Source organism: Rhinolophus sinicus, chromosome 14 (genome assembly GCF_057876585.1).
Source record: "Rhinolophus sinicus isolate RSI-liver-muscle chromosome 14, RSI-T2T, whole genome shotgun sequence".
Lineage (NCBI taxonomy): Eukaryota > Metazoa > Chordata > Mammalia > Chiroptera > Rhinolophidae > Rhinolophus > Rhinolophus sinicus.
Window position 1 is genome coordinate 101,983,645 of NC_142514.1, and position 66,035 is coordinate 102,049,679.

The 66,035-nt window shown below is 45.5% G+C and overlaps 1 protein-coding gene across 1 annotated transcript; it reads left to right on the forward strand.

Moving 5' to 3' along the window:
• The first annotated feature begins 34,925 nt into the window (after positions 1-34,925).
• On the forward strand, positions 34,926-60,419 carry TMPRSS13 (transmembrane serine protease 13). The gene is made up of 13 exons (XM_019716186.3): positions 34,926-35,049; positions 45,310-45,514; positions 45,896-46,000; positions 48,581-48,703; positions 49,625-49,754; positions 51,564-51,656; positions 52,564-52,607; positions 53,920-54,082; positions 54,868-55,040; positions 57,652-57,750; positions 58,944-59,086; positions 59,240-59,392; positions 60,111-60,419. Exons 1-13 carry the CDS (start codon positions 35,029-35,031, stop codon positions 60,135-60,137), a joined length of 1,479 nt encoding a protein of 492 aa, XP_019571745.2. The 5' UTR covers positions 34,926-35,028; the 3' UTR covers positions 60,138-60,419.
• Positions 60,420-66,035: the final 5,616 nt, after the last annotated feature.

Genomic DNA, 66,035 nt, shown 5'->3' on the forward strand with positions numbered 1-66,035 from the left:
TTTTTTGCAGTTTGAAACAAAATTTCATGTTAATGCATTTTTTCATGATCCATGATTTATGGCACACTTTAAAACACACCTTCTGTCACCCATAACTCACACCTGACTGACTGCACCAAACAAGTTGAAACTTGTCACACACTGTTACTAAGGTTTGATGCACCACTTCCCATATTGAAGATCCCTGCCTTTCTTTTGGAAGATACTCAGCAGCAGCATTCACTGTATTTTTTTATCATACCTCATACAACAGTATGTTAGTTTCAGGTGTACAACAATGATTCAATATTTGTATATATTGAAAAATGATTACTACAATAAGTCTAGTAAACATTTGTTACCAAACATAGTTACAGAATTTCTTTCTTGTGATGAGAGAACTTTTAAAAAGTCTATGTTTTCTATTCATAAACTTCTGCTCTTATCTCTATAACATCTTTCATTCTTCTTTCTTTAGGTTTGATTTGCTTTCTAAAAAAATCATCTTGAGATGGCAGCTTAGATCACTGATTTTCAGTGTTCCTTCATTTCTCATTTATGTATTTAAGATTTTAAATTTCCATTTAGGCACTGTTTTAGCCACATCCTACAAGTTTATTTATGTAAATAACTTGGTTAAAAATATTATTTTAATTTTTATCATGATTTCTTTTGACCCTTGGATTATTTATTAATACAATATTTGCTTTCCTGGCAATTGAGGCCAATTACCTCTTTTTGACTAATTTGTAGAACATACTCTGAATGGTTTAAATTTTTAAAATTGAGGTATAATTAACACGTAACATTGTGTAAGTGGAAGGTGTACAACACATGCCAAAGAATACAAATACCAACGAATTTATATCATATCGATCATAGTCTCTGGCCAAATGCAATGACCATAGAACTAAGAAACAATCACCAAACATGTGAAAATGTAAAACCGTAAAATAATGTTTGACCAAAGTTTCAAAGGATGAATCAGAATAGGAGTGTTGATTTGATACATTTATATATCACAATAGGATTACCATGTTAGCGTTAGCTAACACCTCTATCATGTCACATATTTATCATTTCTTTTTTGTGGTGAGAATAATTAAGATTTTGTCTTTTAGTAACTTTGAAGTTTATAATGCAATATTGTTGACTATAATCACTATGCTGGGCATTAGATCTCCAGAACTTATCTACTAATTGCAAGTTTGTATCCTTAAACAATATCTCCCCATGAATAATTTCAATTTTTGAAAGTCATTGAGGGTTGACTTATGGTCCAGCATATATGGTTAATTGTGGTATTTGATATTTTTGATGCTATTGTAAATGATATATTTTTTAATAAATTTCTATTTCTGATGATTTGTTGCTAGTATATAAAAATAGAAGTGACTTTTGTATGTGGCTCTGCCACCTGTTACCTTGCTAAACTCAGTTATTAGTTCTAATAACTTTTTGTAGATTCCATCAGGTTTTCTACATACCGTGTTTCCACAAAAATATGACCTAACTGGAAAATAAGCCCTAGCATGATTTTTCAGGATGACATCCCTGAACACAAGCCCTAATGTGTCTTTTGGAGCAAACCTTAATATAAGACCTGGTCTTATTTTTGGGAAAACACAGTAGATGTTCATGTTGCCCGAGAAGACAGCTTTACTTCTTCCTATCCAACTTGGATGATTTTTATGACTTTTTCTTGCCTGATTGTCCTGGATAGAACATCCTGATTGTCCTGGATAGAACATTTTACTGGATAGAACATCCAATAAAATGTCGAATTGAAGTGGTGAGAGGGGACATCCTTGTCCTGTTCCCGATCTTGGGGGGAAACATTCCATTTTTTGCCATTAAGTATTATGATAGCTGTAGGTCTTTTGTGGATGCTTTTTTTTTTTTTTTTTTTCCCAGGTTAAAGAAGTTCCCTTCTATTTCTAGTTTTTATCTGGAATGGATGTTAAATATTGTTTGGTGTTTTTCTACATCTATTAAGATTTTCATATAGTTTTCCTTTTTAAATTTGTTAATGTGGTGAATTACACTGAGGGATTTTCAAATGTCAATTCAACCCTGAAGTCCTGGGAAAAACCTCACTTGACCATGATGTATTATCTTTTTAATATATTGTTGGAATCAATTTGCTAAAGCTTTGTTTAAAATTTTTGTCTCCATGTTCATGAGGGTTACTTTTTTTCTTTTTTTTGTGTGAATATCTTTGTCTGGTTTTAGTATTAGGGACATACTGGCTCATAAAATGACTTGGGAAATATTCCGTTCTCTTCAATGATTTTGGAATAGTTTGTGTAGAATTAGTATTATTTCTTCCTTAAATGTTTGATAAAATTCGCCAGTGAAGCCGCCTGGGTCTGAATTTTCTTTATGGAAAGGTTTTTAACTATAATTTCAAATTATTGAATAGATATAGGACTACTCAGGTTATCCATTTCTTTTTGAGTCAGCCTTGATAATTTGTGTTTTTCAAAGAAAATTTCATCTAAGTTTTCAATATTTTTTGACACAAAGTTTTTCATAACATTATCTTATTATCTTTTTAATATCTATATATCTTGTTCAATGATGTCACTTCACTCATCCCTGATACTGATAATTTGTGTCTTCTTCATTTTTATCCTGATCAATCTGGCTAGAGGTTCATCAATTTTATAGATCTCACAGAACCAGCTTTTGGTGTAATTGATTTTCTTTATTTTTGATTTGTTTTCTATTTCATTAATTTCCGTTTTGATCTTTACTACTTCTTTTTCTGCTTACTTGGAGTTAAACTTTCTTTCTTTTTTTTTTTAGTTTCTTAAGGTAGAAGCTGAGCTTATTTACTTGATACTTCTTTTCTAGTATAGGTATTTAGTGCTATAAATTTCCCCTTAGGTATTGCTTAACAGCATCCCAGAAATTCTGACATGTTGTATTTTCATTTTGACTCAGTTCAAAGTACTTTCTAATTTCCCTTTCCATTTCTTCTTTGATCACAAGTTATTTAGAAGTGTAGGATTCAGTTTCCAGACATGTGAGGATTTTCCAGATACCTTTCTGGTACTAATTTATCATACAATTCCATTGTGGTTAGAGAACATACTTTGTATGACTTGGATCCTTTGGAATTTATTTAGACTTGTTTTATGGCCCAGAATATGGTCTATCTTGGTATATGGTCCATGTGAGCTTGAAAAGAAGGTGTAGTCTGCTCCTGTTAAGTAGCATGTTCTATAAATGTCAATCAGGCCATTTGATTAATAGTTCAATTGTACTGTATCCTTATTGATCTCCGACTTACTTATTCTTCACTTACTGAGAGAGGGGTGTTGAAATCTCTGAGTATAATTATAGATTTGTCTATTTCTCCTTACAGTTCTCAGTTTTTACATTATGTGTTTCAAAGGTACATGAACATTTAGAATTGTTATGCCCTCTTGATTAATTGATCCCTCTATCATGATATGGACCTTCTCTATCTCTATAACAATCTTTGCTCTGAAATCTTTGTCTGATATTAACATAGCTTTTACATTAATTTTCTTTTTGACTAGTATTAACATGGTCTATCTTTTCCTTTCCTTTTTCTTTTAACCTTTATATTAAAGGTTCTTTTTTTTTTTTTTTTTTTTTTTGTAGGCAGCATATAGTTGGGCCTTGCTTTTTTATCCAGTCTTACAATTTTTGTCTTTTAGTTGGGGGTATTTAGACCATGCCCATTTAAAGTACTTATTGATGTCATTAGATTTGAGTCTCTTTCCTGCTATTTCTTTTCTTTTTGTCTCATCTTTTCTGTATTCCTTTTATTTCTTTTTTTCTGCCTCTTTCGGATTATTTTTAAATCTCCTTTGTTGGTTTATTAGCTATAAATCTTTGTTTTCTTTTGTTTAGTGGTTGCTTTTGGATTTATGGCATACATCTTTAACTTATCACAACCTACCTTCAAGTGATATTATACTATTTAATGCACAGTATAAGAACTTTAAATAGTACACTCTCATTTTTCCCCTCTCCTTTATGCTCTTTTTGTCATGCAATTACTTTTATATGTATTCTAAACCCCGCAATACATTGTAATTATTTTTTATTTAACAGCCCATTATATATTTTTTAAAGATTTAAATAATAAACAACCTCTGTTTACTAATATAGTTACTACCATTTCCAGTGCTGTTTATTCTGTTGTGCATATCCAGGTTTCTACCTGATATCCTTTTCCTTCTGCCTGAAAGATTTTCTTAAGCATTTCTTGTAATGTGGTTCTGCTGGTGCAAATTCCTTCAGCATTTGTATATTTGGAAATTTAGGGGTGGCTCAGTTGGTTACAGCACAGTGCTCTTAACACCAAGGTTGCTGGTTTGATCCCCACATGGGCCACTGTGAGCTGTGCCCTCCTTTAAAAAAATGTGTTTATTTTAACTTACTTTTGAGAGATATTTTTGTGGACATAGAATTTAGTTCGACTGTTTTTTCCTGTCAGTTCTTTAACAATGTTATTCCATGGTGAATGATAGTCTTTTTGCTTGCGTTGTTTCTGATTAAAAATGGTGTCATCCTTATCTTAATCCTTCCTTTATATGTTCTTCCTTGACTGCATTTAAGATTTTTCTCTTTAACATTAGTCTTGAGCAATTTGATTATGATGTGTCCTTGCATAGTTTGCTACATGTCCCTTGTGGTTGGATTTTTGTTTGTTTGTTCATTTGGTTGGTTTGGACCTCTGGGTTTACAATTTTTGTTAAGCTTGGAAAATTTTTGGCCATTATTCCTTCAAATATTTTTGTTTCCCCATCTCTCATCTCCTTCAGGGTATCTTTCAACGACTCTAATTTTAGGCATATTGAAGTTGCCCTGCTCTTTTCTTTTGTGGCTGTGTTTTCCACTGTGTTTCATTTTGGGTAGTTTCTATTGCTATGCCTTCAGGTTCACTAATATTTTCTTCTATAATGTCTAATCTGATGTCAATCCCATTCAGTGTATTTTTTTTTCATTTCTGACATTGTAGTTTTTATCTCTAGAAATTCGAGTTAAACTTTAAAACCTATTTTGCATGTCTGTACTTAATTTTTTGAACGTATGAATTACAGCTATAATAATTGTTTTAATGTCCTCTGCTAATTCTAACATCTTTGTCAATTCTGTTTTGTTTCAATTGATTATTTTATCATTATGGGTTGTGTAGTCCTGTTTCTGTGCATGTCTTGTGATCTTTGGTTGTATGCCAGGCATTATGAATTTTACACTTGTTGGGTGCTAGAAATTTTTGTATTCCTATAATTATTCTTAAGCTATGTTCTAGGATGTAGTTAAATTATTTAGAGAAAGTCTCATACTTTCTCATCTTCCTTTTGTTATTTGTTAGGTGAATTTGGAGTATTATTTAGTCTAAGGCTCATTGTTGCCCTGTACTGAGGCAAGACCATTAGGTACTCTACCTAATTAGGTACTCTACCTAATTAGGTACTCTACCTAATTCTCTGTGGGTTGAGTTTCTCCAGTCTGGTAGTGGGAACCGGTACTCTGTGTGAGTGTCAGGAACTGTTCCCTCTAATTATTTCAGATGGTTCTTTGCATGACCTCAGATTGTTTCTTCACATGGACACACTAATCAGTACTCTGTTGAACACTTGGAAGGAACCCTTTTCAGATCTCCAAAGTTCTCTGTAGCTCTCTCCTCTCTGGTATTCTCTCCTTTGAACCTTAGCTGCCTAGGCTCTACCTGAGTTCCCCCTCCCTATGCTATGTCTTGAAAACTTTCTCAAGGCAGAATGTTGGGGCAATCATATGACTCAGCGTGTTTATGTTTTTGGCTGTTGGGGTCACTACCTTTTGTTGCCTGGTGTTCAAGGTCTTAAATAGCATTGTTTCATAGGTTTTGTCCATTTTGGGTGGGAGATGTTTCAGGTGAGAGGGTAACTATGGTCTCTGTTACTCCATCTTGGCTAGAAGTGGAAGTCCTTACTTTCATTTTTGATGATTATAGACTTCTAGGTTGGCAGTTATTATCTATCAGCACTTTTAAAGATACCGTTCCATTGTCTTTGGGTTTCTATTATTTCTACTAGAAAAAAGAGTATTAGTTTTCTAGGGCTGCCATAACAAAATACCACAGAACTAGGTAGCTTAAACAAAAGTAATTTATTTTCTCAGTTCTGGAGGCTACAAGTCCCAGATCAGGGTTGTTTTCTTCTGAAGCCTTTTTACTCGGCTTGTAGATGGCTCTCTTCTTCCTTTGTCTTTACATGGTCTTCCCTCCGTATATGTCTGTGTCCAAATCTCCTCTTCTTATAAGGACACCAGTCATATTGGATTAGGGGTTACCCTCATTTTAACTTAATTACCTCTTTAAAGACCATCATCTTCCGAGGTCCTGGGGATTAGGATTTTATTATATGAATGGGGGCACAATTCCATTTATAGCAAAAAGTCAGCCATTTGTCTTATTCTTTTCCCTTTTGAGATTATGTATCTTTTTTCTTCTGGCTTCTTTCAACATTTTCTATTTGTCTTTGTCTTTAGAAGTTTTACTATAATGTACCAATGTATAGTTTTCTTGGCATATATGCAGTTTGGGGTTTGTTGAGCTTCTTAAGAATTCTGCTCATTCACTCAAACACTAATCATTTATTCAGAATTATCACATAAAATGTGAGCTTTATTTGTGTGCCCAATTCCATAGAGTTTGTGTGCCCTGGTTTCCTACAGCTGGCTCCGTGACTCTTCTATTTTGAAGATTCATCCCTTTCCAATTACTGTAGTGATGGCAGTACTAACAAACCACAGCACTTCTAAAACAATATTTTGCAATTATCTCATATTTAAATAACAATGTTTTCCTTCATTAATAAATTATATGATAATAAATAAATAAATAACTGTCCTTGCATCCCTGGGATAAATCCCACTTGATCATGGTGAATGATCCTTTTAATGTGCTGCTGAATTCAGTGTGTTAGTATTTTAATGAGAATTTTTACCTTTATATTTATCAGGGATATTGGCCTGTAGTTTTCTTTTCTTTTAGTGTCTGTCTAGTTTTGGTATCAGGGTAATGCTCGTCACATCAAATAAGTTTGGGATTTTTCCCTCCTCTTCATTTTTTTGGAAGAGTTTGAGAAGGATTGATATTAATTTTTTTTTTAATGTTTGGTAAAATTTACCAGTGAAACCATCTGGTTCTGGACTTTTCTTTGTTGGGAGATTTTTGATTATGATTTAGTCTCTTTCTAGTAAATAGTCTGTTCAGATTTTCTATTTCTTCCTGATTTAGTCTTGGTAGGTTGTATATTTCTAAGAATTTCTCCATTTCTTATAGTTGTCAGTTTGTTGGTGTATAATTGTTAATAATAGCCTCTTATGATCATTTGTATTTCTGTGGTATCAGTTGAAATGTCTCCTCTTTCATTATAATTTTGTTGATTTGGGTCCTCTCTCTTTCGTCCTTGGTTAGTCTGGCTAAAAGTTTGTCCATTTTGTTTATCTTTTCATTCCCCCCTCCTTCTTCTGCCTCCTCCCCCGCCCCCACTCTGCCATTCTGGTTCAAGCCATTGTTTCTCAGTCTAGTTGTATAGGACACAGCTCCCTGGCCCTTGTACTCCACCCAAGGGCAACTCACAGCAGCTCACTGGCCCATGTGGGAATGGAACCTACAACCTCAGCATTAGGAGCACGGCACTCCTACCACCTGAGCCACCTGGCTGGCCCTGTTTATCTTTTCAAAGAACAACTCTTAGTTTTGTTAATCTTTTCTACTGTTTTTGTATTCTCTATTTCATTATTTCTGCTCTAATCTTTATTATTTCCTTACTTCTGCTAACTTTGAACTTAGTTTGTTGTTTCTCTAGTTTTGATATGTAAAGTTGGTTGTTTATTTGGGATCTTTCTATTTTCTTAATGTATGCATTTATAGCTATAAACTTCCTCCTAAATTGCTTTCTCTGCATCCCATATGTTGTGTCTCCATTTTTGTTTGTCTCAAGATACTTTTTCACTTTCCCTTTAATCTTTTTTGATCCGTTAGTTGTTCAGGAAAGTGTTGTTTAATTTCCATGTACTCATGAGTTTTCCTCCTGTTATTGATTTCTAGTTTCATACCATTATGTCAGAGAAGATACTTGGTATGATTTTAATCTTCTTGAATTTGCTAAGAGTTGTTTTGTAACCTAATATATAATTTGTACTAGCAAATGTTCCATGTACTCTGGAGAAGAATATTCTGCTGTTGTTAGAAAGAATATATGAGTATGTTCCACATATGTCTGCTAGGCCCATGAGACCAATAGTGTTGTTGAAATCCACTATTTGCTTACTGATTCTCTGTTAGATGATCTATCCATTGTTGAAAGAGGGTTATTATTGTATTGCTTTTTATTTCTCCTTTTAGTTCTGTTAGTGTTTGCTTGATATATGTAGGTGCGCTGATGTTGGGTGCATACATATTTATAGTTGTTATATCTTCTTGATAGATTGACACCTTTATCATGTAATGAACTTTTTGTCTTTTTTTTTTTTTTTTTTACCATTTTTAGTTTAAATTCTATTTTGTCTGATATAAGTATAGCTACTTCTGCCTTTTTTTGGGTTACCATTTGCTTGAAATATCTTTTTCCATTCCTTCACATGCAGTCTCTGTGTATGTTTAAAGCTAATGTCGCTTGTAGACAGCATATCATTGGATCTTGTTTTATTAAATCCATTTATTGTTTTTTTTATTAGAAAATTTAATCAATTTACACTTAAAGTAATTACTGATAAGTAAGGACTTACTATTGCCATTTTATTAATTATTTTCTGACTGTTTCATAGATCCATTGCCTTTTGCTTTTTATTCTACTATCTTCTTTTGTGATTTGGTGACTTTTGTTATCAGTATGCTTTGATTCTTTATCATGTTCTTTTGTATAACTAATACATGTTTTTCCTGAGGCTCACATAAAATATCTAAAAATTAGAATACCCTATTTTAAACTGATAACAACTTGACTTTGATACCATTCCTAAACTTTACACTTTTACTTCTCCTCCTCCTCACATGTCAGGTTATTACAGTTCATACGTTCTTTTACACTGTGTATCTAATAACAGATTATTATAGTTATGCTTATTTTTATAATTTTTAATTATTCAATTAGTTATGTTATTTTTAATACATTTGTTTTTTGACTTTTAAACTGGAGTTGTAAGTGAATTATGCACCACAATTACCATATTAGAAAACTGACTTAGACTGTATATTTACCATTACCATTGAGTTTTACACTACCTTCACGTTTTTTGTGATGTTAATTAGCATCCTTTTACTTTCTTTCAAAGAACTTCCTTAGCATTTCTTGTAAGGCAGTTCTAGTGGTTATGAACTCCCTCAGTTCTTATTTGTTTGGGAAAGTCTTTATTGCTCCTTCATTTCTGAAGGACAGTTTTGACAGGTATATTATTCATGGTTGGCAGGTTTTTTGTTTGTTTGTTTTTTGTTTTGTTTTTTAATTTTGAATATATCATCCCATTCTCTCCTGGCCTGAAAAATTTCTATTGAGAGATCCACATTAGTCTTATGCCTGTGTATGTGACTTAACGCTTTTCTTTTGCTGTCCTCAAAATTCTTTGTCTTTGACTTTTGACAATTTAATTATAATGTACCTTAGTGTAACCCTACTCAAGTTCAACCTATTTGGGTTGTTTGGACATCATGAATCTGGATGTCCATTTTCCTCCCCAGGTTTGGGAAGTTTTCAGCCATTATTGCTTTAAATATACATTCTGTCCCTTTGTCTTCTTCTGAGATTTCCATAATGCAGATATTGTTTCTTCTGATGGTGTTTCAAAAGACCCATAGGCTTCATTCAGTATTTTAAATTCTTTTTTTCTTTTTACTCTTCTGACTGGATAGTTCAAATATCCTGTCTCCAAGGTCACCGATTCTTTCTTCTGCATTGTTGAATCTGTTGTTTAAGCTCTCTATTGAATTTTTCAGTCATTGTGTTCTTCAGCTCTAGGATTTCTCTGTGTGTGTGTGTGTGTTTTTTTTTAAATGTTTTTACTTTGTTGAACTTATTATTTTGTTCATACATTAATTTCATAATTTTGTTTAGTTGTCTGTGTGTTCTTGTGGTTCACTAACTTTCTATAAGAGGATCAATCTAAATTCTTTGTCTGACAGTTCATAGATCTCCATTTCTTTAGGGTTATTTATTGGAACTTTATTAGTTTATTGGTAGTGTCATGCTTACCTGATTTTTCATGATCTTTGATTTCTTACATTGGTATCTGCATTTGAGTAAGCAGTCTTCTCTTCCAGACTTTAGAGGTTTGCTTTGACAGAGGCAGTTCTTCACCAGCCTGCTCAGCTTGGGGTTTTGGACATGTCAGCTGGTAATGTCCTTGGGAAGGTGGGGCTTGCTATCAGGGTCTATTTTTGGCTGAAGCCACTGCCCACGCTATGAGGTTGGAAGGGGGCTGCCACTGTCTGAGAATAGTTGGATAAGACTACTAACTTGATTCACTGCCAAAATGAAGGTATAGGATGGGTTCTGTGGTTGTTTCAGTTCTTTGGGTTCCAGAAGGTTGGTACTGGGTACTATATTCAACAGTAAGTGGGGCTATGATTTAACTTCTCTGCATTGACAGGGAAGCAGAACAGACCCAAGGCCTGCACAACTTGTTGTATGGGGACCCAAATCAAGCAAGATGTGCACTGAATTCCCTAGCTAGCTGGGGTCACTTGTTCTAGTCTTCAGAGAGGGAAAGTCGTGGGCTGTGTTCTCTGTTCAAGTGCCACTATAAGCAGGGTTTTAGAATGGGCTATGCAACTTCTCATATGTTCTGGTTAGGTTCCTTGGTTAAGCAGGCTGAAGGCCGTATTCAATAGTAGGCAGGGCTATGAACTAATTTCCTTATCCAGGTGTGGTTCCAATATAGGCCCCAAGCCTGGCTCGTATTTGGGGATCAAATTAGGCAGAAATATGCACAAAGTTTCCTGGCCTGATGGGTCACTATCCTAGCTCTGCTGATAGGTAGGGCCGCTGACCAGGTTCTCTGCCTAAGTGCCACTATAGAGTTGCAGGATGGGCTACAGAGATTCCTGGGAATTCTGGTTAGGTTTCCTGGTTGGGTCAGGTTGGAGGCTCTATTTAGCTTTGGACAGGGCTATAGATTAGCTCCCGTAATGGTTGGGGTTGCAGAACAGGCCCAAGGGCCATCCATGGTTTTTGCTTGAGGTCTCAAATCAGGCAGACCTGCACACTATTGAGTTCCTTTGTCAGTTGGTACCACCATCTGGGCTGTGCATATGAGCAAAGACATTGGTTGGGAATACTGCTTGGGTGCTACTAGTAGGAACTTGGTCCTCCAAAATCTGAGTGCTGGTTGTTGCAAGCCCCTCTCACCTCTCCATCACAATCTGATTCCCATTGGTCAAGTTCCACTGATTCCGCTGTGATCCCCTTGAAGCAAAACCAGAGTGGGACACTCAAGAAGTGACCCACAATTCTTGAGGAATTGAATGTCCACCCAGGGTTCTCTTTTCCCACTGGAGGAACCGTAGGCTCAGGGGAGACCACTCAGTGCCGTGCTTCACTGGCCTGGGCGAGGGGCAATGCAGTGAGTGTGTAGCCACTCCTCTTACCTTCTAATATGGTCCGTCTCAGTCTCTTTGGTGCAGGGTGGTGCTTCAGCCTCACTCCCATGTCTTAGGATTCTCAGTGGTGTCTTGTCCATAAATAGTTGTTAGTTATCCTTGAAAGGAGAGAGTGAGATCAGGAATGACCTATGTCACCATCTTAGTAACATCACTCTATCCCGGTCTGTTTTATGCATAGGTTAAATATTTTTTAAAATACGGCTTTAATCATACTGCAGACATAATTCTGTACTTGGCTTTTATACTTTATATTATATCATATGTATATATGGTATACATATGATACATATATGGTGATATGCATATGTACATAATGTACATGTATACCATACATGGTATGATATGTATTTTATCATATGTATTTTTCCATATTATCAAATGATGGCTAAATTTGATAATATTACTAAGCATTGAGCATTGTGTTAATTTTTTTCATTAATTATCTTGCTTAATATCATAATACTATCATGTAAAAGCTATCATCATCCTTACTTTACCGAGAGGAAGTTGAAGCTTAGAAAGGTTAAACAACTCGTCTAGGAAGTGGTGACGCTCATATTTCCAGCCCAGATTCATTTGAGTTCAGAATATAGGTTTTTAACCACTACTCTATACCTTAATAATTTTTAAAATTGTGGTATAGTCACGTACAGTAAAATCTACAGACCTTAAGTATATAATTTGTTGAGTCTTGACAAACATATGTACATGTAACCACAATGATTTTTAATGACTGCATAATTCTCTTCTGAGTCCTATTTATATTTTTAGCTTTGTAAATAAGAGGATACCCATTGGTACAATCCCCGATCTGTCTTCCACTCAAGCCTACCCCAGACACCCCTCCCCAACCTTTTCACAATCTGGCTACTAAAAGTTTAACATCTGGCATAGCAGGGCCTTCAGGACCGTTATTTGTACGAGTTGTTCAATGTTTTGAATATTATTTCTGGAATTACCATCATCTACCTAGCCAATTCCTTTCTTGCTTGACATTAGACTAAAATTCTTATTTAAAATATGGTAATGAACATCCTTGTACAACAGAACCTTTGTGTGGCTCTATGATTATTTCCTTAGAATAGATTTCTAGAAATGAAATTACTGGTTTAAAAAGCATACGATTTTTAAAACAGCTTTTGATATACTCGTATCATTTTTGTGTGTAAAGCTTTCCTCTTTTTAAGATAATTTCCTTAAAGGAAATTTCAAGAACTGGGATTATTGGAGCATAAGCATATTAAAGGTCTTCGATGTACATTAAGGCTAGGGTTTTTTTACACCCTGATCAAGCCCTCACTCCCTAGCTCACTTAATGGATTTGGGTTTTGTGGAAGACTAGCTTTACTTGGGTTAGACTAGCTGAGGGTTATGACCATGTCTTTTCCATGGCCAGTCCCAGTGAGGAGACAACTGGGTCCCAGTGGCCACTCCCCAACTTCTGGCTCGGTAGGGTGTTATCATCTGGGGAAAAGAAGGATACTCATAGTTCTAGGACTCCTCTTTGGTTTTTTTTCTCCCTCATAGAAGAGACATTGCCTATCTCCTCCTGTTCTTATAGGACACGTTGCAGAAAGGCAGTTCTTCAGTTCAGCTTTGTGTCCCAGAAGCTAGCACAGAGCCTGGCGCATATTAGTACCCAATAAAGAGTTATTAAATAAATAAAATGACCACCTGCTATGCAGGAGATGCTACTCTAAGTTTGTTCACATACATTATCTAATTTAATAACCCTAGTAATCCCGAGAGGTTGGATTTATTATCTCTATTTTGCAGATGAATAAATTAAGACTCAAAGGAAGAAACTTACCTGAAGTCACACAGCTAATAAAGTTGCAAAGTCAAGATTTGACTGCAGACATAATATTTCTTTCCATTATCATTGGAATGTAATACGTTGGTCACACCGTTTTTTAAAAAGTGAATGGTAGTGCCGGTGCTAATGTTGAAGGCAGACATTGAGCGTTAAAGGAGAGGACGGTGAGTCAAACACTCGGGGAGAGGGACAGGGCTTGCTCCTCCTTTCTCTCTCATTCTCACTATCACTATTATGGTCACTGTCACTATCTCTAACTCAGTCTTTGTGTCTGTAGAGGCCGGTGAGCTGCAAAGAGAATCATCACCCTCACGTTACAAGGTTCTTCAAAAGAAGGCTTAGGTCTAGCGTTAGGCCTGACGGGCGTCGGCATCAGAAGCCGCTTGTGCACAAGTGCAGGCTCCTGGGCACCACCAAAGCTATTAAATCAGACTTTCAGAGAGTCTAACCCCGTCAGAGCTGCACTTTAACCATTTCACCAGGTGATTCTCAAGCACAACCTCAAGTTTGACAATCGTCCTAGAAATAAGGGTCCGTGGTCAGAGCTGCGGGTCCAGCAGTAGGGGTTGTAGTCAGGAATAGGTATTCTCTGTTCATATTTGGGTCACCAAGGTACACTGAGACTGTCCAGTGAGACTGAGGGCCCTGGGCCTATCACATGCAGTGGTGTCACATCTCTGACACACAGAGACACTCTGTGCTGTGATATGACCAAATCAACAGTCCCATCTCAATTGACATTTGGTGGAAGCATGATGTCATGCCAGTTACTGATCAGACTGCCACTGGACAACAGACCAGAGAAGTGTTGCCCTGAAGCATGAGTTTATTTCTTTGCTTTTTCTTCATGTTCATAGGAATGTTCTTTGACCTCCACTTGACTTCTGGAACCAGAAATTTCAAGGGCAGAAAAGGGGGTGGAGTGGGAAGTAAGGGAAGGTTGGGAGAGGCACATATAACTTATCAAGAGAGGAACTAGGTGGGGCCCGTGTTTTATTAAGAAATGACTGAAGGAAAATGTGAACTGTGGTTGTTCTGGGTGAAAAAGACTCTGGGGGTTAATTGATTAATTTTACCACTAACATTTCTGTATATTCAGATTTGCTTTAAAAAAACATGGAATAATAATACCTACTATTACGTTACCATAACTCATTTCATCTTCACAACCACCTTATAATGGAGGTTCTATTTTAATCCTCTTTTATAGATGAGTAAATTGAGGCACAGAGATACAAAGTAATTTGCCCAAGGCTACACAGGTAGTAACTGGAAGGGGCAGAATACAACCCAGGCAGTTTGACTTCAGGGGCTATATCTTACCCTCTATATTATGCTGCATGTTAGGTTCAAAATGTAAAAAGATGAGTATTAAAAAGTACTTTGGGGCCGGCCTGGTGGCTCGGGCGGTTAGAGCTCCGTGCTCCTAACTCCGAAGGCTGCCGGTTCGACTCCCACATGGGCCAATGGGCTCTCAACCACAAGGTTGCCGGTTTGACTCCTCGACTGCCCTCGAACATGGCACCTTGAGCTGAGCTGCCGCTGAGCTCCAGGATGGCTCAGTTGGTTGGAGCGCGTCCTCTCAACCAGAAGGTTGCCGGTTCGACTCCCGCAAGGGATGGTGGGCTGTGCCCCCTGCAACTAGCAATGGCAACTGGACCTGGAGCTGAGCTGCACCCTCCACGGCTGGGATTGAAAGAACAACAACTTGACTTGAAAAAAGTCCCGGAAGTACACACTGTTCCCCCAATAAAGTCCTGTTCCCCTTCCCCAATAAAATCTTTTTTAGAAAAGTAAATTTAAATAAATAAATAATGGAAAGCACTTTGACACATAATTATTCAGGGTCACTGTGCGCTGTCCATTGTAATTGGTGAAGTAACAACATCAGCATTTACCATGTGCTTCCTTGGGATCAACTGATTTACCTCCATGAACTCATTTAATTTCTACAACATCCTAGAGCTGCACTGTTTAGTGTGACAGCCACAACCCACATGTGGCCACTGAGCACCTGAAATCTGGTTAGTCTTAACTGAGGTGTGCTGTATATATAAAATGTAAGCTGGATTTCAAAGACTTTGTATTAAAAAAAGAATATAAAATCTCCCCTTAATTTTTTTCATTGATTACATGATGAAATGATAGTATTTTGGATATCTTTAGTTAAATAAAAGATATTATTAAGATCAATTTTACTTGTTTCTTTTTATTCTCTATAATGTGGGTATTACATTTTAAAAAATTACGTATACATGGCTTGCGTTTGTGGCTTATGTTATATTTCTGTTGGACAGCACTGGTCTAGAAGGTAGGTGTCGCCACTGCCTCACTTTTCTTAATCTGAAGTGGAGGGTTGTGCCAACCTGGTCAATGTGCCAACAGGAAGAAGGTGTCGGTGAGGAGGGAGGTCGGTAGTGTGGAATCCGGGTCTCCCTGGGGCTGAGAAGCAGAGCTTGAAGGTCGTGAGTACTGAGTACTAGAATCTTTCTGGAAAGGTTTGGCTTGGTTGGTCCTGAGGTGAGGCAGGCACTTGCAAAGGCTGAAGAGCTTATTAAGTTCGTTCCACTAGGTGGATTCCCTCCAAATTGCATGACCAGTTAGTTCTCTGAGGGTTTGCTTCTAGGGAGAGAATTCATTTCTGTGCTGATGAGAAGATTCTAGACTGTGTGACCTTTGGGTTTATTTGTGGTAAATTAGTGAGCACAGCTTTGGAGAATTCACTGGTCTCATCTGGTGCTATTTGGCCTGTTCTGGGCTCTTTCCTTTCGGCTCTGTCCCTGTGGATCTCGGACTATCTTCAAGTCTGGATCTTTCTAAAAGGGCTGCTTCTGGTACCTGTTCCCAGGTGCCACTGCAGCAGCCCTGGAGAAGTGGTGCTGAGCTGTGGGTAACTGCTCAGGGCTCTTCCTCCCCACTTGCCGGGGAAGGAGGTCAGATACCTCAGGGCCTTGAATGGATTCATGGCTTCTTTTCACCTTCTTCCTTTTGCTTTTCAAAGTATATTGTAACAGCATCTATAAATAATGGGAAAGTTCTTGCTTGTTTTGTTGTAGGGTCCATTTGCTTCAAAAATTAAAAAAATGTAGTTCCTGTGCTTTCTTTGCTGGATGAAAATCATTTCTTCAGGACTTGTTATCTCAGACAATTCACAAAATCAAGGTTTTGGGTTCTACAAGCTACGAAATAGACCACTGACTGAGGATAAATCAATATAATGTCTACTGGCCAGCTAGCCGATTTCTGTGATGACATCTACATCAGAGTTTCTCAATCTCGGCACTAGTGGCATTTTGGTCTGGATAATCCTTTGTTGTGGGGCCTGCCCCGTGCATTGTAAGATGTTTAGCAGCCTCCTGGGCTCTACTCACTAGATGCCAATAGCACCCCACCATCACCACCACTGGTAGTGACAAACAAACATGTCTTCAAAAGGGTGCACTGGCTGAGGACCACTGCTCTCTGTACAACAGTCAAGGTTGCTTTCAGATTTCAACAGACCAATTAGTATGGGGGATTCAAAGCAGGGAGGAATTGCTTTTGTCCACATGCGTCTAACTGTTGGGCAAGTAGGCAGCAAAAGCATTCATCTTTGAATTCATTTAATACATGTCATATATAGAGTGTAGTTCAGGACACGGGGTTAGACTCAAACCTGAATTCCAATCCTACCTCTCCCACTTATCAGTTATGTCATCTTCAGCAAGTTCCTTAACCCCTTTTAGCCTCAGTTTCCTCATCTATAATGTGGAAGTAACAGTGGCACCTGCAAAGGTGAAACGAGATATTGGAAGTAAAGTGCTTGTAAGTACAGAATAAACATCGGGAATTGTATCCTAAAAATCAGCCATGGCCTCCCTGCTCCTTGGAATGGGCTTGAGCCACCGGTCTCAGGCCTGGTGTGGTCCGCAGCCCTGCTCGAGAGGAATTCCCAGAGGGACCTGTGAGCTCACGCTTGCCTTTACGTCTGGGCTTCTGTTTTCAGATATGTGTTTTCTGTTCTGCTCCATGGGTGGCAATCTCAGTTCTTCCCTTTATTTCCACCAAAACTGAACGAGAAACAAAAGTAAAAAATCCCTCGCAAAAAACATTTGAGTATGATCAAGTTACTGAAAATGAGGGGCTGCACTACCCCTCATGGCATACACAATTGAACTTGTCCATTGATATTCCCATCCTTTAAAGTCACATTGGTTACGTTGTTTCAGGGTTTCCTTTTGATGCTTCACCCCAAAGGTGAAGGGCCATTTCTCTGAGTCCTTTGCTGCTCTCTTCCTCACTGTTCAAACCCCTCCTTCCACTCTCTGTGTCTCCTCACCATTTGGCACCTTCTTGGAGAAAGCATCTCTGACATAATTTTGTACAGGTGCCTCCCTTCTTTCCCACCAGCTACTCCCTGTCACCTTATTTCATGTTTTCTTTCTAACACTTATTACTACAGAGGTCATCTACCCATTAACTAATCCAATTGTTTATTGCCTATCTCCCTCCTCTAGAATACAAGCTTTGTGAGGGCAAGGCCCTTGGCCACCTGTCCACACAGTTTTGTCCAGAACTGACTTGAATTGTCTTGTAACCTGTCTTTCTTCAATAAGGTTAGATCTGTAAATGGTATCAATTTGACCTTACCCACCCCCCATCCCGAAATCTCCTGCTCAGTGTTGAGTTATTTGCCAATGTAACTCCCACTTGATTCCTCCCTTCTGTCTCTACACTTTCTGTAAAGTGTGCTACATGCACAGCCTTGCATAGGTGGCACTTTGAGGAGTGAAGAGACTGGGGTGTTTTCTGGTGGGGTACATGGTGCAGAAATGGAACAGCATGAATGGGATATAAAACCCAGAGCAACAAGCAAGGGTTCCGACACTAACAGAAGATAGAATGCAGATCTAGAGATAATGCCAGGAAACATAAGTCCCCATCCATAATCCTTGGGGGTGTGGGGAGTGACCCTGGTTCCCTCTACCTATGGGCTGGGAAGCACAGGGTAACCCCAGACAGCTGGGTGCTGACATATAGGTGACATTTTCCCTAAGGATGCTCAGGGCCAAACCACATCGGAAGAATACAGGAAAGGGACTTGGGAGAGGTTGATTCTGTTATTTAGGGGAACTGGGACGGTGCGGCCCTGGTTTCTCGTGGTTCCCATTCTGCGGGACGCGGAGGCTGGCCAGCATGGGGAAGGAGGTGGAGAGAGCAGAAGAGCCTTTCCTAGAGATGTCAGCAGGTGGCGCCCGAAGGCAAGCGCAGGAAGGCTGAGGAAGCAGAGCGGGAGGTGGTTGTACAGGCCGCTCACTTCCCAGGAAATGACTCACCAGACGATTTCATCAGCAGGGTGTTCTTCACTGGGTTCCTGGGGTGAGGCCCAGGAAGACCTTATTATATCTGAGGTGACTGGCGCAGTTGGGGGTGGTCTTCTTGATTCATTCATTGTACATTCATCAACATTCAAGTGACTGCCTACAGGGCACAAGGCGTTTACATTTGGTCCAGAGGGACATGGCAAACATTTCCTCACAGATGCCCTCATCCTTTTCCCTTTTGAATTTGGGCTGTGAAGCACAGGATGGGAGTGAGGGCCAACTGCTGGTGTCTGAGCATGGAAACTGAGGGATGTGGGTGACACAATGGACAGCACCTAGCCTAATCCAACTTACAGCTCTGTCTTACCCTCTCCCTCCTCTGAAACTGGGCACCACTTATCGATTGTACCACATCTCTGGCATTTATTACAAACTGCTTTACAGTCTGATGAGCTTTTTCTAAGTGTGTATCTTCTCTCCAAGCCGCAGAATGGTAAAACATGCTAGATCAGGAACTGTCTTATTTGTCACTATTATCTCACCCACACCCACCCCAGCCACTGCTCCCCCAGCATTCAGCACAATCACTAGAACACAGGGAGGTTCAACGGAGATCTGATGCTGGTGATGAATCTGTAGGCTGTCGGCAATGAGGTACTAGGAATGTGACAGGAGCCCTGTCTGGCAAGCCCTGAATGTCAGAGGTATTAATAAAGATGCCAAAGGTCACTGAATCAGGGAGGGGCATGAATTGGACATGAGTGTGATTAGCAACTCTGCTTTCAGAAGCACCATGTCCTAGGAAGCAGGTAGTGAAGAGAGGCCCTCTTGCCTTTATTATCATTCCTATGCCTCTACAGTTGACCCTTTGAACAACTTGGGTTTGAACTTTGTGGGTCCATTTATACATGGATTTTTTTCAATAAATACCTGTTATGTTTTCGACCTGTGGTTGTGAGTCCACGGATGTAGGGGGCTGACTGTATGCATTGATCTAGGCCATGTTGCACAGGGGGCTTGAGCATCTGGGGATTTTGGTAGCCGCGGAGGGCCTGGAACCCCGTACATACTGAAGTGTCAAAAGTTATATGTGGATTTTTCGCTTCTAACTCCCCCATGTTGTTCAAAGTTCAACTGTATATTTCAGATGGATATGGATTACATTTATCATAACAGTGTGGGCCCCACTAGGCAAGGGTGTATCAGCTCTTACCAGATTGAAATCTTCCAGTGATATAAGGATACAAGTCAGTGTTATTCCCTGGGCACAATAATAGATAATGATATTCATTATCCATTCATGCATGTGTACATTCATTCAATTATTGAGCACCTACTATGTGCCAGATAGTGTGCTAGGTACTGAGACGCAATAATAAGCTGAAACAGACATGGCTGTATCCTCACTGAGTTTAAAATCTTTACAAACATCAAACGAGTTATCACACAAATGTAAAAATTACCACTGTGCTAAGAGCTACAGAGGAGAGGTAACTGGTGACATGAAAGCTGTTCTCCCTCGGGGAATTTAGCCAGGAGAGAAGCCCCTTCTTCACTCCACAGAGGCAGGAAGCCAGCATGGAAACATGTTTGAGCAAAGCTCGATGTGGCCTTTATTGAGACCACCTGCTTCCACAGGACTTCTGTCCCTACTGAGGCTAACTGATTGACTGCTTTGTATTTGAACCGAGGCGATGTCATGTCCTGAGGGGCAGCTAGAAACAAAAAGCTCTACCACATTATGGGTTTGATCAAATAGCAAGATACCTGGTTGGTTGTCCAGACTCAGTAATCACCTATTCCATCATTTTAAGAGGAAAGAGCAACTGAAAATAGGGAGATGAACGTTTTAGTAGGATGACCAACTTGTCCTGGTTTACCCAGGACTTTCCCAGTTTTGGCATTGAAAGTCCCATATTCTGGGACTGTCCTAATTTTTGAACTAAAAGTCCCACTTCCGGGGAACCCCCTGAGTCCCAGGCAAACCAGGACGATCACTCATCCTAGTTCTAGCCTCTGCCCAACTCGGCTTCTCAGCTTTCTTCTCTGTAAAATGAAGAAGTACTAAGACAGCAGTTCTCAGGCCTGGCTGCTAATTAGAATTACCAAAGAAGCTCTTTAAAAATACCACTGCCCAGGCTTCACTTCCAGAGATTTGGTTGTGGTGAGACCCAGGTGTCAGTGAGGCTGAAATGAGGCCAGGATTGAGGACCATTGCTCTAGATAATTTAAAGTCCTTTCTGGTGTTCTGATTCTCATCTACAGAGCATTAGTTATACTTGGACCCATTATTTAATTTATCCCCAAGCTCCAAGTGCTGGCTTATTTGTCCCTATCCATGACAGTAGGGTGCCTTCCTTTTCTCTCTCCCTCTTTCTCTCCTTTGCTGCTCTCTTGGTCTTTCTGTTTCTGACTGCCTGAGCTTCTGATGCTAATTCTATTCAGCTGTGCCCACTGGGCCTGGGTCAATCAGTTATATCTCTTCCTCTGTCCTGCCTCAGAAGCTGAAAGAAATCTCTAGCTTCAAATGTTCCCTCTGCTGGGGCCAGAGCCAGGTGCTGTGACCCAGGAGTCTCTCCTTCTTCCTCCTCAGTGGAGACCATTTTCCAGTGTGTGCCTCCTCCCAGTGAGTCCTAGGCCTAACCCAGTCCAGGGGCCATGTGGCTGCATAGAGGCCCTAATTTCATTCCTATTTGGGGGGTCAGAGGCTGGTACAAAGCTCCATGCTTCAGACACTAATGTGCTCTGTGGGTGTCATGTGGGGGTCTCTGGTCCCACTCCCCGCACAAGGACGCAGGATATGGTGAGGCCAAAAAGGAACACCCACGGAGCCATAGATAGGGGAGTCATACCACTATATTCTCGCTGGCGGCTGGGTTGGAGACACAGGAAGCAGGAGCCGTAGTCTGCTATCTGCCTCTCTGCCAACCAACCAACCCTCTAGCGTAGCCATGGCAGTTATATTAGTGGCTAATGGCTAACTGGTTACAGCTGATGGCTACCTACTACCCGAGCCAGCACCATTCCATGTGAGGTCAAGAGCCTGGAAACTGCTCTCCTGGATCTGTCCCCAGAGTGGGTACAGAAATAAACCCATCTACAAGGTGGGACATTTAAGTTCGCAAACTTCTTGCACCGATATTGATAACTTTTTTTGAATCAGAGGGATTATTCATTATGAATTTGTACCAACTGGACAAACACTTAACCAAGTTTACTATTTGGAAGTGCTGAAAATGCTGTGTGAAAAGTTAGACACAAACGACCTGAACTTTTCACCAACAGTTCATGGCTCTTGCATCACGACAATGCACCAGCTCACACGGCACTGTCTGTGAGGGAGTTTTTAGCCAGTAAACAAATAACTGTATTGGAACACCCTCCCTACTCACCTGATCTGGCCCCCAATGACTTCTTCCTTTATCCAAAGATAAAGGAAATATTGAAAGGAAGACATTTCGATGACATTCAGGACATCAAGGGTAATACGATGACAGCTCTGATGGCCATTCCAGAAAAAAAGTTCCAAAATTGCTTTGAAGGGTGGACTAGGTGCTAGCATTGGTGCATAGCTTCCCAAGGGGAGTACTTGGAAGGTGAGTGTAGTGATATCCTGTAATGAGGTATGTATTAATAGCACTTTTTCTAGGATGAGTTTGTGAACTTAATTGTCTTATCTCGTGTATATGGTCAATTGAGTTTCTGACAAAGATACTAAGGTCATTCAATGTGAGATAGACCGTCTTTTCAATGATAATGCTGGAATAATTGGACATCCACAATGAAAAAAAAATGGACCTTGACTCTTGCTTCACACCACATACAAACATTAACTTGAAATGGATTATAGGTCTAAAGGTAAAAGCTAAAACTATACAAGTTGTAGAGAAAAATGGGAGAAAAATTCCTTGGGTTAGGCAAAGATTTTTAGATAAGTCTAAATAACACATAATAAGTCTGAATAACACAAACCATAAAGGAAAAAATTGATATATTGGATTTCATCAAATTAAAAACTGCTCTTGAAAAGACACTGATAAGAAAATGAAAAGATAATCCACAGATTGGAGAAAATATTTGAAAACGTATATCCAGAATGTGCAAAAAGTATTCAGAATATATATAGAATTCTTACAGCTTAGTAATAAAGAGACAATCAGCTTGATAAAAATGTGGGGGAGACAAAAGGATTTGAACTAACATTTTACCAAAGAAGCTGTGGGAGTGTCCAACAAGCACATGAGAAGATGCTCAACAGCAGTAGGTATCAGAAATGTAACTGAAACCACATCAAAATCCCATTACCAGGGGAGGTCAAATATATGGTGATGGAAGGAGAACTGACTCTGGGTGGTGAGCACATAATGTATAGAGGATGTATTGTACACTTGAAACCTAGGTAATTTTACTAACCACTGTCAGTGTCCTTTCATTGCTATGTGGAATGACTTTGCTTATTCACTTTTATTTGCTTATTGACTGTCTTCCTTATTAGAAGCTCCATGAGGACAGGACCTCATCTGTTTTGTTCACTAGAATTTGTTCACATTTTTTCACCAGATTTGTTCAGAATCCCCAGTATCCAGCCAAGGCATGGCACATAGGAAATTATTTGTGGAAAAGTTCCTTAAAAGGTTAAACATAGAGTTATGTCATATAACCCAGCAATTTCACTCCTAGGCATATATGCAAGACAACTGAAAACATGTCCACACAAAACTTCTATATAAATGTTCATAGCCACATTATTTATAACAGCCGAAAAGTGGGAACAACCCAAATACCCATCAACTGACAGATGGATAAATTAAATATGGCATAACCATACAATGGAATATTAATCCACAACAAAAAGGAATGAAGTATTGATATAAGCTACAGCATTAATAAACCTTGAAAATATTATGATGAGTGAAAGAAGCCAGGCACAAAAGACCACATACTGTATGATTTCATTTATACCAAGTGCCCAGAATAGGTAAATCTACTGAGACAGAAAGTAGATTAGTTCTTGCTTATGGCTGGGGAAGGAAATTGGGGAGAAATAGGGAGCGCTGCTAATGAGTAGGGTGCATCTTTTTGGGGTGATGAAAATCTTCTAGAATTGATTGAGGTCACGGTTGATAACTCTGCGAATATACTAAAAACCATTCGATTGTATACTTTAAGTGGGTGAATTGTATGGGATGGGACTTCTATATCAATAAAGCTGTTAACATCTGTGTGTGTGGAACAAATGAATGAATCTGCTCCTTGTGACTGCCTCTCGGCTCCTGCGGGAGACACATCAGGTAAGATGTGCCCCGTGAGCGGCTCACTGGGCCTGTGTGTCTAGACTGGACACTACTCTGGAGATGCAGGCAACTCATACCATCTGTGCACATGCCCCATCCCCCACTGGGATTCCATCCCTGTGGGTCCCCTATGGGTGCTGTGGGAGACCTCATGGGAAGGGTGTCCTGAAAGGCCAGACAGGTTCTAGGCTCAGGAGGGGCTCCTGGCAATTTTCTTTCCAGCTCTTTCTGCAGCTAGAGCAAAGCATTCTCTTAGTCAGCTGGGTTGTCACCCCACCCCAGGTAATTACCTCTCGTTAGTCCCTTTGTATGTGTCATCTGCACATGTGGATAATTAAACTAAACTTGGGGCTGAGGATTTGGGTCTCATTGCATCACACCAGTGCAGACTGGGGGAACTGGCTCTTCCAGACACTCAGGGGGAGTGGAAAGCCAGGGCACACAGCACTGAGAGGAGGTAGGTGGTGTTGGCACAGGAGGGCTCTCTGGTCTTCTTCACTCCTCATGCCGAAACTGGAACCCAGAGCAGGTGCGGCCACTGTGGTTCCAGCTGGGGCTGAGGATGGCTAGTTGGTTAATCTTACGGTTAGCTTTGAACCTTTGAACTTTGTATGCCAGGGCCTGTGGTTTTGTGTTGAACCAACGAATCTTGGGCAGCCTTCAGACTCCAAGGTGTGGGTTGAGGCCTGGGAGGAAAAGCCAAGTGCAGGAAGCAGGTCTTCAAACCCTGGCCTCTCAAAGTCTCTGCCACAAGACATCAGAGGATTACCCTGGAATCAGGGTTTAAGTGAGTGATTCAGAAAAGGGGTTCTCTGAGCTTTCTTCCAGTTCTGACATCCTGTGAGTCTGATTGGGGACCTCCACGGAGCACTTAGTCTGTACAATGGCTCTGTATACATCCGCTCAGTTCATACGCACAGAACCCTATGAGGTGGAGCCTATTCACAGTAATTTGTCTTTGTGATGGGAGCTCAGTGGATGCAATTTAATTACTAAGCAACTCCTGACGGACACATAGTAGAGATTCAATAAAGACTTACCGACTGACTAATTGATTGCTAAGATTTTTGCTAGATATTGTGGCGCGATGAAAAAAAATTATATCAATTAATTAGTGAGTACTTATTGAGTGCATATTATGGGGAAAATATTAGAAGAAAGACGATCAGAATTCCTTGGATTTTTAAATGTTGGCAATTAATTCAGCTAAAAATAACACTGTCCAAATTGAATGAAATACAGTGTAAAATAATTATATATATATATATATATATATATATATATATATATATATATATATATATATATATATATATATATAGTGGTCTCTGCCTCTAGTTCCTGACATAGGACTTCTGAGCCCTTTGTAAATAGGTGTGCTAGGAGAATCTTTTGTTCTAATATTTCATCTTTTACCTGATTCCTGACACCAAGCTCCTAAGTCCTTTGTAATGTCCTGGGTGATAGGACCGTTCTTTGTCCTAATGAAGCACCTCTGGGTGGGCTCCTACAGGGCTCCTGGGTGGGGCTGGTCACCAGAAAGACTAAGCCATGATGAGAAGCTTGGGATTTTCAGCTCCACTTCCCATTCTCTAGAAAGGGAGAGGGGTTGGAGATGGAGTTAATTGATCATGATGAAGCCTCCATAAAATCCCAATAGTATGGAGCTCAGGGAGGTTCAGGTGGGTGAACACATTCACATACCAGGAAGGTGAAGCATCCCAACCCCACCGACAGACGCTCCTGTGCTCGGGACCCTCCTAGACCTCGTCCTGTGTGTCTTGCCATCTGGCTGTTTATCTGCATCCTTTACCATGTCCTTTAATAAACTGGTAAGTGTAAGTGTTTCCCTGAGTTCCATAAGCTGTTCTGGCAAAGAATCAAACCCACAGGGAGGAGGTCATGGGAACTTTGGATCCAAGGAGAGGGGAACTTATAGCCAAGTTCCTCTGTGAATAACCTGGGGACCTACTGTGTGCAGTTAGTATCTGAAGTGGTGGGCAGTCTCATGGGACTGAGCCTTTAGCCTGTGGGATCTGATGCTATCTCCAGATAGATAGTGTCAGAATTGAGTTAAAGTGTAGGACGCCCAGCTGGTATCAAAGGAAAACCTACACATCTGGTGTCAGAAGTATTGTGAGTGTGGTAGTAGTGTGAGAGTACAAGAAAAACACAGGAGAAACGCTTTTTCTCAACACATACTCGTACATCTTAACCCAGCTAGAGAGCAGCCAGCTTGCAACATTTTAGACTTTCTAAATATGTTGAGAAGCTCCAATATCCAAGGCTATTGAAAAAAGTGATAGAGATAAGTTGTATGATAGCATACACTACCATTTTATTGAGTGTTACCTCATTTAATCCTCATAACCCCATGGGACAATAATGGGATATTATAACCTATGTGATGTGTATTATTTGTCCCTTTCTTACACAGATGAGGAAACTGAGATTCAGACAGTAAACTTGTAAGTATTGTAACCAGAATTCCAACCTAGGGTGTTGTTTTATTTTTTTTTCACCATAGTCTAGTCCAAATTCTTAAGCATTACGTTATATTGCTTTATAGATAAGGAGCTAGCTTAGAACAGAAAACCAACCACAGAGAAATTGGAAACTTCTCTACACAAAGAATTGTCAAGGAATACTCTCCAAGAATCTCTAAATAGACAGACCTTATTTAAAGCTTCATGAATTCTTGGGGAGTCAGAAAGACCACCAATGTATCCCCGTCTTAAGCTGACATTGAGTTGAGAGATTGTGTAGAGGGCCACAGAGTAGCACTAAAAGCAGTTTCAGAAGTCAAACAGATTTGGACTCAAACTCCATTTCCAGAACGTACTAGTTATGTGGTCTTGGGCAAATTACTTAATCTATTCATAAGGTTGTTGTGGCAATTAACTAAGACACTGTACATAAAGAAGTTTCAATACACATTAGCTGTTCTTTTCTAGTAGTAAAGTCCTAAGGTGTGGAGGGCGAGGACAGACGGGAATGAAGCTCCTCATAGAAGGATAAAAGCCATGAGGTGAGGCACAATATTGGGCTGTCCTGCTCTAATTTATTGGCCTGAGCAGTACCTGGAACACGATCGGTACATGGTAAATAATTGTTTACAGATGTACAAAAATTAAACAAGATTTCAGGGGCTGAGTGAGTGGGCTTTGATTTGGTAAATGGACGGGAACACAGCAAAATGATCCATGTACTACCCTAGGGTCACGGGCCCTGAGCTTTCTGTTTAGACACAATAAGGGGATCTAGGAGTTATTATGGTATTGGATACAGCCTACCAGTGGGTGGTCCAAAGGGCGATCACAGCCCAAAAGGCCAATGCAATCTGGATGTTTTTAGGGAGGATTTTGGCAATCGACTGGAAATCTTGTCCTGCCCTTGTGTAATGTCCTTCACTCAGTGCTGTGACTAAGGGGGCTCCATCAGGAACTGCTAGAAACATCAGGACCCCGCACTATGAGAAAACTAAGGTTGAGAAGGAAACCATATGAACATATAAAACCTGGAAAGCTGAACTGAATTCTGATGTGTTATAAAATGACACATCTTAGAGCTCAAAAGCGTTGAATGAAGACAAATTGTAGGAAGACCTGTTTGCATAGTTTTAAGCTTGTAGTAATAATGTCCAATGTTCTTAAAGTACTTCAGAGTTTCCCAAGAGCCATATCGTGATATTTGATCTCTAAGGGGCAGGCAGAGGAGACCTTATCTTTGCTGGATCACAGCTGAGATCCACTTCTGGGAAGTAGCCAAGTCAGGGTGGGACCTGAGTCAAGACATATGGTCCCTAAGAAGTTCTGTAGGTTGGAAATAGATACAGTTCAAGGGAAGTGTTCATATCTTCATGATTTTCATGTTGTAGTTATTAAGGGCCACTGAGGCTGTTTGGGATGTACCACTAACATTGTGAAATGCAGAGTCTTGGAGGCACTTCGGCTGCGGCCAGGCTCAGCCAAGCCACCAGCCCTGGGACTGACTTGTAGCTTCTCTGGGCTTTCTCGAGCTTGTTATCTGACCTGTCTACCTTGGAGGGTTGTCCTAAGGGCTAGATGAGATAAACAAAGAGAAAGTGCTTTGCAAACGCGATTATTCAAAATCTTAATATTCATGTGGGTAGGAAAAAAATGATATTCTTTTAGACTAATTGGTTCTAACTGAGAAGTCTTTTGAAAGCTGAAAAGACAGAAAAACTCATGTTTTCTTTCCAAACTCTGAATAACCTACAGAAGAATGGAATAATGTAGTTACATACTGAAATATCTAAAGTTCGTCAGGTTAACCAGACGTAAAGCCTGGATAATTTTGTATCTTTTTTAATAATTCACATTCAAAAAGCAAAAATTTAAAAAGCGTAACTTTTCCCTTTCATTGAGCAAACAGTATAAACATCTGTCTTTTGGTGACAGTTGGCAAAATACAACATGATTAATCTGGGAGCCTGCAGGGTTTCACCTTCCTGACTTCACACTTATCATCTGCTTGGATAAAAACACATCTGAAGCAGCTGAAAAAATAAAAGTAGGAAAAGCATTACATTAAAATAAAATATTTATTTTAAATTACTCTGAGTTGTAAATAATATAGATAAAGTTTCTAACAAGAATGTACAAATTTAACATTTTAAACTTCATTATGAAAACAGCACATTGATATTCAAGAAAATTTAAAAACATAACGACCCATTATACCTCTCTCTTGCAACTGACACTATCATGATAAGAACATAAATGTGGAGGCAGAAAATGTGGGTTTGAGCATTAGCTCTATCCTTTATAAGCTGTTGACACTGGGAAGTTTATTTCTTTGAGTCTGCTTCCTTGTTGCAAAATAGAAGAGTGATAATAATTGCATGCAATTTTGTTCTGAGGACAAAGTGAAATAATATATGTGCAAGTGCTTTGCAAATGTGAGTTTCTGTTTCCTGGTGTACTTCATATTTTTAACCATGAATAGATATGAATATTCATATCTATTCATACACTTAAGGTTTTACACAAGCTTTTATATATAATATATTAAATATATGTATATATATATTTAAAGTTTTATATATAAAAAACATAAGGTTTTATACAAATGATTTCATTGCATTGATATAAATACTCTATTTGAGAGGAACCATTATTCTCACTTTATGGATGAGGAAACTGAGATTCTGAGATGGTAAATAATTTGCCCAAGGACACAGAGGTAGTACCTGGAAGAGCTGTGATTCCATAACTGTCCGATCTCAAAATCTATTCTACAAACCACTTAGCACTCGCTGCTCTGGATGTTCCTCCCAGGCCTATCAAGCTCCCCCTGACAGCTCTAGAGTGCCAGGCTGTCTTACTGCCTGTCTTTCTAGGACCTTCTGGAATCACCCCTCATCCGGAAAGCCTTCTCAGGTGGATCAGAGGGGAGTATGGATGTTCCTGTCTGAACATGGGCGTCTCGGGTCACAGGAGTGAGCTTCTCCCTCATCTTCACTTACTCTGTGAATACGTGACTCTAGCTTGTGCAGCTGCACTCATGTTTGCCTCTGCTGGGCTTAAGCCACAACTGTCTGTCAGCATCACTGGTCTGTCTGCAACTGCTTTCTGTGGGAAATTAGCAGCAGCCCAAAGGATGGTTCCAGTGAACATCTGGCCGGTGTCATCTGAAGGAGAGGCCGGGTAATAGCTCTGGGGCTCTGGGCCCACACTTCAGGAGGACCACAGTGCCTGGGACCTTGTGTTGAGGTGAGGGGACTTGAAATTGCCTCACACCAGGAGCAAATGAAAGAACTGGGTGTTTGCAGGTAGGAAAAATGCAAACTCTGAAGGTCACCAAACTGCCTTGAGTGTGAGAGGGCTGTCGCTTGGAAGTGGGATTTAACTTTCTCAGTGTGTTCCTATGGAAGGGACCTAGGAGTGACAGGGAAGGGGGCAAATCATGAGGAAGAGCAGCTGTGTCAGATCCTTCTTTGGAAATAGGTGGCAGCTAAACAGAACTGTGCCCAGATGGTGGCATATGCTACTCCCTGGAGCCATCCGGGCACAGCTGGCAGCTACCAGGTAGGGCTGTCTCGGAGAGGACTTGACTGCTTTGACTTGGGAGGTCCCAGAGGGCAGGGCCAGCCTTCTTCATTGCCCACTGCCCACCATTCAACGTGATGGGACCAGTGTGTGCTGAGAATGCCAGGGGTTCTGCCAGAGGTTTCCTACCTAGTTTATTCAATCGAATCATGGATTTTTGATGACGCAAGAGAAAAATGACAATTACAGGGGGAAGAGCAGGGCTTTGTCCCTGTTTGCCACCTGTTGGTCCTGAACAAAACACAAAGGACAGTGAACTCCATGACAGGGAAACACTGGCTCCTGGGTTTAGGGTTCTAAACTCTCTAGGGCACGGACCTGCTGCAGGGCCATCAGGTGGTCCTTTGGCCAACGTCAAGTTTTCCGCCCACGTTTATTTTCTGGTTTCCCTTCTGGGTATGCCTGTCCTTCCTCCCTCCCCTGTTTCCATTTCCCAGCTGAGAGGCCCAATATCTGCTGGAAACAGGGAGTCTCAGATTTGCTCCACCAGCAGAATCCCCTGCAAGCCTTCCTTAGGGTTGGCTGAGAGGCCAGCTAGGGACCAGGGACTCCGTTTAGGCTCATAGGCTGCTGTCTCTTGGCTTAAAAAAAGAAAAAAAACCCTCCACTCTGGCCTCCACTTACAATATCTAGGAGCACCCTTGATCGAGGACGTGGTACAGGTGTGGGACGGTGGCCCTGCTGGTCTAGGCTCAGGGAGGAGTGCTGGGCTTAGGGTGGGGAGAGGGGAGCAGGCCTCTGGCCTAGGGGGTTGCTCCTGGTGACTATTCCCTTGAGGGGGGGCTCAGTGTCTCCTCTCTGCCCTGCCTGGCCTCTAAGTACGTGGTCTGTGTCCCGGCCCCCTCAAGTCTGGAGGGAAGCCCCTTTCTTGTCCTCTGAGAAATGGAGATGCTCAGAAGTGGGGTGCAAAGGGGGACAGGCACTCAAGGGTTCCACAGAGCGAGCTGAGGAGATAATTCAGGAGTGAAGCTTATGAAGGAGGACAAAGGAGCCCCCAAGGCATTATTTATTAGGTAGTGGCAGCCGGCACAGCCATGAAAGCAGACAGCTGGGAGTTTAGTCTCAAAATAGTAGTGAGATTTCTGTCACTCTTCCCTCTCTTTGTATGGCTGCCTTGAGGCATGTGTTCGTTTACAGGGCTGATGTAAATCTCCCTCCACTTCAGATGGAAATGATGAAGAGGTGGGAAATGACCAGGTATAAATGGGCCTGGTGGCTGGCCTGTGGTCCCAACTCAGGGGGAAGTAAAGGTAAGGCAACTGAAAACCTGGATCTGGGGACTGCTGCTGGCCTCTGGGTGGGGAGTAGTGGGTCGGGTTGCTGGAGGGAGGAAGGCAGGAACTGGCTGGAGGGAAGGGAGGCAAAGGAAAGGGGATGGTCAGAGGGAGGTGGGGAAGATGTGGACAGGTATCTCCTTCCTTCCAAGGAGATAGGAACGGGCAGACCCAGGCCAGGATCAGGTGTAGAAGTCAAGGGCAGGGGCAGGCCTCCAAGGCCAGCTCTGTTGGGGGAAGAATCCAGGTATTGAGCCACCCCAGTACTTTCCCCTCTGGAAACAGAAAAACTCCCAGCAGAGAACTTCATGCCTCAGTGTTTCTCCCAGCCCCAACTCATACAGTTGACCCTTGAACAATACACGCTTGAACTAAGTGAGTCTACTTATATGCAGATTTATTTTCAATAAAAATGTACAGTACTATAAATGTATTTTCCTTATGATTTTCTTAACAACATTTTTTTTCTCTAGTTTACTTTATTGTAAGAATGCAATATATAATACATATAGCATACAATATACGTTTAATCAACTGTTTATGTTATCAGTAAAGCTTCTGGTCAACAGTCGGCTATTGGTTAAGATTTGGGGGAGTCAGAAATTATATGTGGATTTTTGACTGTGCGGGGGAGCTGGTACCCCTAAGCCTTGAGTGTTTAAGGGTCAGCAGTACTATGTGTTCTCCCAGGGCAGGGTCCCTCCCTTGTTGTCCCTTGCCATCCCTCACCCCCTGCAGCTGCTGTGGTGCTGAACAGTCATTGCTTATTGAACTAAACCGATGGCAGTTGGGGATTTCGCATGAGTCAGATGGCTTGGTCAACAAGGACTCTGGGATAGGCCAACTTGTGTTTCTGATGGAAGACAAGGAACAGAACAAGAAATAAGACATTTTTTCAGAGCCTACCCAATGCCAGACACTTTCTCTGGTTTGATGTGCCATCACCATTTTCCAGTTTGTGAATCTAAAGACCTCCAAGTTCACACAGCTGGCCTTTACCTCAGAGTCAGGATTTCCATCTCCCCTGACTGGCCCAGAACTCCAAGCCCAAGCTCTTTTTAGAGATTGGTGGGACCCTCAGGGAATGAAGCCAAGGGTGACCCTGAGAGTCCAGGGCTTGCCTGGTGGGGCTCCTCAGGTCTGGCCTATGGGTGCCCAGGCTCAGAGACAGCTTAGCTTCCTGGTGGCCAGAGTGCGGACTGGCCATCTCCCTAGGAAAGAGGGGGCAGAGCAAAATTCCAGCACCTTCTCAGGACTGGAAGAGAAGGAGGGCTCCCTCTGCTGTTGAGGGAGCAGGAAGGGGATGTGGCCTGTGGTTGAGATCTGCTCTCTTGGAGAGACAGGGAGTGACACTAAAAAATAACCCAAGATTGGAGAACTCTGGAGGCCCCCCCTGGGCCATCGAGATGTTCTATCGTCCAGCCTTCTGCCCCTGGATTAAGTTTCCCTGAAGACACCCTAAGCTGGAGAGGATAGCTTCCATTCTGAGGTAAAAATGTTTCTCTATGTAAATGGGGAGAATAGTAGTCACTTCCTTTACTTCTTTACTCAGATGTCACCTCAGTGAGACCCTCCCTGACCTCCCTGTTTTTTCAAATTGTAACTCCCACCCCACTCCCCTTGATCCTCTTCCCTGCTTTGTTTTTCTCTGTAGCACCTGTACTGTATTATCTATCATCTCTCTTGATGAGACAGGGGGGACTGTAATGGTGGCACTAAATATTCTATTTTGAGATTTGGATCTCTGGTATAATTCGATTTAACAAGTGTAATTTAACTTGGGACTTTTTGAAAACTTTCTTTTCTTTGCCTCCTCTCGGCCAGGACTCAATGGCTCTGCTTGCTGTACATTTACTGTGCAGACCAGTTTCAATAGTTCTGTTTACTTCGGCCATGCAGACCCCGTGACTTGGGAGAGGTTTTTGTATCTGTATGGAATCCACTCCTGGCTCCAACTTAAATCTACATAACATATGCAAAGGTTGCTATAGCCAGTTTAACTGTTTCCCCCACCCCAATGAACAAAGCCGAACTCAATAGAAAATTACACTACTGAAGCAACTGAAGCAACTTACATCCTGGTTAGAAAATGTACAACTTGAGATGAAACAAAGACTTGATGCAGCAGCAGCAGTTTCCAGCAGACTCTGCCCAGCTGACCCTTCTCGTACTTTAATAAATCTTCCTTCTGTATTTCTACCTGCCTTGTGAATGCTTTCACAGCCCAGGAGCGAGCAGCCATGACGATATCTATCTATCATCTATGTATGTATGTATGTGTGTATGTATGTATGTATGTATGTATGTATGTATGTATGTATGTATCTATCTATCTATCTATCTATCTATCTATCTATCTATCTATCTATCTATCATCTGTCATCTGTTTATTTATTTTTGTCTGCCCCATCCCCACCCTGAATGCTAGGGACACAGGGCAGGGGTCTTTGTCTATTTTGTACACTGTATCTCCAGCACCTAGAGCAGTCAGGCATATCAGAAGCACCCCATAAAGAGCTGTTGAATACGTGAGTGAAGGGTGGATGAGTGGAATTGTTGTCAGGATGAAGCACATTGCTGTATGGAAAGCATTCAGTAGGACACCAGCACCTTATTATTACGGCTGCTGCTGCTGTTTGTTAGATGTGACTCGTGCAGATTGCTTCTCCACCTGTAACATGAAGAGACTGAATCACTAGATGCTCTCTGAGCTTCCTTCGCTTCCTTCAATCTCTAAAAAGTCCGCAGTTCTCTGATCTTCATGCCCCCAAATGCTCAGTCAGGCAAGTTGTTCCCATAGCTTACTTCTGCAGTTTTCAGCAACAGTTCTGCTGGGTTTGAAGGTGCTGAGCACCCCTCTCATGGCAGCTCTTCTATTTCTTGTGACTCTGAGGGTCAGAATGCGGCATAGGTGTGGGACCATGAGACAGCCCAATATTTCTTGGAACAGTTTCCATTCAGATATTTATAAATTTTATTTGATTGGTTTTCAAGTGTTGTTTCATAGCATTTTATTATTTTCAATAGAGAATTTATTATGTACATAATTACAGCTCATTTGATTTAAATTTGTTTAAGAGTTTTTGTAGAAACAAAGTTCAGAAAAAAAAATTGCCATCCATGTGCCCCGATTGGGATTTAGACACGTGATTCTTGGAGATGAAAGGTTCATACGGTTTTGCCCTGGGTGGGGCTCTGATCCCTGGCCTTAGACACCCCTTTTGGGACAGGGTCATATCTTAGGGGGCTCAGGAGTACCTGTTTTAGGGGCTCAGATTGACTGAGTGTAGACTGTCTTCACAGGGCCTGGGCCCTTTCTCTCAGAGCCCCCTCTGAAAGAAGCGCTCTAGAACTCGGGGTTTCCCCACAGCTGACTCTGTGGGGGCCGTTTCAGGAGTAAAGGTAGCTTCACACTCGTGTGGTATTCGCTGAGTAACTGGGATGGCCTCGGAGGAGGGGTGAGGGACAGGTCTGGCTAGTTTTGCCGTGTTGTTTGTACCTGGGATTACCTCACACATCCCAACTGGCTCCCCGCCCCATCTGTCGGGGGCTGGCCCTCAGCCCTCCAGCCCCTTTTCCCCACATGCCCGGGAAGCCAGGGGCCAACATGGATCTTCCTGTCGATATCAGCTGAGCCTGGAAGCCTCAGCCCTGGGGAGAACATGGAAAGGGACAGCCACCCGGTGAGTGTCTGTGGGCCTCGGGCCAGAACCTCCTAGAGCTGAGGAAGCAGGGATGTGGCTTGGAGATAGGTGGGGACTGCCACCTGTGTGCCTCAGGTTTGGGGCGGGGGGGAAATTGAATGCAGTTTTTGTAGTTTGAAACTACTTAGGATCAAGATCGCTTGGCCTCTTTCCCATGATTCCTAGGAGGGACTTCTAGGAAGGAGAGAGAAGCTGATGGGCTTTGGAGTCTGGTCAGGAAACACCCCAGGGCAGTGCAGCTGAATTCTGAGCTTCCGCTCTGTGGCCTATGAGCACCTCTGCCAGGACATCTATGCTGTTAGATCACCACCTTTGCTGGTCTGAGAATATGGAACCTTAGCATTCTAACTGGGCTTCTACGTTATCTTGGCGACCCCCTCACTAGACTCATAATCCATCCTAAAATATGTCACTCTATACATTTAAGATCTTCAAGGGGATTTTTTGCCATCCTTGGGTCACTTATTTTCATGGTTAATAAAATTCATGCTTGGAAAGTGTTTCCTTATGTTTATCCATAATTCCTTCTGCTACAGTTCAGGTTCCTTTCCTCTTCTTCTGCTCTTGGTGGTGGTAGAGAGCTGCTAAAGGTGCTCTGTGGAAAAGCATATACATGTGAAAGCTTCCAAAGATTTTGTTCAACTGTGCCTCAGCTTTCTTTTCTTGAGGGACATTTCTTTTGGCCTCTAACCTCTCCTTAGGTCTTATTTTCTACTCCCTTTCACCTTCTTTTTTTTTTTTTTACTGATTTGGTAGAATCTGGGACTCTGGGAAGAATGGGCAATGCTGGGTTTCAGAAGGATGAGTTCAGCCTATGTTCTGGCTTATAGTTGGCTTGTGGTCCATTCTGAACCCCAGATATGTTTCTGCAACCTTTACTATCACCTCCCACATCTTGACTTTTCTTTCTCAGGCTTTCTCCTCTGCCGTTTGCTGTGATCTCCTTGGTTCATGTCCCTACCCCATCAATGTCATTTTGTCCTAGGCCTCTGGGGCTCATTGCAGCCTCGGGTAAGCAATAAGGGTGGTATACAGAGAGAATGGAGTTTTGTCTGGGGCATGCAGAGATTGAACCCACACTCGCAACCATGTTCCTTGGTAACTTGCTGGGAGTCAACGTGTTGGGTCCATAAACACAAAGAGTGAGAAGGGCTGAGCTGTCTGAAGGGTGGTAAGGGCACTTCCTGGGCAGCGTGACAGAGGGATACCTGCCTAGGAGGCACATCTGTCCAGAGTCAGGGCCCAACATGAAAGGTCACTGGAGGGGCATAGGGTGGAGAGCAGGCTTTTCATTATTGGTAGAATAAGTATCAAATGGTGTGGTAAGTGCTGCGTTCATTCTGGGAGACAGTCCTAACTTACGAAAGAAGTGAACCACTGCTTCCTTATTTAAAGTTCTTAAATTTGCCCCCTTGTTTAAGGCGGAAACTCCAAGATACTGAGCCTGAGGTGGGGCAGGGAGAGCTGCCTGAGGCTCTTAATCATATCACAGCAGACTTCTTAAAGCTGATTGAACTGAGTGGGAGCCGACTGGGAGTAACTGGTCCTCTAAGATCATGCCTTTTCCCTGAGGGCTTCATTGCAGAGATGCACTGCAGTTTTTGTTCTTCAGCTCCATAAAATAGTGAGAAAGATGGTGGCCAGTGGACGTAAGCCTGATGAAGCCCTTGTGTGAGCTGGTTGGATCTTCAGGAAGATCTTGGAAAAGGGGTGGAGAAGGCTTTCGGCTTCTCTGTATTCACAACAGAAGCTGCATGATGTGGTAGACAGAACGCTGACTGAGTTCCAGGTCAGCTATGACTTTGGGCAAATCATTTAACCTTTTGTACCTTAGTTTCTTTTTCTGCAAAATGGAATAAAAATAGTATCTACTTGAAGGAGTCTTAGGATAGTGTCTTTCACATGTAAGACTGGTCCAGGATCCTCAAAAAACACTGGACAAATATCTTCTCTCCATGCTTCTGTTTTTCTACCTGTTAAAGCAAAGGGTTGGACAAATTGCTCTCAGACACCCTTTTGTGGTTCTGTGACAGTCTCTGAAATTATACAGAATGGAATTACAGGTACACCACACTGGCTATGTGCACTTGTTCTTGAAAAATAATGTGTATTTTGTGTTGTTTCAAAGTGAGTCCCATTCCACATGCTTAAAGAAGTACAATGTTTATTAAAGAAAGACTGAAGTAGGCCCACTGATAAAGCAACAATCCTTTGCAGTGACTTTTCTTATACTGGGTTTGAAAGAGGAACAGGTTCTCAATTAGTCTAGGACCACAGATGCTATGGACTGAAGAATGGCTGGGGTCCCCGGGCTGGTCCTGATGAGGTGCCTTCCCCAGAGGAGGCTGGGCAGATTCCCCAAGATGACAGACTAGTAGGTTCAGGTGACTCTGCCATCCCCCAGACCTCATAGTGCAGAGATCCCCAGAATCCCTGACATCTGCCCTTTGCCCCTTGCAGGCATGCTGCTCTCACCTGAGACCTGTATGTTTCATGTTGTTTTTGGTGCTGAGCAGACTTCCATCTGGCCCATCTCTCCCTGCTGCCCCCTGCATTGTCCCTGTGACTTAGCAAACATGAGCACAAATGTGTGGGAGTGTGTTTATGGGGCTCCAGGCTGGGGAGCTGGGCGGGAAGGCTGACTGATGTAACAATAGCCACTTAGCTTACGTGTCTTATTTTGGCAAAACAGCTTCTTCTTGGTACAGCAACAACAGAGGTGGACTGTGCCCAGCCAGGCAGGCAGGGTGCTGGGTGGGAGGCATGAAGGAAGCCAGCTCCGGGAACCCTGGCCTTTGTCAGCCACGTGGAGGCCTTGGCAGCACCAGGTGGAGGCTGGCTCCTCTTACAGGGAAGCAATACCTGGAATGTCCAGATAGCCCCCATAATGTACCAGCCCTGAACTCTGTCAACACATGGGAAGAAACTGAGGCAGCGAGTTCCTGGGCAGTCAAATATTATTTGCTTGGCAACTATGGTCACTCAATGTTCTTTAAACTATTTGATGAATGAATGAGTGAGCAAGGAGGTGTTTTGATTCTGTTCTAACGGGAAACCCCAGACTTTTTCATGAGTATAGGAGGCATCATAAACTAGAAGGAACTTTAGTGCTCACCCAGGCCAGCAATTTTCAAGCTCTATGTAGCAGCAGGCTTTGTTGAAATGAAATCTTATGTGGAGCTCATTGTATACAACCGAGAAATGAATCTTCTCTGTTTGAAGTGGGGTAAAGGACTCAGAGCCCTTTGCCTACTAATCTGGTCTCCCAGGCATCTCCATAGAACCTTGAATGCTCTGTGGAGCCCTGCTGGAAAAGAGCTGATTGTCCAACCCCCTCCTTTTGTACGTTAAGGAGCTGAGATCCAGAGAGGGATGTGACTATCCCCTAGATCACACATGTACGTAGGAGCAGAAGCAAGATGCCCTTGTGTCTCCCATACCTGGGGCAAGAGAGGCCTCGTGGCTCTGGCTTCTTAGTTTGGAGCCCAGTTTGATTTCAGGCTGAAGGAGGTCCCTGTGGTTAACACTGGGTGGGAGGAGGTGATGGGGAATCTGCCTGTGTTCTGAGGGGAGTCCATATCTGTGGGGTTTCTCTGGGTTCAGGGAGGGGAGAGCAGGAGGGAGCCCTATGTACCAAGAGGTACAATGAAGCCTAGTTAAGCAGTGAGAATGGGAAAGAAGCCATGATCTGGTCCAGTCCAGTCCAGACCAGTTCCACGGAGGCCAGTTCAGTCCAGGCCAGTCCACACTGGAATGGGTTCAGGCCTCCCCTGCCCCACGGCCCAGGGGCTCCCTAGGCTCCCAACAGGCAGGGGGCCTTGTTAGGTCCCATCAAAGGGAGCTCCTGAGCTTTCCTGGTGCCCCTAGTGCTTCCACTTCTACCTAGCTTAAAGGGTTAGGGTGTCGGCCCAGGGTCCTGCCTATTCCCACCCCTTTGAAAATTCTCAGTACTCAGGATCATTGAGAGACAAAAACTGCCGTAGGGGCTTAGGGCTGGTGAGGGATTGTTTCTGGCAGAGCCTGGTCCCCTTACCCTGGCAGCGGCAGGGCACAGTGCTGTGCAAGGACGGAAGCTGCAAGATCAGGGTTCTGGTCCTGGCACTGCCTCCAGCTGGCTGTGTGACCTTAGGGCCTTTCTGGGCCTTACTTGCCTCATCAGTAGGATAAAGGGTTGAACTAGAAGGTTTTCAAGAGCCTTCCAGCTGTGACAGCCTGTCATATGCCCAGCCTGATCTGGGGTAGGGCTTTATGAAGGGGGGCCCAGGGTTGAGGCGTGAGGCCCAGGCACCTTGGGCTGGACTTGAAGTGTCTCTGATGGACCTGACCTTGGGCCATGAAGATGTGTTGGTTTCTGCTGCTGCTGCAGGTGTAGCAGGTTGGAGAACAGTCTATGTGCAAAGCCTGGGACTCAATCCATGGCAATAACCACCCACATAGCCACTGTGGTGAAGCAATCCGTGAGGTGGCTGTGACATCACTCAGCACAGCCTCTCATCAGTGACATTGCTAGCTGGGCCTGCAGGAGACCCAGAGAGGTCTCAGTGGGACACACTCGGTGGCTTGTTAACTTACTCCCATCCCCCACCAGGTAAGCGTCCACGGGGCAGAGTCTGCCACAAGAAATCATAAAAATGCCCCATTCACCTTGGGGTGGGGAACCTACCCCTGGAAGCTGTGGCATAGAGAGTATTGAACCAGGTACAGGAGCCTTGGGTTTTCATCCCTGTTATGCTCTAAGACATACCTGAGCGACTTTGGGCAAAGCAACACAAATGTTTTGGGCCTCTATTTCCTTCTCCATAAAATGGGAATGATAATCTTTACCAACTCCTGTTCAGGAAAGGGCTTGGAAAGAGCCCTGGCATGGGGACGGCTCTTTTCAGCACTCTCCCTGCCTTCCTGTGGCCCACTGCCCCGCCTGTCTTCCAGCCATGACACTTCCTGGCCCAGATCATCTTGAGGGGGCTGGATGAGTTTGGAGTGGGGACCCCTGGGAGCTACACAGGCACAGGTAGGTGGTAGCAGTGACAGCCTGGGGTGTAGGGCTGGTCCATGACATGGTGAGGGCTCAAGACTGTATTACCCCAGGGGGTAACCCCAGAGACCACTCCAGGGTGGGTGGGGAGGAGAGACAGGGCCAGGAAAGAATGACTGGCAATACTATGCCAAGGAAATGGCCCAAAGTTACCTATGCTCTGGCTCTGCCCTGTCCACCTGCCCCCCTCCCCACCCCGGGCAGGTTGAGAAGCCTCTGGTCTACAGGCAGCTTGTGGAGAGCCTGAAGCCATGGCCAAAGAGTTGGTCATCTGAGTCCCATTCCTGGATCTTCTGGTCACTGACAAAGGAGTTGGGACGGTTCTGGTCTTGGGTATGCCCCTTCTATCTAGGGACCTTGAGCAAGAAGTCTTCTCCCTTCCCTATTCCCCATGTGCTCAAGGTATCTGCTCTGAGGGTGAGGTCGGGCCTCTAGGAAGGGAGGCTGGAGTCTCAGCATTGCTCCCCAAGAATTGAGGAAATGAAATGAATTACTGCTGTCATAGGTTAGACATCAGGAAGAACTTCCAGCAGAGTCAGGTGGCAGACTGTGAAATGGGTAAAGCAGGATGGCTGTGGAATATCCTATTCTGTGGTCCTAGAAAATGAGAACTCTCCCAAGCTTCTGCCATGGTTTGGGTTGAGGTTCAGATTCAAGGGGCTGAAGCAGAGAACTGCACACTGGTGGCTGCTTTCCTCTGGACTTGGGGCAGCCCTTCCATCTTGCTCTCCCTGCTGGAGTTTGCAGCTCCTCACATGGGCAGTTCTCATGTGGGACTTGGGGTCCCAGGATTCTCTTCTTGCCGTGGTCTGTGGGGCCAGAAACTCTCCACCCGCCTCTTACCAGCTCTGACACCACAGCACCCGCTCTACTGATGCCAGGGCCTCCTGGGCCTCTGGCTTTTTCTTGAATATTGCCCTTTCTGTTCCCACCCCAGTTTTCCCTCCATCCCCACACCCCATACTTCCCAACTGTGAGAGACTTTATAGAGGGCAACTGAGACTCAGAGCCAAAGAGCCAAAGAGTCCGTCCTTCTGGCTCTCTGGGTCCATATCCCACCTGCCTCCAGACTCAGAGAAGAGGGACCCAGGTAGGTGTCCTGCCTGGACCCCAGGGCCTCTCCTCCCTGCTTCCTGCTGGCTGAGGCTGTGGGTGGGCACATTGGGAACTGCCTGCAAGTAGAACAAGCATTGGAGAGAGGGACAAACAAGGTTTAGGTCTCTGCCTTTCTGGTTGCCCCTGCCTTTCCACTGTGCCCACCCACTACCATTTCCCTCTCTGCTCTAACTCCCTCCTGCTGCTCCAGCCTCTCCCAAGTCTTCCCATTGTCTTCCTCTGGGTTTCTCCCTGCCTTTCAGCTCTCTTTCCTTCAGGTTGGCCCCTTAGTTCCTGCCCATCACGATGGGGTAACAGGACCAGGATCATGGGCCCGTCTAGATGGAGATAGCCTGAGCTCCTGACTGGATAGCAGAAGATTGTGAGAGTCCCTACAAGACCACCAGTCAGTTGAGGGGCATTAGGCATGCTCGTTACTCCCTCTGAACTCCAATTTCCTCACCTTGTGTATAAACTGGGAATAATAATACCTGTCCAGCTGGCTAAATGGAAGGCTTGTGAGAATCAAATGAAGTAATGAGTGTGAAAGCTCTTGGAAAATTGTGAGCGCCAAAAAAATGAAGGACGTTACTGTGGGTGTTCAGAGACTGTTGGTCGAGACTATGTGCTCCTACCTGAGATGTGAATTTGGGCGTGTTCTTAACCAACTTGGACCTCAGTTTCAAAATCTGTATAATAAGGTTAAAAATATGAACCACAAAGAGCTGCTATGAGGTTGAAATGGGATCAAGTAAAGTGCCTGGTGGGCTCTTATCTTTACTATGGTAGCACACAATTATACACCAGGCTCCTTCATGTTTATTCTTTGTTATCTGGGGGACGGCAACAGGATTGGGTTCATTTTACATGTGTGAAGACACTGAGATGTGAACTTACTTGCCCAAGGTCACCCAGTTGGGAATGGATGAAGTCATATTTGAACACATATTTTTCCATTTCTAGCCCAGCATCTTTTACAGACAAACACATAAACACACACCCACCATCACAGTTAATAGTCACCAAGTCCTTCCTTTACACGTATTATCTATCACTGCAATGCTATGAAACAAAGTGATTAGCTCACCATACAGATAAGGGAACTGAGGTGTAAAGAGGTTAAGTCACTTGTCCAGCTGGCATAGAGTGTGCTTGATGACTGTGACTCTGCTGGTCCCATCCACCAGGCTCTGCTTGCTTCTGGCAGGTCACAGGGCCCAACCCTGGCTCCCAGTGGAAAGTACCACAAGACGGAGATTCCTGTGGGCACCCCCAGCCCCACCCCCAGGCTTCCCGTGGTGCTCCCAGCCCTGCAAGGGCCCGGCCACAGTTCTCAAGCCACGGCACTAATGCAGAATGAGCCCCTGTGCACAGGTTCCAGGGAGAAGACTGCGCCAGGGGGCTCTTGCTGCTGCCTCGAGATGTACACAGGCTTGGGCCAGATTCCTGACTATGGGATTCTGAGCAATCTAAGCTCTGGTTGGGTTTGCTCATCTGTAAGATGGGCTTCTAAAAACACCAACTTCTCAAGAATGGAGTGAAGACCTCATGAGGCTAGAGACATGGAAGTTTGTTGTAAACTCCAAAGTTTTGTGAGCTGTTATCATTTTATTGTATGGAATGATGCGCATTTCCCCCGAGACTGGGGAATACTTATAGTAAGAATGTGACAGGGATGGAGGTCTGAGAGGCCAGTTGAGTGCCACAATGCCAGGGTCCTGGGCAGATGCCGAGGCCCAAGCCACCACTGGTGGGAAACACAGGGCCCTACACAGCCGGGGCTCATCCCTCTCATTGAAGGAGCTTAGGCTGGCCTTTGTCCAGCATCCTCTTTTCTCCCTAAGATGAGCTCACACCACCCTTGAGCCCTTTGGCCATGCCCCATGGCTGTTAAATCTCAGCACTGTTGGCGCTGTGTGTGCCGATGCGAAGGTGGAGAGGAACGACCATTGCCTGTCCAGCTGCTGTGTGGCAGGCAGAGGAGAGGGCTTTCCTATTTATCTCATTGAATCCTCAGGATTATTAATCCTATTCTATAGATTAAGAGAAAGAAAAAGAAAATAGAAAGTTAAGTGGCTTGCCCAAGGTCACACTGCTAGGCCTAGGACTGGGACCCAAGTCTGCCTGACTTCAAAGCCAGTGCTGTCAACAGATGCATTCTATGCTTCCGCATTTCCTCACCATGCCTCCTCGCCCAGTCCTGTGAGGTTTCCAGGGGCTAGTTTGTTTTCATTTTATGGAAATCTGGTCTCTAGACAATGAGGGTGAGATGGAAATCTGAGCTCTGGTTCGTTTGGTTCAGCAGCAGCAAGCAGCCGCCTTAGGTCCCGGCTCAGCTGGCTGGGGCATCAGGACTCGTGTGCATTTATCCACATCCATTAATTAACCCCAGTGGCTCCCTGGGAGAGTGGCTTCTGGCCTCTGCTTCTGGCGAGCCCAATGTCGTCCCACCATCCCCAGAAAAACGAGGAAGTGACCAAATCAATTATCTCTGATTCTTAGAAGAGGGAATTTTTAAAAAAAGCTTATGTGGTAGGGTTGATGGTGCTGACGCGGACTGGATGTTCTAATGAGGAGGACTTTCTATGAACTGGTCAGCTCAATAATAATGTCAAACACTTGTAAGCACAGTGGAAGGTGAGGGAGGAGACAGAGGTGCCAGAAGTCCAGGTCCTGTCTCCTCCGTGCAGCCCTGATGACTGTGTCCCCAACGCAGGGTCCCCAAGCAGGGTGTGCTTCCTCCACTATTCCTGCTGTTCCTGGGAGACCTGCCCTCCTGAGCAGCCAGTCAGTGTTCAGCAGAAGTTATAATGAGGGTCAGATGTGACCCCTGGGCCAGGTCAGTTCCCAGCTCCTGCTGCAGCTCCGGGGGCTTCTAGAGGGGGGCTAGAGGAGGCAAAGATGGTGTGAAGGAAGGTGAAGAGTTAGATGTTAGGAGCCAGAGGAGGTGAGAAGATGACTAAACTGGTGACAGGCAGTGGAGGTCTTACAGACCAGGACTTGACAGTCACCTGAGGCTGCTCAAACCCTTTCCATAAGCCCTGACTGCCCACTGGCTCCCTCTTCCAGATGTAGAGCACCCAAAGGCTCAGGCTTTCCAGGGGACAACAGGACGGGCATGCATCGATTGTCTGCTATGGCCGGCTGCTGCATCATCTCATGCACCCCTCCCATAAGGGGCAGCAAAGCCTAGTGGTTAAAGCATTGCCTCCAGAGCTTGACTTGCTGGGCTCACAGCTTGGCTCTGCTATTTTCATCAATTTGCTAAGCCTCTCTTTCTCTGTCTTCCCCTATGCAAAATGGGTATAATAAATGTTCCTACCTCATAGAGTTCTGCGGATTAAACGAGTAAATACACATAAGCCACTTAGAGCATGTCAAGTCCTCTATAACTATACATTAAAGTACCAAATATAAATTAATAAATCCTACGGCTGAGTAGGATTAAGGATTTCGTCCACGGGTGGTGGAATCATATCCCAGCCTATACCTTCTTCTCTTCCTACATCCTGCCTTTCCAGTTTCCTTGATGTACCGGTGCATGTGTGTGTGAATTCTGGGGTTACTGAGAATGGTGGAGTATAAGGCAGGTTGGGGCTTTTCTTAAGTAGTCTTTTCATGCTTTTTGACAACAGCTCATAGTAAAACCAATATTTTATAACCTAACACATACACAAAAGAAAAGGGCAGGATGTAGGGAAGTGGAAGTGAAGAGGGTGGAAAGGCTGGTTACTTCTCCCACAGGGGACCACATCTCCTTGAGCGACTCTCAGAGTGAAGGGCCAGTCCAGCAGCCTCTTCTTTGAGGGTCCCTAGACATGTGTGGCCAAAGCGGGTGCTCCCAAGATCCAGGCAGATGGCCCACTGCCCTCTGCCCATCTCTGCAATGGCTGTGATGGGGAGAGACTGTAGGGAGCTGGAGACAGCAGGCTCTTTGAACTTCATTTTATCTTTGGACACTCACGTCTTCTCAGATGCTTCCCTGTCTGGGGGCTCTGCTCACCCCCTAGCTGCTTGCCCCAGAGTGTTTCTTTCCTAGCTCAGCAGGGCTGACAGTTGGGTGGGTTGGCAGGGGAACAGCCTAAGGGATGCCTTCACTCTGCTTTCAGAATGCTTCCCCAGCAAGGATGTCTCCAGCCCGGACAGCCCCAGCCCGGGCATCACCGTCCAGGTCATCATCTGCCAGGCCTGCCTCCACAACATCGTCTCCAACCAGAGTGTACCTTGTTAGAGCAACACCAGTGGGGGCTGTACCTGTCCGGGCAGCTCCTGCTACGTCAGCACCAGCCACGAGGGCCACCAGTGAAAGCCCAGGTAAGGGGGATGCTGCAGGGAATGCAAGAGGAACAGAGAAGCAGTCCATGGGTGGGGAGGAAATCTTGTAGTTGGCACTCTCTGCTCCTCTACCCCCTGGATAATAATGTGTGGGAGGAGGGAGAATGGGCAGAGGTGGCAGTGGGAGATCTGGGGGGGTGAGGGCAGGAAGGAACCATTACATGCAAACCCCAGACAGTGGAACATTGGGGCGAATGGGGGAGGGGCTAGGAACCCAACCAACAAAGCAGGTGTCACTTTGGAGGCTGCACAGTCTGCGTCAGAGTGCAGATTTCCAGGGCACGGGCTCCTGGTTAGGCACTACTGGGCTGGATTCCTCTCTCACAGCCTCACCTTTCCCTGCTATCGCCCCGCTCCTAGGTGTCAGCCTGCCCAAGTTCACCTGGCAGGAGGGCCAGAAGCGGCTGCCACTCATTGGCTGTGTCCTCCTCCTCATCGTCCTGGTGGTGTCGCTCATCATTCTCTGTGAGTTTAACGGAGGGAGCAGGACTGGCCGTGGTCACTGCCGGGTGGAGCGGTGTCTGGGGATGGGACACACGCCAGGGAGAGAAGACTGGGGAACATACCCTTACCCAGCTACCATGTCCACAGAGGGCCACTCCTGCAAATGGTACTGGGTTAAGAGCTTGGGAAGTCAGAGGAACCTGGGCTTGGGTTCCATCTGTGCTTCTCACTGTGCAGCTTACCCCGGCAGTTTAGGTCACCCAGAGCTCAGTTTCTGCATCTTCATAGGGGATAAAATTCATTTGTTCATTCATTCAACTTACTATGTGCCCAGTAAACTCTCATAAGGACTTCACTGGGTTTTGAGGAATAAGTGAGATAATGGCACAATGCCTGGCACAAAATTCCACTCTAAAAATGCTACTCATTAAAAAAAACAAACATAAAAAACCCTCATTAAGAAAAGTCTTTCAGGCATTTTCTGTCAACAGGATAAAGTGTTCAGCAGTTCAGGCACCCACGATTCCCCCCCCCCTTTGGAAAAGACACTCAGGACATGTCCCCGGGCTCTCTGCCAGTGTGTTCACATGAACCCAGAACAATGGGAGACTTTAGGAGGAAGCAAAGGGGGGAACACACATCATACCGCCCGGTCCTCAGGGAGATTACAGTCTTCTGGGAGACATAGCGGGTAAGAATGCAGGCCAAATGTGTGTGAGTGTGTCTGTCAGGAACAGGTGACAGCTGTGTGGCCTGGGGAGGCAGAGGCCAGCTCATGAAGGCTGTGGGGCGAGAAGAGGAACTGGAAAACGGGAGAGAATCGGGGACAGGGCCTCTGAGTGGGATGAGCAGCTGCGGGAAACGTGGGGCAGATGGGCAAGGTCAGCATGCGGAGAGGGAAGGGACCCACTAACCAGAGACGAGAATATACATTTAGGGAACTGGAGACTGTCTCTTTGCTTGGGTAAAACATGGCTACGTTGTAGACAGCTGTAAATGCCTGGATGAGGGGTAAGCATTCCATTAAAGAGGCAGCATGTGGTAAAGAGTGGAGTGGGTGATGACATAGAAACACCTGGCTGCAGAGCTCTTTGAGGAAGAGGGCTGCTCCGGGGAGTTGTGTGCTGGTTAAGAATACAGCTTTCGTACCAGACAGACTTGCCGAAGCATCCCGGCTCTGCCACTTTCCAGCTATGTGACCAGCTTGACTTCCCGAGCCTCGCTTTCCCCACTTGCCTGACAAGGAGGAGGCGTCACTGTCACAATACATGTAAAGGCCTCGGCATGGTGCCTGTCACATGGTATCCATGTGACCCTCCTCTGGAACTCACTGCCCTGCTCTCCCTCCCTTCCCCACGTAAGGTATTGCCCCAGTGGGACTCCCTGCAGTCCACTGAGAACAGTAGAAAACAACCTGTGGAGGGGTAAGGTGGCATCTGAGGGCAGGCTCCCTGATTAGTTATAGCTCTCGGTGTGATTCACAACATTTCCTGAAGTCCTTTGACCTCAGACCTCCCACCCGGGGAGGTGGTCACTGAGCAGCTAGGCCAGCAGGGGGTCAGAACTAGAGGTCAGCCCCGACTTCCCATCCTGAGCTCTCCCCACTACACATCCGGGTGATTCCGGGAGGCTCCGTGCACAGGGCGTGGGGATGGGGAAGACCAGGGCATGGAGAAGAGGGCGCATCCAAGAGATCAGGAGGGATTGGTGTCTGGACCTAGAAGGAGCAGTCACACAACGGTGACCTTTGCCTTGGGTGACTGAGAGCCTGGTGGGGCCAGGGGGCGAAGTTGGGGGTCAGGGCCAGGAGTCGGTGGTAGGCAAGAGGCAGGGTGAATAGTCAGAACTCAGGTTTCTTTGGCATTCAAGGTGAAGTATATCCAGGCAGGAGGGATGACAGTTCCTAGTTTGGAAAGAAATAGGTATTAGAGACAGAGGGAGTCATGAGGCTGATTTTTACAGATGGTTTGTAAAGATTGTACATCAGGGAATCAGCCACCTAGAGTTGCTTGTTGAGTGGGAAGACATTGAAAGGCATAAAGACAACTGATAGGGCAATAACTGAGCATAGGAGACATCCTTTGTTTAGGGGAGAGGAGGAGGAGGAAGAAAATCCAGGAGCTCCTGAGGTTGGTGGGACCACCTTTGAGAAAACAGGGCAGGTAGTGGTTGCACGTGTGTGACTGTGGATTTAGAAATTTCTCTGCTTTGACGCTTGCAAAGCACAGAGACAAAGGGTTCTGAGAAGGGGCTCTGGAATGCTGGAGGAAGTGGTTTTTTGGCCACTACTCTGGCCAGCATGTAGGGCAGGGGCGCTCCCAAAGTAGTGCCTACCGCCACACCTCCCTCCTTCTCTGTCTCCTTCTCTTTCTCTGGGTGGCTGCTCTAGTCTGCCTGGTGCTGCCCTGCTTGCAGGAGCTTTCTGGAGCATTCTGGAGCATTCCTGAGCAGCCTTTCTCTCCATACAGATGGGGGACGAGAGCCCCAGAGTCCAAGAGGGATTGCAGGTCGGTGTCTCAGAACCCCCAGGGCCTTGGGCTGCTCAGTGTCTTGTTTCTCTGGGGCTGTCAGTGACACAGCTGTCTGCTTCGTTTTCTCCAGTCCATTTCTGGCGGGGCCACACAGGAATCAAGTACAAGGAGCCGGTAGAAAGATGCCCCATGCACTCTATGCGCTGTGATGGAGTGGTGGACTGCAAGATGAAGAGCGATGAGCTGGGCTGTGGTAAGCAAGCGGGGCATAAGTGTGCGTGTGTGCATGTGTGTACTCCGGTGACTGCAAACTCAAATGGGAGGCAATGGACAGAGAATCAAAGGAACTGTATTCTAATCACAGAAGGCTGTGTTTGAAACCTGGCTTTGAGTGCTTTGTGACTGGGGCAATTCTCTTACCTTCTCTGAGCCTCAGTTTCCTAATCTGCAAAATGAGTGGGTTGGACAAACTTGGTGGTTCTCGAATAAAATCTGACAATTCCCAACTATCAGACTGAGCAAAACAAATCTTCTCTGGCTGGAGGCAGGTGTGGGGTCCAGAGCGTCGTCATTGTGCCTCTCCTCTTTGGCCAGCAGAGGAGCTGACTTCCATCTTTATGGTTTCATGAAGGTCAGTTTGTAAATGGGTGGCTTAGGTGAGCGCAAAGATGTCATTGAGCTCTGGTCCTCGGTGGCTTTCCCATGTGCATGTATAGGCCTGATGTGGGTGCACGTCCAATCCATTGTACCTATGTGTTTACATGTATCCTCACCCACGATTGCATCCATCTGTGACTGAGCCTGTCCCGTGAGCACTGTCAGATCATAAACTTTATTCCCCTTGTCATGCTCTCGTTTGGGCATGTCACTGCCCTGTAGGAGTGATGGCCCCTGGCAGTGCCTGCCCCTTCTCCCAGCAATGGCCCCCTGGATCCTGTCAGATGGAGAGCTTTCAGCCCGACCCCAGCACCTTGGCTCTGCTCTTACTGAGTGTCTTGTGCTTCTGAGCACTGGCTATGATCATCACCTCCCAGGCCAAGCTCCTGGGTGTTTCCAAGGCCTCAGCAAGGAGCCTCAAGACAGCAGCATCTCAGAGGCTTTCTCAGCTGACTCCCCAAGAACTTGGAGCTTCCTGGGTGCTGAAGACCTTCCTTTCCCTTTTCTTGCCCTGCAGTGAGGTTTGACTGGGACAAATCTCTTCTTAAAGTCTACTCTGGATCCTCCCATCAGTGGATTCCGGTCTGCAGCGACAGCTGGAACAATTCCTACTCAGTGAAGACCTGCCAGCAGCTGGGTTTTCAGAGGTACACCTTCCCCCAGGGTCCTGGCTTCAGGGATGTCTTGGGCCGTTTGCAAGGGTGTCTCAGGCTCATTGCAGGAATCCCATATTGAAGAGAATCTTGGGGACCAGGGTTGAGGTCATTAGCTCAGGACACCCTTGACTTATTCAAAGAGGCAGTGGCCCTGGGATCTTATGAGTCTGGGGCAAGCTATTTCCATGAGGCCAAAGTAATTCTTTGTAGATCTGCAATAGGATCACTCTCCTGTCTTGTTCTTTGCATCCAAGCACACCCGTGCCCACTGTCACGTTTAATGGTCAAGGTAGTCCTGTGAGATGGGGAGGCATGTGGGCAGGTCTCGTCTTCTTCTTCTGCTTTTGGAAACCTTCACTGGACTTTGAGCTATAGCAGTTGTGCTTGGGCTAGAACTCATCAAATGGGAATGGGATGGGCCGCTGTGGTCCAGTCATAAGAATTTTTGTCTAAAGATTTTAAACAAAGAAGTTGATGCTGGTAGGTGGAGGAGGGGAAAGGTGGACAATGACCTTCTGGCTTGAAGGAGTCCTGATTTGCAGGCCACATGGTCACCTGCTTCCTCCCTCTTGGTCAGAATTTTCAAGCCAACTAGTTTTGTGGCTCACCAATGTGTGTGAGGTTGTGGGGAGAAGGGTTTAGGATCTCACTGTGGGCTCTCTGTACAAGCACCTAGAAAACCAGGCTTGGGGGCTGGGACTTAGAACCAGTTCTCCATCCCCATCTCAGCCTCAGAGTTTCCATTTGTGAAAGGGAGATCTTGGTGCTATAGTCGGAAGACCATGGATATCTTTTATTATGGAGTTAATATGACCTTATGCAAGTCTTAGCCTCCCTCAGGTTTCAGTAGATAGTGTCATTTAGTCAAAGAACATTCATTGAGCTTTTAATTTGTGGCACCCACACACAAAGGAGCAAGACAAGATCCCTGCTGTTGGAGAACGTCTAGTATGGGGTGGGTGAGAGAGGCTTAAACCAATCATTATAGCATAATGTGCGTGTAATGATAAGATATGTGCAAAGCTCTATGGGCACACAATGAAGGGGATGCCTGACTGCGCTGGGAGGAGAGCAGAGACTGGAACAGCACGCACAAGGGCACACTCTCATGCAAGAGTGTCCATGTTCTAGGAATGCACACAAGAGCAGCACGGATAGTGGGGGTAGTGGTCCATGGGTCGCCCACATCACAGTGACCTGGGGTGCTTGTTAAAATGCACCTCAAATCATAATCTCTGGGATTAGTATTTAGAACCTGCTTAGCAAACACCTGAAGTGATTCTTAGGCACATTGTGCTGTGACATCCAGTGAGTGCGTAAAGGATTCACAAACTTTAATATATGCAAACCTCATGTTAATGAGGACCTTTAAGATGCAGAGTCTGGCTCAGCAGGGCCAGGGTGATGCTCCTGCTGCTGGTCCACGGATCACAGTTTGGATAGAAAAGGGCTAGATCAGTGTTTGTCAAACTTGATCGTGCATCATTATCACCTGGAGAGCCTGTTAAAACACAGAACCCAAGCTCCTTATTCGGTAAGTCTCGGGTAGGGCCCAAGAATTTGCATTTCTTATAAATTCTCAGGCGGTGCTAATACTGCCAGTCTGGGTGGGGACCACACATTGGGAACTACTGGGCTAACACACAGGGCTAATGGAGGGCAGTGGGGGGATATTTGGGTGACGTCAGACCACAGCCTCTGTCCTCCGTCAGCAGGGCTGGCCAGGACTCATGCCAGCTGGAGGACTGGGAGTGGACTCTATGTCAAGGGGGCTTATTTTTCCTCTCTCTTCCCTTGCAGTGCTTATCGGACAACAGAGGTGGCCCACAGGGATTTTACCAGCAGTTTCTCGATCTCTGAATACAACTCCACTGTCCAGGAAAGCCTCTACAGGTATGGCCGGGCTGCCTGTCTGTGAGCAGGGGACTGAGGCAGTGCAGGGACTCCCTGCACCCCTTTGGACTTTCTGGGACCCAGCCTCTAGGAGTCCATCATGAATGTCAGGAGCATCTCAGAAACAGAACTTATTTGCCCCCTGCCTCCTAACTTCTTATTGAGGCTTGGTGCAGAAAGCACCTCAAGGTCAGGGGTGTCCCCAAGAGTTTACCTGGTTGCCAGAGACAATTAACAAACTTTGGGGCCTCCAGTCAGCCAGGCATTTGGAGTGAACACTGCTGTGGGGAGTGAGCTTGGGGTGGGGAGGAGGAACAGCAGCAGGGGAGTGTCAGGTGCCCGTGGTCAGGGGCAGGAGGCCCACCTGGGAGGCACCAGCCTCCTCTGTCATGACCCCACTGAGGGAGAGGTTGGGGGGACGCTCCACCAGTATTTACCTTGGGAGATGACAGAAAAAACAGGGCTCTGGGAGAAGGGGTGGGGAGGGAAGGGAAGTGAATTAGCTGCGTTCTGGATGCCTGCTTTGTGCTAAGTGGTTTGCATGTATCGTTGCTGGTGAGCATTGAGGTACTCTGTCAGAGGAGCATTAGGCCACCTGTTTAATTGTGGAAAGGTGCTGGGACAACGGAATCATGATTTCAAAGCATGTTTATCTGACCAATGTGTGCAATCATCCACTAGAAAGTGGGGGGTGGGAAAAAGTGTGGAGATGCTTTGCACTAAGCCATCCCTACTCCTGGAGAAAGCACTGGGAGGGCCTATACCCAGCAATGGGGAGAAGGTCAGAATCTCCATTTTCTTGTGCAAAAGAAATGGGACAGGTACTGAGCAGAATTCAATCAGAGAAGGCTTCCTAGAGGAGGTGGCTAATGTACCTTTTTCCTACCTTCTGTCTTTTTTCCTTCAGGTCTGAATGTCCTTCCCAGCGGTATGTCTCTCTCCATTGTTCCCGTAAGAAGATGCTCTTCATCCTGGATTGTGGCCTGTGTGGGGTGGGAGTCATAGGGCAGAGGGGTGGGACCTCTTTGGGGGAGATGGTCAGCCCTGGGGGTCCACTAGGAAGAAGGGCTTAGCCAGCAGGCTTGCTTCAGGGCTAGGACCCCGGTAAAGCACTGGGGCAGTTCCAGCACAGCATTTCCCTTTCTCCTGACCTTTCTGCCCAGTAACCTCGCTCATACCAAGGAAGCCATTCAAGTCTTCTGGATTCTGGGCAGGGGACAGAGGCCTGGGAGAGCAGGTCTGGGCCGACTAAAGCTCCTATACCAATAGACAAAGAATTAGATTGAAATCTAGACTTAGAGTCAAACTTTACTGAGCACATTCTATGTACAAAGCACTGTGCCTATCTCTTTACAAATATGATTCATTTAATTCTCACAAGGCAGGTGCCGTTATTGTCCACTTATTGAAAAGAGATTGAAATGTTCATTTTGCTTAAGGTCAGACTTCTGGTAGGTGAGGAGATGGTATTTGACCACGAGTCTGACCCCAAAACCCAAGGTGTTAATTGGTCCACAATGCTGTGCTCTCAGTAATGAGCAGGCAGCAGTGCTACTCTGAGTGGGCCAGTCACACGGTGCTAAGGACAGAGTGACTACCCCCTCAGACCACCTCTGGCTCCTCACTCTCTCCCCCTTCAAAGAGAAAAGAACACACGTCTGAACAAGCTCCAAGAGCTGCCCTCTTTCTTCGTGGTTTTGGGGGAATGACTCACTCCAGAACATGTTTGGAAATGTTCCCTTAGAATGAAGCACCCCCAATAGCACTAAATGCCCCACTGGGGAACCAAGTGGGCACAAACCTACCTGTGCATCACGGGAAGCTGATTTCTCCTTTGTTTGGAGACGGTAGAAATCCCCATCACAGCGCCAATCAATTCATGTCATGTAGACTTGATCTACCTGACTTCCTGAGGGCAGTCCTGAGAGTCACCATTGTGACCCTGATGTCTAGCTCAAGCCCAGAGCATGGGGCACTTAGGAAGCATTTATCAAATTAATGAAAGAATGAATGAGTGCGAGGAAAGAGGAACCTGCCTGGATCCAAATTCCCACTGGAGGATCCCAGAAAGCTAACCACCATGTGGGAGCTCTGCTTTGGCAGGAAACGGCTACTGTGGATCAGATTAAGTGAGCAAAGTGGCGTCCACGGGTGGGTGGGTGCCTTCAGGACCAGGCTGCCCAGGCCTGCCCTGGGCCCAGGGAGCATGGCAGGGCTCTGAGAGAAGCAGAGTTCACAGATTGTCTCTTCTGCTTCCCCCCAGACTGTGGACTGAGGGCCATGACGGGGCGGATCGTGGGAGGGGCACTGGCCCCAGAGAGCAAGTGGCCTTGGCAAGTCAGTCTGCACTACGGCACCACCCACGTTTGTGGGGGCACGCTGATCGACGCCCAGTGGGTGCTCACCGCTGCCCACTGCTTCTTTGTGTAAGTGCCTGAGGGGGCCGGTGATGCAACGCTGCTGGGGTTCGGGATCTCCAGGAAGGGCTGATCACAGCGTGATTTCTCTCTCCTCCGTGGAGGAGGGCTTGGTGAGGGCCAGGCGGCATTTGCATGGCCAGGGGCATGATTTGCTAGGCCCAGAACAAGAAAATGCCTTTGCTTGATGGCCCCTAAGGAGAACGAGGCAGGCAGGAGGAAGGACTTGGGAGCCTGCCTCTGAAGAACAAGCTGAAATAAAAAGGCTTTGGGTTTGTCACTGCTTCCTGTAACTTACAGGAGAGGAGCCCAGGAAATCAGGGCCACTGTCCCATGAACTGAGGGATGAAGGTTTGAGGGGAGGGGTTGTAATGCAGCCAGCTTCTGACAGTCACCAGCTAGGCTTGTCCCTTTGAGTTCATAGACAAGAAAGGACTCAGGGGCCTAAGCTCCGTTTCTGCTGAGGACAATACCATTGAGATGTGTCCTGCCCACCTTATTTGATCCTTAGTGGTGTGCAGAGGAGACAGTGGAGTGCCTGCTTACAGAGATCCTATTCATCCCCACCCCCTTTCTGTTGTAAGGTGCAGAGAGCCAGTGCAGAATGGCTTTTTCGAGAGAGGGGATTGTTTGGGACCCCTGCGCTAAAATAGAGGGCTCCCTCCGGAGGTCATTTCATCCATCCTCCTGCCCCCCAGCTGGTGTCCAGGGTTGCAGCTCCCGTGTGTAGCAGATGCTGCCGGTGGGCTCTGCCAGGCGGGTGAGTGGACCATGCTCTCCTGGGGCTCTTGCAGGACCAAGGAGAAGGTCCTGGAGGGTTGGAAGGTGTACGCAGGCACCAACAACCTGCGCCAGCTTCCTGAGGCCTCCTCCATTGCCCAGATCATCATCAACGGCAACTACAGCGACGAGGAGGACGACTACGACATCGCCCTCGTGCGGCTCTCCAAGCCCCTGACCCTGTCTGGTGAGTGAATCAACGCCTGTCCACCCCACCCTGGCTCATCCTAACAGCCTTTGGGGCCCAGCCCTTGCACTTGGCAGCGTCTGTCGGGGTCCCAGAGCCTCAGCATGGCGCAAGTCAGACTCAGAGATCACTTAATGGAACATCGCTATTTTACAGTCGGGGGAACTGAAGCCCAGAGGTCGGAAATAAGTTTGCCCTAAATGACACATCTTACATTGCAAATTGGTGACAGAGCCAGGGCTTGGATACAATATCGTCAATATAAATAGATTAAATTGTTTCAGTGGTATTCACTGGGCACTTAACAGGGGCCAGACACTGGTGTAGGCATATTACATCTATGATTTCATTTACTCTTCACAACCACTCCTGTGCAGCAAGTACTATTATTAGCTTCACTTTACATACGAGGAGCTGGAGCTGTAGAGAGATAATTATCAGAGGCCATGGAGCAATAAGGGGCAGCTCCAGGACTGGATCCAGGTCAGTCTACCTCCCAAACAACGCTCTTCTCACTGGGCTCTCAGCTGGCAAGTGCTAACACTGCAGTTGAAGACACAAGATGAGTACACATTCAAACAACCAATTGCCATCAGGATGGAGCTGAGGACCAAATGAGGCTGCATGATGGAAATACTACTGAAATTATCAGGAGACCAAAGAAGCCTTCATTAATTCATTCATTCACTCATTTATTCACTTATCCAATACTGAGTGTCCACTTTTTGTGGGTTCTGTAGTTGGCAATTGCAAATAGAACACAATGGTGACACACACAAAGACAGCCAGTAGAGACCAATGATGCGATGCTGAGGGGAGCTGGGGAAGCCATGGTGGCACAGACAGGGGCACATAATCAGTCTTGGCAGGCTAGGGAGGCCTGCCTGGGGGAGGACAGCTATGGTGGACTGGGATTTTTGGAAGCCTTGGAAGGCTCTCTGGTTAGTCCAGCCTTTCTCGTGCTCTTGGCCTATGAGCTGGTCTTTCCTGGCACATTAGTTATGGAGGCAGTGTCAGTGAGTCAGTAGTTAGCTCATCAGGGTGGTATGAGGAGGAAGAAATCTTGGCAGAGCTCAGTGGGGCAGGGTTGTCCCAGAACCACGCCCACTAGTGGGCAAGAAATCTGTTCTCCTGCTCCCTCCAGCCTTGTCTGTACTACCCAGAACTATAAGGTAAGGGGTGCCCGTCAGCCCTTGCCCTGCCCCTCATACACACATGAAAGGGGGAAGTCAGTCTGCAGGACCAATACAGGCCTTACCAACCTTGTAAAACCCAGGCTCCATTTGGCTAACCATTCGTATGCTACCTCCCACCACCCTTACCCCCTTAATATTATTTGGAATTCCAAATCAAATTAAATAATTTTAATAACCAAATGAAAAAAACACACATAAAAGTATTACAATATTGCATATGCTTTTCAGACTATGGCAGTCCCTTTCCAGATTCTGCTAGGCCACTGGGCAGGAAGCAGATCGCTGTCTGAGAATCGCAGCTCAGGTTTATGTAGCCCTGTGGTCAGGCCATGTTCCCTGATTGGTTTAGAAATCAGGGCAAGTTTTCTTACACTCATATGGCAGGCTGAGCACTTTGAAGTCACAGTACTAAGAAAACTCAGGAAAACTCACTGGTAAATTTAATTCCCCCATAAAAATTAGTGGAATATATAACAGTTACATATTTTCAAGGCTCTATGTCTCAAAAATAGAATATTTTAAGAAATCATGTTTTGCTTTTTTTGTTAACAATTGACGCTATTCCTTCATTTATTTTGATGTGTTTACTCTCTAGCAGACAGGTGTGTTAGATACCAGTGCTTAAAGCCCAGTTTATAAGAGAATTTAATATTCATTCTCCCTCCCTCCTGTCTCTCTTTCTTTTAATATTTGTTGAACACTTTATATGTGTCAGGCCCTATTCTAAGTGTAGGAAGCTGCAGTGAACAAAACAAACAACTGAGAACACTACAAACATTCTATCTATCAACTAATATTTTGTTGTTGCAAATTGGACTTTGGTGGTTGTTGCCCCAGTCCATCTAGGGACACCAGTCCTCAGAGGAGCTTATGAAGTGGTACACAACAGCACCTTCTAATTGTTATTGATCATGGGAGCAAGTGAGCAGCTGTTTTGTGGGCTGTGCCCCTAAGGGTATGCTCTTCCAGCGGGGAGAGGTATGGTCTCACCCCGCCTTGCGCCCTGGCCAACCAGCAGGTACCCTTCCCAGACCAGACTGGACACTCCACTGAGACACCACGGCCATAATACATGAGACTTAGCCTGCTGCAGCTCCTGGCTCTGGTGGACATGCAGGGAGGAGGCTCAGCCAGGAGAGACCCTCAGTCACTCAGTATCCATTTGGTACAGGGGAGCTCCCAAGGCACATTCTTCTGCCCACATGGCATCCACTGAAGTCAGAATGTTTTGGGGGGACTCCAGCAGCACCGTGAAGGCTGGGGGTCAAGATAAAGTGATCGGTTAGTCTGAGGCCCTGGAAGATTCAGGACTACCCTGGGGACAAGAAGGGGCCTCCTAGGATATTGATACTCCTGCCCCTCCACCTAAACCTCTAACCTTGTCCCTTCACTGATGCCTTGAGGTCTTGTTGCAGCTCACATCCACCCTGCCTGCCTCCCCATGCATGGACAGACCTTCACCCTCAATGAGACCTGCTGGATCACAGGCTTTGGCAAGACCAAGGAGACAGATGGTGAGAGGGAGAGATGCCAGACTCTGTGTTTGTGTGTGCATGTGTGTGCCTGTATACGTGTGTATCTGTGTGGAGTGTGCGGGGATGATGTGTCAGGGTAGATAGGTAAGGTCCTATGTAGATGAGGGTTTGGGTATATAGATTCATGGGATGTGAATGTGTGTGTATATACCTGTGTATATGTAAAAGCAGTTATTATGACAATGCCCTCCAGCCAAGACCCTCAAGGAAACCCTTATAGTTGAGCAAGTTGGGTTCATTGCTCATTGCACTGAAGGACACCATGGAGAACCATGGCACTTTTGATAAGAGGTATTAGAAAGGACTCAGCACAGGACTTGGGTGGTTTGCGGGGGGGGGGGGGGGTTCAAGGAAGTGGATCGTTTCTTTAGATTGGATTCTTTTAGGAAGCAGGATAAGTCCATGATTGGGTCTCCAAAGAATCTCATCTGGAAGTTATGAATAGACTGGGTCTAAAGCCGTGCTTGGTAAAGAAGCAGCAGCCACTCCTGTTGTCTGGGAGGGGGTGTTTGGTACTGTTGTGGTTTGCACAGTGAATGACCTTGTTGTCGTCTATACTTAACCAGATCATGAAATGGTTGTGTTTTGCCCCAGCTTATCATGGTCACAGAGTGGCCTTGTCTGAGGTCGGCTCTGTTGGGTCGTTTATATGAGACCGGAGCGTGCCACGGCCTGGCTGGCCAGCTGTGAGACTTAGGCCATGTTCTCTGCTCAGTGTGGTGGAGTGCTGGCTGGCTGGGGAGCAGCTTTTTCTGTGCTTGGGTCCATAACTGACTAGCTGTGTAACTGTGGGCAAGTCACTTCTGTAATTCTGAACATCTTTACCTGTAAATGGGTTAATTATACATGTTAAGGGCACATAGTTACTGAAAACAAATGAAATGATATATTGGGTAGTGCTTTGAGTACAGAAAAGCATTGTGCAACGTGCAAGCTAGCTTGATAGGCTGTGAGTTTGTCCATGTATGTGTATGTCTTTGTTATATGTGGTGAGCTCTGTCTGCTGCAAGCGTGTGTGTGCCCATGTGTTCTGAGCGGCCAAGCACGGGAATGGTGCCCTCCACTCCCAGGAAGCTGTGAGTCTGGTGCTGAGGGGCAGCTAGACGGCCACAGAGCTGCGCAGAGTCTTAGTCCCTTCCCCTCCTCTCTCTCCTCTGTCCACCTCACTGAAGAGAAGACATCCCCCTTCCTCCGGGAGGTGCAGGTCAGCCTCATTGACTACAGGAAGTGCAACGACTACTCGGTCTATGACAGTTACCTTACCCCAAGGATGATGTGCGCTGGGGACCTTCGGGGAGGCAGAGACTCTTGCCAGGTGGGGCTGCTTCTGGGTGGTGCTTATGTTCCAGGACCCCGGGGGGTGGGGGGAGGTTGGGGTGTTGGGATTGGAGTGGGAATCGTGTGCCCACAATTTTCTGCTCAAGGACCAGCTCTCCCACCCTGCTGATGTGCATGTTCTCCCTTGTAGGGAGACAGTGGGGGCCCCCTGGTCTGTGAGCAGAACAACCGCTGGTACCTGGCAGGAGTCACCAGCTGGGGCACGGGCTGTGGCCAGAGAAACAAACCTGGTGTGTACACCAAAGTGACAGAACTCCTTCCTTGGATCTACAGCAAGATGGAGGTGAGAGCTCGCACGGAGCACTCGCCAAGCCGTGGGGACTCCCAGAGGCAGGGTACCTGGAAGAAGGTCCAGGCTTTCCCCAGGGTCTCGGCTGAGGTTCCCTCTTGCCCTCGTATTTGGGGGTGTTCACACAGTGCAGAAGACCAGAACAAGAATCCAGTATGGGTCCAACCCCAGCTTCCTGTGTTCCTTTCCTTCTCTTCTTCCTGCAGAACAGAGCTCAAAGTGTTTGAAAAGGGGTGAGCCTACACTGAGTGCCGGCCCCAATATTACTCTTCGCTCTCAGTGATGGTTGAGTTGTGGGTACACCACTGAGGGTAGGAGGCCTCCCCTCTTTGGCAGAAAGTTGGTCCCATGGGGACCTGAAGTCAAAGTGGGGATTCACCCCCACTTCTGCTGACCCAGCTCAGCCCCTACCTTCCCTGGGCCTACTGTCTTATCTGTAAAGCAGACATGCTATGCCCTTCCCTTCTCTGCCTGGGCAAGGGTGGAACAGTAGAGAGCTCAGATGGGGATAGAGAAAGGCTGCTCCTGAAATCCAGAATGTGGGTCTCTTAGAAGCTGCTTCCATCTTTTTCCCTTTATTGTGCGTCTTCTTTGAGGGGCGGTGCCAGGTGACAGGTGGACTGAATTTTAGGCTCTGAATCCCCACCTTTGTATCTGCATTATGGGTTCACCAGGCAAACCCTCACGCTATTCTCCCTGTTCCCTTCCTCAGAGTGAGGTACGCTTCCGGAAATCCTAAGTAGCTGTCCTGGTCCACCTCACAGCGCTGACTGCTGCAAAGACTGGCCAAAGTGACTGGGCCGTTTGCAACGTCATCTGGGCGAAAAGACACCAGACACCTTTGTTACTGCCATCTCCACTGTCTGCTGCCTCTGGAAATATGCACATGCGCGTGTGTGTGTGTGTGTGTGTTGTGTGTGTGTGTGTGTGTGTGTGTGTGTGTTGTGTATTGCTCTCCCAAGTTCTTCAGAAACCAGGAGAGTTATCAGCTCTTCCCAAATCCCAGGCTGGAAGTAGTAAACCGAAGACAACAGTTTGGGCATTGTGGAGGTCTCTACAGGGGTGTCTACAATAGATGGAGGAGGTAGAGCCCCGGGAAGGGCCTGGAAGACCCTCACATCAGGAATTCTTGCTCCTCTGACCTTGACTCAGAGACTAGCCCAGAATGAGCAGCCACCTGGCAGCCTAGGTGACACCATCACTGTCCAGGAACAGTAACGGGTTTCGTTGGGGAGCCTGGACTGTCCCTAACAGGAAGATGTTCCTGTTGGCCTTACAAGCATCCTGTTCTCTCAGACCTCCGGCCGGTGCTGTGGATGTGGACGGGTGACTGCACTGCAGCCGTCCATGCCGACGGCTATGAACAGGGCTCATTCTTCTTGTTTAGCCGCAGGCTGCTGGGGGTGGATTTCATTTTATTTTTATATTTAAGAAATAGAAGTAGATATATTTTAAAAGATTCTCCAAAAATTCCTGGAGCTAGGAGAGCCAGCATCAGTCACTCCAAGAACTCTGAGAGACTCATAGAAACTGTGCCGCTCTAGAGTCCTGTGGAAGGTTCCAGGCCTCAAGGGACCGGATGGAGTGGCCCCTTTGAGATACTCAGGGAATGAATCCTCATTTGGGCTACTGGGAAAATCTAAGACAAAGAGAGCCACAACTGTTGCTGCATTCAAGGGCTACAACCAAGGCATAAAGAAATGGATGTGGCTTCTCCTTGGGCCCCTCAGAGGCTGGGAAAATTCAGGTGGACAGTTATACCTCATTCCCAGTGCTGTTCTGGGACTTCGGAGTTTCTTTTCAGCATTCTTCAGCTTTCACCTCTCAGTTGTTCCAGAAACATCACCAATATGAAAACTGCCGTGAAGAGAAAGCTGACCTAGGCCCTCCAAACAGCGCTTCTAAAGGATCCCAGTTGCCCTGCTCCTGCAAACCATCCGTGTGCCTGGCTTCTTCTCCAGCTAAAGGCCTGGACCTTCTCCAGCCTTTTCTCTGGGACACCCGTTCCTCCCCAGTCCCATTCTCCTCACCTTGCTTGGGCCTGTCTGGTAGTGCTATGACTCCCAGAGGCAGGGTTCAAGCAGATCAGCCCAGCCCAGCCCAGCCCAGCCCAGGCAGGTGGCCACTTGGGGGAAAGATTGCACTTGAAGAGCAGGCTGGAGTTGACTAGTGTTGCTGTTCAGAGTCTGAAGAGCCTGGTTACATGTTTTCAAGTCTAGGGGTGGGGGTGGGGAGGGGAGAGGGCAACACTAATTTCCACAGTAGCCTCCAGGAGGTTTTCAGAAATAAAAGTTTCACGACCTGAAAAATTTGTCATTGGATGTTCTACTAGTACCCTAGGTAGAAAATTGAAATTGCCCACCGGTACCCAGACATCCTCAGTTTCGATTCTGAGTTTTGTTCCTTAGGTTTGGGTTCTGCCCACTTAATCATACATTAACCAACCATATCAGTGCATATTCTGTGTCAGGTACTCCTGCCACGCCAAGGAGATACAAAGACCACGGTGGTGTCCCAGGAACTCATGGTCGTGATCCAGTGTGATGGAAGCTGTGATTGAGTTTGGGCACCATGCTTGGAACATGGACGAAGAAGCCGCAAGTTGTACCAAGAGAGGTCAGGGAAAGGCTCACAGAGGAGGTGAGGTTTGAAATGAGTCTTAAACAATAGGGGAGCTTTCACAAAGCAGACAGGGTTGGGAAGGACACTCCAGTGTATGTCCTTTTTTTCTTTTTCCTTTCTTCTTCTTTACCTCTGTCTTTGCCAACTCAGCAAGCTACATGTTTACAAGGAAGCCCCAAATGCTTACACAACTATTTCCAAGAACATTGGGTGAATGGTTCCATTGGCTTCATGTGAAAGATTTATTCCTTCTTTCTTTTCACTTACTTTTCCTGAATATAATATATTGATCTCAACCATTATGATACTAGTGTTGAGTGCCCAGCACTTCCAGTGCCCCTGTTACACACACTCACACCAAACCCGTCACCAGCACAGAATTCTCCAAGCTGGCCCCTCTGGGTTTGGCCTTTGGACACCTAAGTTTGTTTGTTTTAGTCTCTCATATCAATGCCAGGAAAAGTCCTTTCTCCAATTCTTTTTTTGGTCCATCCAGACAAGACAGCATGGGAAGGGGGTGTTTGTCAGGCTAACTGTATTAGCAGTACGGATAACACAGTAATTGTAATAGATCCCACAATTTCCCACAATCTCAGTGGCTTAACTCAATAAAAGTTTATTTCTCATTCATCTAACCATCCAATGAGAGTGATCAGTGGTTTTCAGGGACTCAGTTTCTTTCCACCTAGTGACTTTGTCATCTGCTTTAGGCTAGTGGAAAGAGGAAAATAAACACACAAAAAAGCACATCCACTTCTCAAATGCTTTGGCCCGGGAGTGATACATGTCATTTTCACTCACATTTTATGGATGTCAACATGTCACATGGTACCACTTAGATGAAGGAGGATTGGGAAATGCAGTCCTTGGCCAGTCCCATGCAAGAGCAAACACTCATTTTGGAGGACAACCAGCCCATCAGAGGAAGCTGGTCATCACAGAAACTAGGCCTTGGGGCAGAGCATTAGGGTTTAGGCCATTTCTGTTCCTCTCCTTAGAAACGATACCCTTCTCCTCCTCTCTTAGGCTTCCGGGGGCATAGATTGATTTCCAGGGTTGCAGAAGTGTGTGTGTTGGGGGAGAGGTAAGGCAGAGAAAAAGCAGTGTCTGGATAGGAAGAGAAAAGCACAGTCCTTAGGCCTAGAATATCAATAAAAGCTACAAAAATCATGGCAAGTGGGTTATGGAACTTCCCAAATAGGTCCCGAATCTCCAGGGGCGTGTGTGTGTGTGTGTGTGTGTGTGTGTGTGTGTGTGTGTGTGTGTGTGTTGGTGGGGGGAGGTGTTGCTGGTGATGTCCTCCAGTCCCTGGATCTCAGGCATCTCCAGGAGCCAGTCAAACTCTCTGGTTTTGTCAAGTCTATTGACTGCTGAATTTCCCTGGGGAAGGAGAAGAGGGTAAAGTGAGTGCATTGGGAGTGGGGAAGATGACGGCTCTTTGGAGAAGAACCAGTTACAGCCTAGCTGCCCATCCAGCTGCCTCTGGGGGTTATTTTGACTCCCAAGGCCACTGTTTCCCATACTTGCTTAGCCAATGTCCTGGTGCAATTGGGAGATGCACAAGGAGAGCTGCTTGTAACGATAATGATGGGGATAATCATAATAATAGCTAGCATTTGCTGAATGTTTGCTGTGTGCCACCTGCTGTGCCAAACACCTGATGTGTATTATCTCCTGTAAGCATGAAATAGGCATTGTTATTATCCCTATTTTATGAATGAGGGAAAAAAGGCCAAGGGAAGTAAAATAATCTACCCAAAACTACACAACTGCTAAGTGCTAGAGTTGGACTTTGAATCCAGGCTGTCTGATTTTAAAAGCTACTTTTCAAAATCAGATGGAATCCTTCCAGCTATGACCTTATAGGGTCTGCCACCTGGGTCAGTGGATCTTTCTATTCTCCACTGGTCCTCTGATGTGGGAGGGACCGGGTGGGACAGCTTCCTAGAGAAGGCTGGGCACAGTCCCTCAGAGTGTCGACCAGAGGCTTAGACCATGCAGTTTCCAGAAGCTGGGACAAGTGCATCATGAGTGGGAGGAGGCCCCCTGGCAGCTCTCCCACCCCTGTCCCAAGTGGATGGTTTCTGGGAGGCCCTCCTATGCCATGACAAGCTGTCATCCCAGGACAACTTCATGTCTCATCGATGTGGGTGGGTGGCTGTGAGAGCCACATGCCACTCATTCTCTACCTCCTCTGCTCCGGCCCAGGTTTCCTGTTCTTTGGAAATCTGCCGCCCATTCCAGTCAGCATGCGCCATACTGGTCTTACAACGGGCCCACCCAGGGAACACGGAGGACCATGCTCTGGAGATAAGCAGCTCAGACTGCCCAGGCTGGAGGCTTTATTAGATGAGTTCCCTGAGAAGGGGAGGGCACGACCTGGTCTTTGGTCCTCCACATTTCAGCTCCTGCCAGCAGGACAGGTGGACATAACAGGGCTCTGTTGAATTCCCTGAGTCCCAGAAGTTCTTCACTTTTAACACAAGGAGGAAGCTGGAAGTCTTCTTTGAATAAGTCCTTCTAATTACACCATGTTGTAGTGGAGAGAGCACAGAAGTGAGAATCGAAGTACCTGGAGGTACAAATTTCAGCCCCACCACTTACATGTTGGGCAAACCAACCTCTGTTTAAAATAGGTGCTCTGGGGCTGGCCAGGTGGCTCCATGCTCCTAACTCCGAGGGCTGCCGCTTCAATTCCCACAAGGGCCAGTGGGCTCTCAACCACAAGGTTGCCAGTTCAATTCCTCAAGTCCCACAAGGGATGGTGGGCAGCGCCCCCTGCAACTAGCAACGGCAACGGGACCTGGAGCTGAGCTGCACCCTCCACAACTAAGACTGAAAGAACAACAACTTGAAGCTGAACAGCACCCTCCACAACTAAGATTGAAAGGACAACAACTTGACTTGGAAAAGTCCTGGAAGTACACACTGTTCCCCAATAAAAGCTCCTGTTCCCCTTCTCCAACTAAAAATCTTTAAAAAAAAAAATAGGTGCTCTGTCTCACATGTTGTTGCAGGATTAAATGGGATGGTACAGGTAAACACGCAGGCCAAAGTGATGGGCGTATATTGTGACCTCTCAGCAAATGTTGAATTTGCAGCAAGAGGGCCAGATCCTTCACCTCCATATCACCTTTACCAAACAAATGAGCTAGGAGAAAGAACTTTGGCTAAATCTTCAAGTTTTAGGCAGTTTGTCATTTCTCTGCGTAAACTTTCCTCTTAGTCTTTCAGCAACGAGCTGATCTTCCATGAAGGTGACACTACCACCTGAGGCAGATGGATGTCCCCTATAGGTGGTTTGTCTAAGTCATGGAGCCTCACTGAGTTGAGCTTACCCTGCTCTCTCTTGTCACTGATGGGACCAGGAAAGCTATCTGACTGTGGCCCAGCCCTGGTGGTCTGCTCAGCCAATGGAGCTGACATTCACGGCTATGGGGGCACACATCCTTGTCTCTCATGGGCTCCTCAATCCATAGCCATGTGGCTTCTGCCCCATCACGTCAGTGAACCTCCATGTTGCCAAATATTGGGCACTTTTTGTTCCTCATCTTAACTCTCTGCAGGATTTAACTGTTGAGTACTCCGTACTTTGTGAAATTGCCATGGCTTCTGTGGCATCAAACTTTCCCAGTTCCCCTTCTTGTCCTCTAGCTGGTCCTTTCGTCTTCCACAAGCTCAGTACATGGTGTTCCCCAGGAGACCATCCTCAGCTCTCTTCTCATGATACATGCTCACTCTGGGCCGTCTTATCCATTCCTGGCATTTCCAACTGACATCTGGAGCCAGCAGGAATTTGCCCCACGTCACTAATGTACAAGAAATGTCACCTTTCTTTTTAAAAGCAGATTAAAATCTGACTTTGAACTGCAGCAGACTGGCTGGAAAACATCCCTCATCATGTTCTCCCCCTGGAAGTGTAGACTCAGGAGAACCTGCCCACTGCTTTCTAGGCCGGGTGCACAGGCTTCACAGGCACCTTCCAAGGATTTTACAGGCGAAAGGAGTAGCTCAC

What these genes read in the sequence shown, in the direction of transcription:
- TMPRSS13 (XM_019716186.3), top strand. Translation starts at nt 35,029, where the DNA reads ATGGAAAGGGACAGCCACCCG. An exon ending in CAAGACCAAGGAGACAGATG is followed by an intron (nt 57,751 to 58,943) that starts GTGAGAGGGAGA and finishes ACCTCACTGAAG; the next exon opens with AGAAGACATCCCCCTTCCTC. An exon ending in GAGGCAGAGACTCTTGCCAG is followed by an intron (nt 59,087 to 59,239) that starts GTGGGGCTGCTT and finishes TCTCCCTTGTAG; the next exon opens with GGAGACAGTGGGGGCCCCCT.